This window comes from Xyrauchen texanus, chromosome 26 (assembly GCF_025860055.1).
Source record: "Xyrauchen texanus isolate HMW12.3.18 chromosome 26, RBS_HiC_50CHRs, whole genome shotgun sequence".
NCBI lineage: Eukaryota > Metazoa > Chordata > Actinopteri > Cypriniformes > Catostomidae > Xyrauchen > Xyrauchen texanus.
Window position 1 is genome coordinate 21,018,353 of NC_068301.1, and position 66,601 is coordinate 21,084,953.

At 38.0% G+C, this 66,601-nt stretch overlaps 1 protein-coding gene across 1 annotated transcript; it reads right to left on the reverse strand.

Annotated features, from left to right (window-relative positions):
- Window positions 1-19,110: 19,110 nt before the first annotated feature.
- On the reverse strand, window positions 19,111-60,072 carry LOC127620399 (neurexophilin-1-like). The gene is made up of 2 exons (XM_052093627.1): window positions 59,649-60,072; window positions 19,111-21,089 (listed from the first exon to the last, which is right to left on the reverse strand). Exons 1-2 carry the CDS (start codon window positions 59,700-59,702, stop codon window positions 20,325-20,327), a joined length of 819 nt encoding a protein of 272 aa, XP_051949587.1. The 5' UTR covers window positions 59,703-60,072; the 3' UTR covers window positions 19,111-20,324.
- Window positions 60,073-66,601: the final 6,529 nt, after the last annotated feature.

Genomic DNA, 66,601 nt, shown 5'->3' on the forward strand with positions numbered 1-66,601 from the left:
TGTAAAAGCAAGTCTATACAAATGAGTTTTTAAATGAGACTTAAAAACAGACAGCAGATCTAATATCACAGGGCAGGCTGTTCCATAATTGGGGGGCCTTCACTACACTCTAATAAAGATGGTTCTTCAAAGGTTCTTTAATGATCTTATTAGTTCTATCTAGAACCATAGCTTCCTGAAGAAGTTCCCTTTTGTGATGAAATGGTTCTTTGCATTGGGCATTAGGAGTTCTTTATTCCCACCCTTTTGGTTTTTAAATGTAATTGTCAATAAATTATTTCAAAGCCACCATGTTCACTCTGAGCACTGGAGTCCTGGCAGCTCAACAAACAATTTGACAGACTGTCTACACTGTCCAGAGGTAAACTTGATATTATTTTTATTTATCCATTAGTAGCTTTAGCAATAAAGTTATCAGGGATAGCAAATCCCACTTCGCAGTTAAATGGGAGTGAGCATTTGCTTATTTTCTTTCACTTCATTAGATGTTTTTGAAAGTTTTTGAAACCGTGGCGAATTTAAATATTACAGTTATTACAGATTTTGAACACTTTTGTAACCGCTATGGCTGTAACTGTTCATGTTGGGGAGATCATATTTTCTCTCCTCATTCACGTTAGAAAAATTAAAGAAGTATATACAGTACACTGTATGGCAGAACTTTCCACAAGCTGTTACTATTTTAAGCATTAAAATGACTAATTGCAGCAAAAAAAAAATTCTCTTGCAACATTATCCTCTTCGCATAAAATAATTTAAAATGATTTTACTCAGAAATTCTTCACCTTTAGATTTAGAAATGTAGCAACATAGTTCAAATAAAATCCGCTTCCAGTTATTTTTTGCAAATATATTTAATAAACCTGATGAGAATTCATGAAGACAGAAGCAACACATCTCTTTTTCTCTCTCTGCAGGGTATGAGACTGATGGACCAACTTTAGTGCTTATAATAACCTCTAATTAATAATCACTAAATAAATTCAACTTTGCCTATTATCAGACAGCAGATGGTTTTGTCACTGCTTGATAAAGACAGCACAGCACATGGGTAAGTTTTTGCTAAATGCTGAGCAAGTCCATATTAAGGGCTTTAAATTGTAACCTTTACAAAGTAAAACTTTCTGTAACTGGTGGTTTCATAGCCATAAGATTATCGTTTTGTTTAGTTTTTTGTATTTCATAGATCTCTACCAGAATATTCAAGTGTGACCATGCCAAGAAGTGAGCTGTCATTTTGTTTAAAATACTGACATTATGTTCTGAAAAAGGAGGTAATTTAGAATTTTGGATTGTGATTTCAGGTATCCATCTCATCGTCGGTATGAGTTGTCTGCTCCAAAACTGCCTGCCTTAAAGCTATCAGAATATGTGAATTTTAATTAGCTTTTTATATCTATTTTTTGCAATTCATTTAAACACTATATTTATTTAATACAATGTAATTTCTTTGTGTCATAGGTTTATAGTTAAAAGGCAGCCACACTTTGTCTTCCAGCTGTGTTCGGTGAAGATACATCTCTCCGCTTCTCCAATAAGCATATGAGGGATAAAGACTGCTTTGTGATCCATACAGAATTTTGGAATGTTTCAATTATTTACTTGGGTTTATGCATAAACATTTTTCCCAGTCACAAAATATATAAATAAAATAAACACCTATCTGACTTACTTTTTCTTTTTCACATTTTCAAGGGCTCACATATATTGTCCACATTTACTGAAAGACTGACTCTGAAACTAATAGTGTATTTCTACTCAGACAGAAGCTGAGGAACCCTGCAACCTCTTAACCAGCAGAGAAGGGCTGCCATTCATTTACACCAAAATGCACAGTGATGGATGGTGAAGACATCACAGAGCATTGTGCAGATATTTTAGTGAAATTCATTGCATCTGTTTTGTGTTTCCATGGAACTTTGCTCTTCCTTGAAAGATTTGTTGTCAGAAATATAGAGAATCAAAATACTTGACAGTTACTGTCATAAAGATCCCTGATGGAGGGAACGAGACAAGGAGTAGGGGGACTCCTGCCATCAGAAACGCAAAGTCTGTCCAAGGGCTGAACAAGTGGTGGCAGACTTGCGTGATACCCGCGCAATGTGTGCCGCAGCGCCATGCCCATCTCATGACTAGAGTCCGAGGCACCGAGGATCCCATATGCCCCAGGAGCCTCTGAAAGTGTTTCAGTGGAACCGCTGAATTACTTCAGGCAGTTCAGCACCGACTCTATCATCGAGACAGAATCTAACTCCATGCAGAGAAAAGATATGCTCTGAACCGGGGAGAGTTGCTATTTTCCCATTTGACCCGAATGCCTAGACAGCTGAGGTGAGTGAGCATCAGGTCCCTATTTGCACACAGCAACTCTTGAGAGAGTGCTAGAATCAGCCAGTCGTCGAGGTAGTTGAGTATGCAGACACCCACTTTCCTTAATGGGGCAAGAACTGCTTCTGCGACTTTCATGAAGACATGAGGGGACAGGGACAGGCCGAAGGGGAGGATCTTGTGCTGATACACCCGGCCGTTGAAAGCAAACCGTGGGAAGGGTCTGTGTCGAGGTCAAACCGAGACTTGAAAGTACGCATCCTTAATTTCTACTGCCGCGAACCAATTTTGATGCCAGATGCATGCCAAAATGTGCTTCTGCATCAGCATCTTGAACGGGAGTCTGTGTAAAGCCCGGTTTAGAACTCGCAAATCCAAGATTAGCCGAAACCGCTTTCTTTGCATCCTTTCTTCCTGCCTCACCTCGGTCTATTGATGGACAACGATCTTGAAATGGAATGCATAGACTAACTATTGCCAATAAAAGCCTTTATCAGCCAATTAACAAGGACAATTGCATCTATGTGAACTTCTGCAATTAATCAAGATGGACTTCAAAGACATTGGTCATTAATCTTACAGTTCAAACACAATCGATGTTTAAACACTGACCCTTAACACTTACTTAGTTTAATAATTTTAAACCATGATTTTAACTATACATAAGTAATATTTACATTATATTCATGATGTTAGCCAGAGGGGAACTGGCCCCCACAGTGAGTCTGGTTTCTCCCAAGGTTATTTTTCTCCATTAATCTACAGCTTATGGAGTTTTGTTGCCACAGTCACCTACAGCTTGCTCACTGGGGTTATTAATACAATTATCATTTAATTATTTTTAAACACGATTAAGAATCGTATTTGATCTAAATTACACAATGATGATTCATCGACTTTATAGACATTACAGTTTTATCGTCTGTTAATGCTGATCTTCTGTAAAGCTGCTTTGAAACGATGTGTGTTGTGAAAGGCACTATACAAATAAAATTGTACTGACTTGACTTTGGCACAGTGAAGTAAGGGCTGGAGAACCCTTTCCTAATCTCAGCTGGAGGGACAGGATCTATCATGCTCTTGCACAGAAGGGTCGCGATCTCCTCACGCAGGATGGGGCTGGCCAGCCACTGCGACGGTTTGAAAAGCGTTAGCCACATGTCCAAGCTCTGGGTGAGTGGATGTACCTGGGGGTGGGGTCTAACGGCGGGATTGAGCAGGAAATGCCTCGTCGAGGAGCCTCATTTCGTCCCGAGGTGGCTGCATTGAGGGGAACCTCGAAGCACTTACCTTGCTCTGCGTGCCCAGCATAGAGCTGGTCAGCTACTGAGGAGAAGGGCCTTTTGGGCCAACCTCAAGACTTGTCACAACGGGCTGGCTTTGGTGTTGGTTTGGTGCGGTCGGGCATGTGAAGGCGGGAGGGCCACGTTCGTGGGACCCTGGCTGCGAGTGTTCGGTGTCTGGTTGCCGTGATAACGGAGGTTGTAAACACCGACCGTGTGACCCAAGGAGTGAGGAAACCGCTCTTTTTTTAAAAAAATGGGTGAACACAAACAAAAGGGAACATAGGAACACTCAACCATAGGTGGCACCCCTGGACCTTCAAGGTGGACATCGCCTGCTCGAGTGCTTGTCAACCGGAGGGTGAGGTCAGTTGCAGAGTGCAGCTCCTGCATCACCTCAGGATCAGGACTACCCATGTGCAGTTCTTTCAGTGCCTTGGCCTGGTGGACTTGCAGGAGGGCCATGGCATGCAGGACATAGGCAGCCTGTCCAGTGGTACTGTAGGCTTTGGTCACCAGAGACAATGTAGTACTACAGGCTCTGGAGGGGAGCACCGGGCGATTCTGCCAGTTGGCAGAGTTTTGCGGGCACATATGCACTGCAACTGCCTTATCCATCTGAGGGATCTCCGATTACCCATGGGCCAACCCGCCCGAGGGTACTGAGAGTGGATGAACTGGGAAGTCTGGTTCAGGGAGAAAAATGTTCCCTCCATGACCTCGTCAGTTCATTGTGCACTTCCAGGAAGAAAGAGACAGAGGGGGGAACCCAGGAACCAATCATCCAGCAGTGAGGGCTCAGGGGAGGGTAGAGGGTTCCAGTCCAACCCAACGCTCGAGGCCTGGGAAAGAAAGGCGGTCAGTTCTGCGTTGACCTCACACTGGGGCAGACCCAAAGGTGGCAGCTCAGTCGAGTCCTCGGCATCCAACATCGCCAGTGCGATATCCGATGACGCGATCAAGGACTCATCCTGCTCGCAAGCCCCGAAATACATGTTAAGCTGCAATTGAGGCGAGCTGGTCTCATCTCGGAAACCATCCACAAACGCTGCCTCGGTGTGATTGCGACCCAGACACGTGAGGCAGCGCCCATAACTGTTTGAGGCGACAGATAGCAGACGCATCCAGGACTCACACAAAGACAGAAAGGCATCTTTAAAAATATGCATCTTTAAAAAGATGTTCACCTCAATGTGTTGCCTATTAGAGGAAATGTATTGTTTGCAGAAATATATACTCTTTTAGCGCTGTCAAAGCTCCCAGGTGCATACCGTATGTCCAACACCATATGCTTCTTCAAGGTGAATGGACCGACAGTGGAATTCACCTTGCTGACACACAACCGTTCGGCTCTGAAGAAAACATCTGAATTAGTGGTTGCAGCCAGCTCCTTTTATACCCGTATGTCTGGGGGAGTGGCATGCAAATTCCACTCGCCAATTCTCTTCCCGCTAGAACTAAGCTGCGCTTACATTTAATTCATTAAATTCTATCCTCGGGGCACCAGTCTTTGACAAGAGAAAAATTATAGTAAGTGACTGATCAAGTCTCATAAAAATCTACCCCGAAGGTTGAGTATCTTGATTAATAATAAAAATAAACAAAAAGGGAAGAAAACGAGTAAAATTATTGTCGTACAAATCCAACAATAATCTGGTTACAGTTGGCTTGTAACGACAACGAAATAACAATGCTGAAGTAATTGGGGAGTTCTTGACATGGCAGAGGCTGGCTTCAACACAATATTCAAACAAACAACTAGGAGTACTTATTATAATATAATAAGATTTATTATAATCAAACAGCAATGATATATCTGAATATAATACAAAAACATAAAATGGAAGTGTAAATGGTGTTGTGTAAATATGTTGTTTTGTGATGAGGCAGGCAAAGAATGAGGATCTACGTGCAGCTTTATTAAAAAAAACAAGAAAACTCAGAATAAAGAAAAACACAGGGAACCTAGCACAGAGCATAACAAAACATGCGAGAATTGACAAATGAACTGGGGGAAACAAGAGCTTAAATAACCAAGGGAAACAATCAGGGAATGAGAACAATCAGGGGAAAACCAATCATAAAATGAATCTACAAAGGACTACAAAAACCTATCAGGAAACAGGAACTAAACAAGGACTTCAACATAAAAGCACAAAAACAAAAGACAACAGGGAATATGTGACATGTTTATTGTAATTGGTATATGTCTCGTCACTGTCATGACTGCTATGTTGCTTGGAACTGCACACAACACTTTATTTGAACTAAACAGTGGAGCTATATGCTAGTGTATGGATGTATGTATGTGGGTGTGTGTCTAGATTCGGTAACAAAGGAAACAAAATGGCGGATTAAACTCCACATGAGGTACTAGTTTCAAAATGGAGGATCGGTTTCAACTTTGAGAACTAGGTTCAAAATGGCGAAATTAATTCAAAATAGAAACTAGTTTCAAAATAGAGGATTAGATCATAAAGGGCAGAGCCAACGATTATTTGAATGTGGATGGAAAGAAATATGGCTGGATCAGATCCAGGTAACGGAGCTAATACCACCTGGGGGTGGAAATGAGCAGGCACACAAAGGAACTGACGAAACAGACGGGAGAATTTGAAAACACCAGCCTGAGGCAGACATAAACCGCGGTGTTGCTCACTCCGCGAATTTCAGTGTGTGTGTGAGAGAGAGAGTGAACAAACAGGGGTGCATGCAATTTAAAGGAGGATAAACTCTGGTAACAGCGTAACTGTATCGCTAGTCCATATCGCTCAATAAACAAAATTTCACTCAAAATTGACGATCTCACAAATCAAAACAGCAATCAGAGTTAAACACTGATTGTTACCATGCAAAAGTGCATTTAAAATTGAAAACAGGGAATTAAAATAATCAAGGTGAGATTAAATAAAAGCATGTATAAGCTTATAATACTAATACTCAAAACCTTGAAAATCTTACCTAACTGAAAAAAATAAGACTGAACTAACTTAAAATTTAAATTTGCATCAAAGTAGACATCAGTTATCTCACCACCTGCTGAATATTTGGGACCACCTGTTTAACTGCTGACTCAATCTGACTTTAAAAAAAAAACATGACTGATAACAAGCTCTGTTTTATCAGTATTTAACTGAAGAAAATTACATTCCATCTATTTTTTTTATATCTGCTATACACACTTGAAGAACATTTAAATTAGTAAGATCATTGGGATTTAACAACAAATACAGCTTTACGTCATCTGCACTGCAAACAAAAATGGCCCTAACAGGGATCCTTGCAGAACACCACAATTTATTGTTGAAGAGGATGAAATCTCATCTCCTACAGACACCACAAATTTCCTATTCAACAAGTAGTAAACAAAGTCTAGAGCCACACCAGATATTCCCACCCACTCAATATATCAATGAAAACTGAATGATCAACTGTATTGAACACTGCGTTTAAATCAAGCAACACTAAAATAGAGCGCTTTCCAGCATCCTCCACCATCAATTAGCCATTTTTCACCCTAAGGTCAGTTTCTGTACTGTGGTTGTCTCTACATCCTGACTGAAATTTCTAAAAAATATTGTTATCTTTCACTACATCTAACAGTGATTAATGATGACTTTTATATATAAATAGCATTTATCAAAGTTGTCAAACATCCAACAAGCAGAAGGTGACTAAAACAAAGCTGAAGATATCAATGTTGTTGGAAATGCTGTATTTTGTCTCAAATGACACCTTCATACATAATGCCTAATGTGGCGTGCTAACCTTCTGGCTGTTAGAGAGGGAGATGAATCCAGACAGCATGCAGAAATGGTAATGGAGGTGCTTCAGCAAAGGTTACCATCTCTCCACAGACCCTGCCTGTGCTGCTCTCCCACCTTCTTGTGTAAAAATCAAAGGAAATGTTACATCTGAATAAGCTGTAAAAGCACACCAAGTTCACATAGACGACCCGCAGTGCTGCAATGAAAGTGTGGAGTGCATTTCGATATGCACCTCGAATGTGTTTTCAGCCACAAAATGTAGTTTTTGATTCATCATTAGGAGCGTGGAGGCTCATAAATTGTACTCAAAAATGTTTTATCTGTACAGTCTAGAGTATCCTTCAATATCTATGTAAGACACATCCTTATATCCCATTTTTCATGTTCTCTCCTTATAACTCATATTTCATCAACATTAAGAGCAACATCAAGTTTAAAAAATATTTGACTGTCCAGAAATGACAGTGATGGAATCAGGAAACTTGGCCATCGCTGAGGTGATGAGTAACAATTAAAAGGAGGAGCCATAATGACGCACTCGCTCTCACAGTAGCGAAGATTCAGGAGTGATTAATGAAAACAAATTTTTCATGGCAATTAAAATTATTAAACCCGCAGGGCCTTTTCCGCTGTTACCCTGAATTGCTTCAGGAACAAGGCAGTAACAAAGCTGCAAACTAAAATTGCATTAGTAGTGGAGGAGAACTATATTAAAATGCAAATGTACAGCTGTTAATAGTTCTTCAAAAACCAATAATCCCCCACAGTCAGTCATGTGTCAGAATGGTTAATGGAAAAATATCCCAGAGGCACACAGGGTCTTTTTCCAGTCTGCTACTGATTAAAACAGAAATTCTGCAGAGGCAAACTCTGAGCTCAGAGTGGGATGGGATCGGCTGGGATGCATGGCTTAATGTCGGGCAGGAGACCAAATCCCATTGTTCAGTATTTCCCTGACTTTATGGCATGCTTTGTCCCTCCTTGGATGGCTGTAAAGTGCTAAGCAGAGAAAGAAATCTGCTAAATCTGATCTGAAGGTATCAAAGCTATTTATCATCAAGGTGTTTAACGCATAATCTGTACCATGCAACATCTGAATTAAATGCGCATGATAGTTAGGCCCCTTTTTGTGAAGGAAACAAGCTCAGCTGATGGAGGTGGCAGGCGGCTTTATAATTGAATAAATACTCTGCTTGGTTATTCTGTCACTTAATTATGAATCTGCCTCGGGTTATGATATAGTGATGGAAGTGTTCTTACCCACCAGAGGGAGAAATGCAGTTCTGTCTATCATTCTTGCAGAGTGTTAATTGTTTTGTTTTTTGCATAAAACAATGGCTTGCTTTTAGCTTTTGATGGATTCATACATGATTATTCAGAAAAAGTTCATAAGTAGATGCCCTACTTAACACATAAGAACTGTTCATACTAATGCCACTGTCCAGTATCACTTTAATCATTAAATTGTATGTACTGTACACTCACTGAACACTTTATTGGGAACACTATGGTCCTAATAATGTGCCAGACATGGTATTCTGCTCTTGTAGCCCATCTGCCTCAAGGTTTGATGTGTTGTGCATACTGAGATGCTATTCTGCTCACTACAACTGCACAGAAAGGTTATCTGAGTTACCGTAGCCTTTCTGCCAGCTCAAACCAGTCTGGCCATTCTCTGTTGACCTCTCTCATCAAGGTGATTCTGTCCACAGAACTGCCGCTCACTGGATTTCTTTTCGTTTTTGGCACCATTCTGAGTAAAGTGTAGTCTAGAGACTGTTGTGTGTGATAATCCTGATCCGTATATGAATGATTTCACGCATTGCACTGCTGCCACATGATTAGATATTTGCATGAATAAGTAGGTTTACAGATCTTCCTAATAAAGTGCTCACTGAATGTATGTGTGACATGCTCCATCATTTTGAGTTTCTTGACCCAGAAACCAATTTTGAGTTTTACGCACTCAGGTTTCTGATGATAAGGTATAATTACAGTATGTTTCTATTCCAAACTGTTGTTGAGATAAAATCATTTAAATGTTAGCTGATATAATCTTTTAAATATTTAGCTTTTTACTATAAGTAAACAATCACATGCAAATGCAATCATGAAGCTCTTATGCATACACTCTTAAGCATAAACACTTTCTAATACATCTATACACAGGGTCTGTTCCACAAACTAGTGAGCTGCCTTCAGAGGGAGCAATTTTAGGCAGCATAGGCCTGCTCCCGATGCGAAGGCTGATCCAAAAGCGAGGTATTTTAATTGTGTTGCCTCTTTAAAGATGCAATATGTAACAATTTTCATGCAATAGTTCAAAGACATTTTGCCAACGTGTGAATGGCATGTAATGTAACTTAAAAAATTAGCCCTTCCTAGGTTGTCTATTAAAGCCTGTAGACTGATTTTCATGCGAAGGGAGCGGGTCGCTTTTTTTTCTCTTCCACTATTCAACAGCAACAAGAAACTACAATACTAGGTAACGTTATCTTAGAGATGGATTCCAGCAAACGTCTGGCTCCCAGCACAACACAGACTCCAACACAAACTGTGAGTAAGCCAAAAACATTATAAAACTGTATCTACTGAATCCAGTCTGGCTAAGCAGGAATGTGATCATGGTCTAGCGAAAACCAGAGTGCAGAATGAAAACGTCGACAGGGCATTACAAATAATTTCAACAATCTTCTCTTTATAATAAAGTCAGGTATACAGGATAAATGTAAGCAAATATGCTGGTTTTTTATTCGTAGTATAACATATGACAAACAAAACATACAATAGTGCAACATAACTGTGCAGTGCAACAGTAAACTGTCTGGTCTAGTTAGGTACTATGTAGCTGTATGTGTGTATCAGTATGCTATGTTAACTGATAAACTGCTACCTCACCTGTTAGCATGATGCCGGTGGATCACGTTCAGTCTCTTTATATGTTATGTCATTGTATTGGCTGAGGCTCGAGCTTGCATCCCTATGGAGCACAAGCACGAGCAACAGGTAGATGGTTGCAGTTCACTTAACAGCAACATGTGTCATTAATAGCAAGGGTTTCTGAATCTTGCACATTTAAGCCTAGCACATGCAACACAACTCAAGCTTGATTCTGTTGATGTTTTGAGTCTGTGACTAGTTGGCTACTGGTCTGTGACTTGAAGTCTCAGATGACACAACCACCGGATCATGTAGCGTGTAATGTGAACACAACTGTGATTGATCACAACAAATCCCTGGACAAATTTAAAAGGTGCGGTCACATTTATTTTTGCACAGCAAAAGTCCATTGGCGAAGTACAACAATTTCAATGGGAATTTGCACAATCATAAATTTTGCACGATGTACATTCCCTCACAGATCTCAGTGGAGTTAAGTCAACTAATGATGAGTTAAGTTTGGTAAACCTTGACAGGTGAATTCGCTGCATTGACCAATAGGAAGTTGCTTGGTTTGGTGGTGCTTTGAACACAGCTACACGAATATTCACAATGGATAAAGATATATTTTAAGAGTCTTGTTTCTTTTTAACATCACTCTCACAGAGAAGAAAGTGCAGCATTAAAAAGAGTAAATCACACATGGAGTTTCTGTCTGTGAGGTTCCATTTCAGTTAGGATGCAGCCATAGAAGATAGCTGCCTACGTAAAGTAGGTAGGAGACAGAAAGACAGCTCACCAAGTTTTGGAACAAACCCGCTGAATGTGTGTACTATAATTTCTTTGTATCTGTTTCTCATTTATCTATATCTGTTTATTATTTGTATATACTGTAAGCATTGGAGAACTGATGTACACTTCTTTCTTATACTTCTTCTCATTAAATGTCTGTCCTGTGTCTGCCAATTCCCCATAAAAACAATTCTGATGATATGGTGTTCAGTCATATCAAAAGGCCTGATAATAATCAAAGGCTACAGCAATAAAAAAAATTATATAAATACTCTGACGAGTCAAAACATTATGACCACTCACAGGTGAACTCTCCTAACAAGGCTACATCTCAAGGTCTGGGTAGATTAGATGGCAAGCGAACAATCAGTTCTCATAGTCAATGTGTTGAATGCAGGAGAAATGGCAGGAAAAAAAACCTGAGCAACTTTGACAATGGCTAAATTGTTATGGCCAGATGACTGGGTTATAGGATCTCTGAAATGACAAGGCATGTGGGGTGCTCCAGGTCAGCAGTGGTGAGTACCTGGCGACATTGGTCTGAGGAGGGACAAACCACAAACAGGGTGTTGTGTGCTCAAGGCTCATTGACGCATGAGGACAACGAATGCTATCACATCTGGTCCAAACCGACAGGAGGTCTACAGTGGCACAAGTCACAGAATATTTTAATGATGGTTACGGGAGGAATGTGTCACAACACACAGTGCATCGCACCCACCTGTATATGGGGCTGCATAGCCGTAGACCAGTCAGAGTGCCAAAGATTACCCCTGTCCACCATCAAAAGTGCCGACAATGGGCATATGAGTTTCAGAACTGGACTATGGAGCAGTCCAATTTTCTTTTATATCACATGGATGGCTGTGTACATATGCACTGTTTACCTGGAGAAGTGATGGCACCAGGATGCACTGTGGAAGACGACAAGTTGGTGGAGTGAGGGTGATGCTCTGGGCAATGTTCTGCTGGCAATGACCCTCATGAATGCCTACATGCCAAAAGCATTGGTTTGTGTTATTTACCAGGTTTCTTTACCCCTCTCCGCTCTGCCCATAGGCTGGTGAATCCACTGCCATAGGTGTTGGCATGAAATCTGGAATGGTCTGCTGGAGCTGCGGTGAACCTGGGCACTTACAGAACTGGTGTTCTGTGATGGAGGTGGAGACATTGGTCCGGATCCCTGACGATTTGCAGGCTGGGAAGGCGGTGTCAGGGTCATCTACATCAGCTCCACATCAGGAAGACGTAATGATAGAGATATATATTGCATATATTTTTCAATTATAAAGGATCAGTATTATCATGAGACACAGGACACCCAGACAAAGGAAGATAAAAATTGTTGGTACCAAATAGCCATCTGGAAATGTTATTCCAGATGGCACTTAGGGCAGGAAAAGACACTGAAATATCTAATGGCCAATTTCTATTAGTTGGGCATTCACAGGGATATTCGTAGGTGGTGTGCAGCATACCGTGAATGTCAGCTGGTGAATCCACCGGCCACACCAAGGGCGCAATTGCACTCCCTTCCTTTAATCGAGGTCCCCTTCAAAAGAATTGGTATGGACCTCGTCGGGCCATTAGAGGGAACAGCATGCAGGCATCGCTTTGTGTTGGTTCTGGTGGAATAAGCAACGCGATATCAGAAGCATGGTTGAACGATTTAATCAGACCATAAAGAATATGATTCGTAAGTTTGTGCACGAAGATGCTCGAAATTGGGACAAGTGGCTCGAGACCCTATTATTTGCAGTACTAGAGGACCCACAAGCCTCCACGGGGTTCTCCCCATTATTATTGTACTATCGTATTATTGAACGGGTGTCGACCACGTGGCATGCTCAACATCCTACAGTAAAATTGGGAAGCGAGACCTTCAAACAACAAAAATGAAATTCAATATGTCCTTGACCTGACACCTTGACACTGGGGCACTTAACACAGGATAATTTGCTCCATGCTCAAGAACGTCAAAGCCAGCTGTATAATAGGGGTACTCGGCTATGGGAAGTTATTGTATTGCTCCCCACATCGAGCTCACCAAGACTTACCAAGTGGCAAGGAACCATTGAGGTCACATAGTGATTTGGGGAAATTGATTATTAGGTGAAATGAATGAATAGAGGTGGAGCACATCAGATTTACTAACTCAACCTCCTAAAACCATGGAGAGAGTCGGTCTTTGGTGATTGTGGTTCTGGAGAGGGAGGAGGGAGGACCAGAGGTGAACTTAAAATCCACTGATCGAGTCAACCCAGTTACTTGTGGAGAGCACCTCTTACCATCCCAATAAACCTCAGACCTTATGCTGCTTACAAAAATCTGAAATACAAAATTATTTTCAGTAATGATTGGCATCGGCAACTGCGGCATCTGAGGGTTGTCCTGAGATTGTTGAAATGGGCATGACTTAAGGCAAACCCAAAGAAGTGCACAATTGGGTGGGTGGAAGTATGGTATCTGGGCTTCCACTTGGGTCATGGGCAGGTGCAGCCCCAAATTGATTAGAATGCAGTGATTGCAGCCTGCCCGAGACCTAACACCTAAAAGGAGGTGATACAGTTCCTAGGGGTGGCTGGATATTATTGTAGGTTTGTACTTAATCATTCGACCATCACCAGCCTACTGACTGATCTAATTATAAAGGGGGTACCAAATCAGATCCAGACCAGCCATGTCAGCAGGCGTTCACGTTCCCTTTTATCTTGTAGACGGATGCATCAGACAGGGGGTTGGGAGCAGTACTGTCCCAGATGGTGGAGGTGGAGGAGGTATATTGGTTGCAAACTCTCACTGAGGAAGACTAGGTACAGCACAATAGAGAATGAGTGTTCGACAATCAAGTGAGCGGTACTCACATTCTGGTACTATCTGTTGGGGTGTGCTTTCACACTTTGTTTGGACCACGCACCACCTCATTGGTTCCATAGCATGAAGGATGCCAACACGTGGATCACCCATTGGTATCTTGCTCTCTAGCCTTTTAAGTTTGAGGTGAGAAGATGCACAAAGCTGACTGTGTGTGTGTGTGAGTGTGCAATGTAATGCTGAAAAACAGATCATTGTGTGTGTAAAATAAAAGACTGTGTGGATTGTTTACCTGGCTCCCGCTTCCTCCTTCAAGAAGAGAGTTAAAGAATCTGTCACAGTGTGATTTTTGACAATCAGTGCCCCAACAGTTTATAGCCTCATCTTGTAGCCTGATTAGAAACAGAAAATTCAAGGCAAAGTTCAGACTGCTCCAAAATGAATCTGTCTGCAGAACCCCAGAAGACAAATCTAGCACCCTCATTAATTACTGATAAGCTGCAAGCCAGCTAAACTCAGTGGATTGTTCCCGCCGGAGGCCCTAATCACTTTAAAATGAACCAGTGTTCCTAACTGCTGTAGCGGAGAATCTGTGGCTGTCTGTGCTCATGAAACCTGACACTATCAGACTGCCATTCTCAGTCTCTCTACTTTTATGGCACTCAGATACATCTGAAAATGCTAAATCTCCCTCCTCAGTAAACTACTAAAAACCTGTGATGGGTCATTTCTGGGATTCAGTAATGTTTCAGTCCTCCAGACTTTTTAAAGTGGTGGTAAAATTTTGAAAGCTTTTTATAAGATGTTTATTGTAAAGGGATTAATGAAATGAAGGAGGCGAGAACTGGCTTGACAATATAAATAATAGTTTAATATAAAACTGAAACAAAAAGACAAACACACAAAGGTGTAGGACAGCTGTCCGTAAATCTCTCTCTCTCTCTCTCTCTCTCTCTCTCTCTCTCTCTCGCACTGCAGCTTCCAGTCAGCCTTTATCCCTCTCTGAGGCTTGATCAGCCTGATTAGGGGCCGGGTGTGCAGAATCATGACCCGGCCCCGCCCTCCGCCCTGCCACATTTCTCCCTCATTCTCTCAGGCCGGGGAGGCCCCAGTATGTCGTACAACCTTCCACACGTCTGCCGGCAGGTCATCCCGTCTACCTGGATGAGGGAGGAAACAAGAGGAGGGAAACAAAAACAAAGTGTGGCACCTACACGCCGTAACGGCGATCATGCCAAATTAACAGAACATTTTAAAAAGAGAGGGAAAGGCCAACACGGAGCGGCAGTGGAAGAGAGAGGGGAGAGAGAGAAAAACACTTACTCGCCGGTTCTTCGATACGCAGTATCTTAGTCCTCGGCCACTCCTCCAACCTCCAACGGATGACAGCCGTGCCTCCCCGGATGGATTGGAGGCAGTGTTCCGGCCCCTGGTGGACGGAACACCCCGCCCCATTCTCGGGAAACAGAAGGGGTCTTCCCCGCCCCTGGCAGTGGTTCTCCCGCTCCAGACGGTAGGCCAAGAGCCCATCCCCGCTCGCGGTCGGCGGTCTGACACCCCGCTGCATTTCAGCGGCTGGTAGGAGTCTCCTCTGCCCCTGGCAGTGGCCCTTACAGTTCCAGGTGGTGGTTAGAAGCCCCTTCTTCCTTTGCGGTCAGCGGCTGTTCGTCCACACTCAGGCGGCCGGGCTCCTCTGTCCTCCGTCCACCGGCTGATGGCCGCGGCTGCTCCGTTGGGGCGGATGGTAGTGGCGAGGACTCTACTACGGCGCATCCCTCCTCCTTCCCGAATTTCAGCACCAGTGTAAAGGGATTAATGGAAAGGAGGCGAGAACTGACTTGACAATATAAATAATAGTTTCATATAAATTTATATAATATTATAACAAAAACAATTATCTTTTCATTTCTGTAATCATGTCGCCATTTTATTATATTTTTTTTTAATCAGATTCATGTAGTGTTTACATTATCATATTTAAGTGATGTATTTTAAAAGTTGTCAGTCACAAACACCTATAAAATAAGTTTTTTATTCTTTCTGGCAAACAGCCATGAAAGGGAATGTTAATTATAATATGCTTGTTACATTTTTTAAATTGCAGCATAGAGTTTTTATTATAAAGGGGCATAGCTTTCGCAACTCAGTACTCAATACTCACTACTCATGAGTACTTTTAAATGAGCTACTCTTTTACACTTTCTTGAGTAGTTTTTAGGACAGGTACTTTTACTCTACTCAAACTAAATGTTTTAAAGAAATAACAGTACTTTTAGTTGAGTATTATTTTCAGTACTCTTTCCACCACTGCACATCGGCACATCAGGCATACAGACAGGCAGGCAGCAGCCTCTCCCAGCTCCTATCCCAGTTGTATTTTTCTTGGCTTGTGTGAAGGTGAGTGGTAATGAACAAGACTAAACAACAAGTGCCTCGACTGTACAGCTAATTAGCCAAAAGCCAAATATAGTTAACTTGTGTCTTACTAACATGAATGACTCATGAGCTACTAGCTAATGTAATAAGTTAGCTAAAGTTTAGCTAAGGCAATATATTATGACCATACAGACTACTGTACTGTACTTGATGGAGACACTACAGGTTAATACAGTAAAATTTGAGTCTAATAACATCACCACAATCACAACATTGTTATGCAAATGAGGCATTAACTAATTAAATTTGTGCTAATTTGCATACATTTGACAAGGCACTGCAGGTGAATAGGATAAAAAAAATAACTGAAGCATTTCACCCATAAAGCATATGATGTATTCCAATAACTCCAAAATAAATATAATAATTATGAGAAGTGCCCTTTTTTCCCACTTGAGCCCATGCCCCCCAAAATGTCTGTGCACATCCCTGATGTTAGTCAAGGTTAATAATACAATCATATTTTCATTTGTATTATGACCATGTAAGCAGTCTCTCCTTATTACCTCACTGTGACCAGGTGGGCCAAGTTTCTGAACACCTAATAGTCTTTGTAAATATGCAAATGGAGCAGACATGTATTCATGTATTCATCAATCTGACATCAGAATGTTGTGGAGGTTGTAAACAAGCTCTTTGGATTGGGTTGGGATTGGATCTGAAAGTGTTTTCGTAGTTTAATTTGATTCATTGTACCCTGAAACTTTATTTCTCATGAAATTATCCCTTTAACTGAATATCACTAAATAACTGTAGACAGATTGTCAGGTGTGCCGTGAAAGATTGTCAGGTGTGCTGTGAAATTTATCAAATTCCACAAAATAAATAAATGCCATTTTGAAACCATAATCGGTCGCTTTTGGAATTGTGAAGAGCAATGATTAATGTTGTGCAAAAGTGACAGATATTTCTAAGCGTTAAGGGTCTTTCACATGACTTACGTCAGCGCTGCAGAATACAGTGAAGTCTATGAAGTGAATTTAACCAAATTGTTTTTCTCACACATGTTTTTGCTTCACCAATAATGTCTTTGAGAGTACTAAGCAACAAGAAATATAAAAAATTTTGATATAGACATTGAATATTTTAATTCAATATTACCTTATCATTTACGAATATCAGAGATCCCCAGTTATTGAACTATTTTAAATTCACCAAGAATACACTTAGACCTGAACATAAACCAGTCCTTTTATTACTTTCTGCTATCAAAGCAACTGCAAGATTTTTTCTCTATTCCAAATGCAAGTTTTCAATGTTTATTGTGCACACCTCCCACTTTTGTAAGTGGCAAACTGGTAAAATCTCTCCTCTGTGACGCTTTCTGCAACTCTTGTCATCTGAAGGGCAATGCGGCGCTTGACGATGGCGTTGAACGGAGCGTTGACGCCTCGACTCAACTCATGTGAAATGTGCTTTACAATGACGAAAGAACATTATTGAAACTCATAAATATTATTATTGTCTATTATTGTGGTCTTTTCTGATAAAAATCCATGCTCAGTAGTTTAAAAACGCTAATGAAAGAAAATGATACCTTAGATCTGCTTTGTGTTTATAAATCTTATACTGAAGTCAGTAGATTTGTAGCCATGCAAGATTTAATAAAGCAGAAGGTAAGGATTGAAACTCACTATTATTAGACTATTTTTGTTGTCTTTTTGGAAGAAAAATAATGCTCAGACTGAAGGAAGACTATAGATCTGCTCTGTTCTTTTAATGCTTAAACACTATAAAGTCTCTTGGTAGATTTCAGTCATGAACTACTCAAAATGATTCACTGACTCACTCATAGCACATAAGACGCTCATTTGTCGCCACCTAGTGACATTTCCAGAAGGGGTCACTGAACTAATCAGTTAATAAAATTGAACAAATTTGTGAAACAGAAGCAAGCCTCACCAAAATGCTCTTTATTTTGTAGATAATTCTGCACAATTGTAAACTTGAATCACTAAAATAGCTGGAATTGGTGCTTTTAGCTTATTCTTTAAAACATATCCCCAGAATTTATGATAAACAGTGATTGTCTTACCTTTTTCACCCCTCATGAGTTTGCATCCCTGTAATTTGTTGTGGCAATGCAAGAACAAATCTACAAATTAGAAAAGAAGCAAATTTGTTTTTACTGACATTTTGTTTTAGTACCCATTTAGTGCTATTGCCACCTGTGACCTCACACAGAGTAGCCTACCTATGTGACTTTTTTTTTGTTTTTGCATAGCTGAACTTCAAACATTACAAGTAAACACGCTACTAGGATGGACAGAAAACATGGATAAGATCCTGAAAAGGAAAAATATTGACGATGGTTAGCCTATGTGAGATAGTTGTGTACCATATAATATTTTTGTCTTAAAAAGTGTGTAGTGGCAGAAAAAAGTTTGCCAAACACTGAGATAGATAGATGACAGACAGACAGACAGACAGATAGACAGGCAGATAGATAGATAGATAGATAGATAGATAGATAGATAGATAGATAGATAGATAGATAGATAGATAGATAGATAGATAGATAGATAGCTCGATCGATCGATCTAGATCTTGAAAAGGAAAAATATTGACGATGGTTAGCCTATGTGGGATAGTTGTGTACCGTATAATATTTTTGTCTTAAAAAGTGTGCAGTGGCAGAAAAAAGTTTGCCAAACACTGAGATAGATAGATAGATAGATAGATAGATAGATAGATAGATAGATAGATAGATAGATAGATAGATAGATAGATTTAAATGCATTGCTATACTAAAAACATGATTTTATATATTTTATAGAATAACTCACAATAACAAAACATTCACCTGATAAAACTTTCAGTATTTTATTTAGTTGTACATCTCCATCCCCTTTGTTCCCCTGAAAGTAAACATGATCATACAGATGATAAGTACTTCTAATATATATTTTTGACAGTTTTACAGCCCCTCTGTACAAGATAATGGATTTCATGGAGATCACATCTACATCAGCAACATCAGATTCTTCGTCTGAGGAACCAAGAACAGGCATTATTTGTGGATGGGGTGTTGAGAGAGAGAAATAGAGAGAGATTGCAGGGCTTGGGTTTTAACAGACAATGAATGAAGGCATATACAGAAGCAGCTCCATCAGGATTAACTATGTACAATACAAACCATTCATACAAATTAGGCTCTAGGATATAGAATTCATTACATTACAGTGTATATTATAAGTGACAATGCGCAAGCCTTCCAGCCCTTCCTGGATCTTATTAAACTACAGGAGACAGTTGGGGCTGAACAATCCAGAATGACTACAGTACAGCTTCTTTTTCATAGGTAGAAAACATGCCTGTAGTTAAGGCCTGATCATAGCCAGCAGAACAAAACCACTCTCGCCACCTCATCTTCGGGTCTCACTCAGGACTCAGGCAGGTCCCTTTGTCTGGGAGGAATTACTCAGGAAAGCGTGGGGACTCCTGGGATCTTCAAAAGTTTGTAGGTGGAGAGAACATTGAAATTCTGATTGCAAATAACTCTCCTGCAACATTGCTTCTGAGGCGAACTACTGACTACACAGAAAGAAAAAGTCATATCTACAGTTTCTTGGCAGTTCTAAGAAACACATAATTACTAATACAAAAAACTAATCAAACATGTATTCTGAGAAATCAAACACTTGCACTAAGACATTTTCTAAAGTAAAACTGAACATTAAAGGACAAAATGCCAAACTCAACTACAACCCACAATTGTGAGTTTACATGGCCATTTAAGCAACACCCCAGTGATAAATCAATAGCCTAAAAACATGAACAGATATAAGCAATAAATTAAATAAAAGTAATAATGACAATGAGCGCCTAACATCGTGCCTTCAAATGAAAGTTTTGTGTGGTACTTGTGCAAATAGCCATTTTTATATTTTTTTATATCTTGATTTGATCCGGGCCATGTAAGCATGGTAAGAACAGTACAGGGAACATGTATTTGTTATGGATGGGGAGAGAGCTCCATCCTTTGCCTTAGCCTTGTTGTCCTTCTCACCATCAGGCGCAACCATCAGCCAGATGGGAAATAGGGAGTATCGCTGTGGTAGTTATAATCTGGGCAGACTTTCTGAACTAGCTTGTAATCAGTGCTGTAGAAGGATATGTAAATGCAAATTACTTTGAAGGGCTTCGAGCACAGCCAGGACACGTGGCTCTGCGTCTGCTCCTGGTAACATGTCTTGGATGGGTCGAAGTTGCAGAGTGTGTTCTTGGAGCCCCTCTCCACCTTCTCATATTCTATGCGGCAGTTGAAAGACTTGGAATCCTTTGCGTCAATGACTGACTGTTGGGCCGTTAAGTCAAACTCTACAATTTTGGTGGGTGGCACCAGGCTGACCGACACATTGCCTTGGCCTGTTGAGTTATGGCGGAAGTAGACGCTGAAGGTGCCGTTGCCGTGATCGACGATCTTTCCGGTGATCAGGAGATTGAGCTTGACCGTTTTGATGTTGGAGTGGAAATCTCCCCAGCCAAACATTTTCTTGAACTTGCCGGTCTTGACCATCGGCCGCCGTTTGGCTCTCGGCCTGGAGTCCTGCAGATCCGTGGTATTCCTCAGCCAGTCCCACAGGTCCTGCTCCGAGTAAGGCTCTGGAGTATCATAGTGCAGATCCAGGGCTGTTGCATTCTCCTTGCCATGTAGAGTCTGTGAAAGAAGTCGACTGATGGACAAGTCCTTACTGCTTTCTGTCCATATGTGCTTTAGTGTCGACTTTGGGCTTCCTGATTTGACCAGTTCCGATTTCCCCGGGATTGAACCATGGGCGCTTGAAACCTACAATTAAGATGGAGAGGATGTTATTGAGCAGGCTTAACCTTAAAGAGCTACAAAAGACACATAATGCAAAACAAGTGAGCATTTCATCCAGTGCTGCATGACAGGAAAACAAATTAAGTGGATATTACACTTTCATTCGGGAGATATTGACCCCTCATCCACACACAATCATGTAGTCTCTCACTCAACAGACAGATCAAATGGATTAGTATGGGGAAAAAGATAATCGATCGAGGCTGCAAGCTTCAATTTGGAATGGTGTTAGCTGACATGAGCCATCTAGGAAATGGAATGGAGCATGGCAAATGAGAAAAAAAAAGAATACAGCAATCAGACTTGCAACGCCATTGTCTCATGTCTCCTCCCTGCACCTCCTCAACATTGTGTGGTAGCTGAGAGGATCTCCGCTGGCCCTCCCTGACAATAGAAGTGACTATTCTTTGAGTAAAGAGCAGACTATTAACCAGCCGGTGCTCCTTGAATTGATGATTGATGAAGCATTGGGTTCTCTCCATTTAGTGCAGATGAGTGGAATTAGGTCCACACAGGGCCTGGCAGAGCTCTATGACATTGATTGCCTGATTTCTACTGTAAGACTTGACAGCAGATCTGTCTTGCGGTGCTTTTTGCATCTCAAGGGCTACCCCTCAGATCGATAGTTAGAAAATAAGGTCTCGCTAACAATCAGGCTGACCCTTTGGACAGAATTGCCTCACAGCACGTAGGAGTGTAAGGGCAATGCAGGGCCACTTTAAACACAGTGCTGGGTGAGGGAGTAGGGTCATGCGGCTCACTTAAGGATCTCACATTGCGAAACTGAAAGGTAATCGATAGCTGACTTTAAGAGGGTTTCGAAATGCAAATCAGGAGAAGTTTGCCTAAAAAATCTTTGAGCTGGATCGGCTCAAAACTCACTTACAATGTATTTCAGTTTCTTCAATGGAACACAAAAGAAGATACTGTATTAGGCAGACTTACTGCTTCAATCACCCTTTACATTGCTCGTTTTTTTAATACAATAATAGTGGTGACTGAGGCTAATATTCTGCCTAACAACATTTTGTGTTCCAAGGAAGAAAGAAAGTCACAGAGGTTTTGACCAATATGAGGGTGCACATATTAAGACATTTATTATATTATATAATAACAATTTAATTATGAGATTTCTAAAGACTAGTCAAAACGTTGGGTTCTTGGGTGGGTCAGTTTTATTTATTGAGGATTTGCATTGAGTGAAATATCTGTATTGAATGTGTGTTTTTTATACCGTTTTAGTAATATTTGATCCTTTGTTTTCTGTGCAATATATACAGAGCTTTGTTGCCGAAATATCTCTGTCGGGTGTCTTTATACAGTATATATTACATATATTTATACAGCCAAACAAATTGCCAAACCCAACCCACCCTTAATGGTGCACTCAGTAACTTTTGTATTTGTGTCATCTTGGACTAAGTATACTTTAATCGATGAGTGAAAGTGTCAAATAACATTGTTACTGAGATTGAGTGAGTAGTATTTGGCTGGTCATGTGATCCTAACATGGCAGATCCCATGAGCGGACCCTCTTCATGTAGAATTGAAGAGTCTTCATCTCATATGAGTGGCCATGATTTCCTACATATATTGCAAAATTACAATACATGTATTTAATGAGGAAAAAATTACTGAGTGCAGCTTTAAAAAAAGGATTAAATGCATTAAGATGTAAACACACACACACACACAGAAGATTAATTATTTAAATCAACTGACTAATAATAAAAAACACGAAACTCAAAGTCCCAATAATATGCAACATGCACCTTTACCTGATGACAAGCACCCACACTTCAAAATGATGAAGGTCCTTTGGTGAGAGAGTTTAAATATGTTTCAGAGGAAACTAAGGCAGAACAATTACTCTTCCTCATGTATGGAGTAAGAGGCAAGTCAGGCCTTGCCCCATACTGAAAGAGAGTAATATATGGTTTGCACTCTGGGAGCATGATTAAAGACAGAGTTATTATTTATTAATGGTTAATTACTGAAGGGGCAATACAAACATTCCAAGGCTGAGCAAGTTTCAAGGAGCTATTGGTGTGAAGTTCACTACAGCTTGACCAAATGGGAGGGCACTCGCTTTGATAAATGGATCTTTATCATGTGGTTATCTGAGCTTGTTTTAACAAAATGTTGAGGGAAAAACTTGCATTCACATTTATGTATTCATCAGCCAATGGATTAGCACAGACAAACTTTTTATTAACAAACCTTGTAACCAATGTAAAAACTGATCTCCTGAGCCTGCATTACAGAAACATCATGAACTAGCAACCATGGCAATTTCAGGTAGGATCTCATTTCCTAAATGTAATGAGTTAGGTTAAACCATACTCTACACATGTACGTGAACGCAGATGGTTCTAGATATGCAAGCTCGCTATTGTGTGTTGTTGCTTTTCAAAATGTGCCAGACCGCAATGTAAAACACAATGTAAAACACAATGTAAAACACAATGTAAAACACAATGCAAAACACAATGCAAGCATGTGTTGCATTCTCAGCACTGCCACAAGGGGAGCTATAAAAGACAATATTGCGAACAGTCCGCTTCTATGGTGTTTTGTCTTTCAAGTCAACTACTGTCATGGCAGAGCAACAGTTTTAAGAGAATATTGCTGAAAATGTAAGGTAAAGTCAATATATTTATAGCAATTTACCTAATAATTATGACACATCCAGTTTAATGGTTTTGATGATGCATTGTCCAAGCACTTGTATCTGCATACGCGTACTTGCGTAAAAAATTGTTTCTGGCCTAAGACTCAGGTAATGTCTACACTAATACATTTTCAGTTGAAAAAGAGTTAGTTGTTAGAGTGTGTTGTTAAATGTCCCTGTTTTCAGTGGATATAGCAAAAGCACTGTGTTTACATCCAAAATGTATTAGTATGGACATGGCCTTATGATAGAACATTTTTGTATTGCAGTCCTGATATCCACATGTTCATTCTTATATGGTAAGTACACATCTAGTGTATGACCATGGTGATATTAAATCTTAAGTTGTGCTAGTTAGGGTATTAATGAGCATTAATAAGTAAAAAAAAATTATTGATTTGCAGCTCTGTCATTTAAAAAAATAGTTGAATTTAAAATCCTATGATCAACAAATGATGTCACACTAGGCTTTGAGCATGCAAAACGGGCTTCTGTTTTTAACAAGAATTGCAAACCAAATAACCAATAATTACACATTCAAAATGTTCAAATATACCATCAAATCCACTTTCCCACAACACTGCATGCAGCTTTAAAGTTTTTGTTCTTTTTTTATGTTGAGCGAAGAGAAATCAGATGTTTAGATTGTATAATTGACTTTCTCTGTACAAATAGAGAGATAACATTTTCTCTATGCATATAAATTGAAGTGAATGCAGCACAAAGTTCAGTGTGTGACCACACATTAACTTTATGTCTACGGATAGTCTGTCCACCTTGCGCAACCTTAAAAAGCTCACTAACAGACAGCACCAGCAGCAAAACACTGGCCTGGAGTCAGTTTTCCTGGGCATAGAGCCTGCACACATAGAGAATGTCTGAACGTACGCCTTGGTCTGTCCAGTCTATCTTGTCTGTGTTGGGCTTGGATCCAGCCTGGCTGCTGTAGCTTTATGGAGCCAGCTGCAGTGCTCACCTGAGGCAACAGTGCATCTGGTAAACACATTCGGGTGGGAGTCACAGCCAAGCCCTTCCCACCTCACCCGCTGACAGTCGGCCAGCCAGGCGCAAACAGCTGGGCTCCCCCAGGCACTGCACTGCATCAGGTCAGCAAGAGCAGCATGTGTACACGAGTGTGTGTGCATGGTGTGATTCTTAATGAGTCTGTCTACTTCTAAACTTCAGCGCTCACTTGAGATCAGACCATATTGGTAGCATTCTAATTGGGACAGTTCACCCAAAATGAAAATGATGTCATCATCCTCATCCTCATGTTGTTCCAAACTTTCTTATGTTATGACTTTCTTCTGAGGGACACAAAAAGAAATGTTAGGCTGAATCACAGCCTAAGTCAACAAAACTGGAAAGAAGATGTAACGAAACTGAATGGTGACTGTGGCTAACATTCTGCCTAACATCTCCAAATTCAAATCTGTTACTTTTCTGATTTTTAAACATGTATCTTGTGCAGATTGGTGTGCCAAATTCTAACTGAAATTTACACAAAAGGTGGAAAAAGGGAGAATGAAAATGTTGTGAGCAGTTCAATACCGCTGACCGTATTTGACCTTGAAATACATGCTCTATGGCAGTGTTCATTTTTATGCAGTTTTTTGTTTTAGTCATATTTTTAGTCTTTTGATGAAAATGTCCTTCAAAATTAATAAATATTAAATGACATATAAAATGGCACATCATTTTAGTCAACCAAAATAATATCATTTAATTGATGAGAAAGTGCAAAATGAAAAAAAACAAAAAAACAAAGTCTATCAAACTAACGGATTTAATCCGATATTCAAACATTTAGAAATTTTTTTTTAATGCATTTGATTAAAAAAGTATACATTTTCTTAATTCAAACATGTATAAAACATAAAAGATAGGGTACATCCAAAATACTGTACAACTGTTACGATTGTAAATTGTAAACATACAATTTACAATTTTTAATATTGCATTGTGTGTAGTGTCTTTTACGAAACAGAGAATTTGCAAAGCAAGTTACGCAACACAAATTAAGCATATTATGATTAGCAAATAATTTAGTTCAAGTTCACCTATTCATTCACTTCATTGTCTGTGCAGATGTAAGTTGTGATATTTCACATATGTTGTGGCTATAGTAAAAATTTTCATGTGCATTTAATTGAGGCAATTAACCCATTTTAAGGTGGTTCAATTTGCCAGTGTTCAGAGCATTTAACTCACGCAGCTCAAACGGGGGGCATCCCAACATATTTGATTATTTGATGAATCCATATCTAATATATTCTACTATAATCAGATGTTTCTCTAGATATTTTGTCTTCTGTTTATTTCTTAATATCTTGCAGTATTATTTTTTCTCATCATATTTTCGTCAACTGTATGCTTTAATAAAATAATTTGATTATTGTCATGATGCGTCTTGTTGACAAAAAATACCCTTTGTCAATGATTGTTTTCATCAGTGATTTCGTTGATGAGATTAACACTGCTCTATAGCTGCAGTGCAGTCCCTACTAACAGCACACATTAGACATTGCTTATAGTAAACTAGTTAGATTCGGTGGTAATTAATGATAGCAGATTAAATGGAATAATTACACAGCCTAATTCTGAAAATGCAATTACGTTATTGCCACACATTTATGTTACCATTTGAATGTTAATTTGCTCTAATTAAGGTATTAATATGCATCAGTAAGTCAACTGCAGTGTTTATTGATGCACTGATTCCAATGCAGGGATGTTTAAGTTACACATTATATTGTAGTAGTTTCAAACGATTTGTGCAGGTGTTCAGGTCTTAATGGGCCTTGAGGTATTCATCTTATTGTAGGAAAACATTTAGACTAGACTTTTTAAAATCACAGCTTTGGCTTCAAGGGGTTTCCTACGAAATGAGAAATCTCAGAGAAATGTGTATGTTTGCAGAGTAGTGTAGGTAGGAAGGAAGTATGGTTCCAAAATCTACCAACAGTCTTGTCAGCTGAAATAAATATTTTCAATTTTCAAATAATTTTAGTGAATTTTGAGCTAAATAAATTGTGTAAAAAATAAGTGTTCATTTGATTTTTACAAATTAGTATGCATTACATTTGCTGGACTGACTTGTATAATATCAAATAAATATATACAACTTACAGTACAGGCTATCATCTACCCTGATCCCTGGATATCAGTATCGGCATTGACTGTTAAAAGTCCCATATACTGAAATGTATATACTGTATAATAACTTCTGTGCTACTGTGTCATGTTTTTAAATTTGTATAATAACTTTAAGCAGCTACTCATGTTAAGTTAACTTATTTTATAGACTTGATATTCAAAATAGTAGGTGGAATAGATGCCAGCTGATAATGCCCACTGTGATAATAGCTTTTATAAAAAAAGACTGGTAAGAGAATAAGGGAACAGCTATAAGAGAAAATGCTGTCAACTGTGACCCTGAGCACATGTTTTACCACTTCCTTTTATACAACAGAACTACACTACACACAAATTGAGAAGGGAATAGTAGAAAACCATATAACGGATCATAATATAATTCAGAGATAAACGTTCCAGAGTAAACACAGCCCTTGTCAATAAAATCGCTAAGTCGAGCCCAAAGCTTCCACCGTGCAAAACAATATGCTATAAAATGTTCAGCAGATCATTATGGTATATCCCATACAACATTTACAGCCTAGGAGATGAGATAAAATGGTGCATATCTCCTTACTCCTCAGCAATTCACTTCTATCCAAAACCTAGACACTTAAACAAGGTACCCCATGCTGTGCACAAGAGAAATGACAAGGAAAGGCAAAAATGAAGATGGATTCCAACTAAATCCACTTCTGCTAACAAAGCACTCATAGGCTTTAGCAACCCCCCTTCCCTACTGCCTGCTGTGTGCAATTGGTTTGTAGGAGTGTGAGGTATTGCACAGGCCCATTAGCGACATAACTAAGCACCGTGCTTTAGGATGGGCCGCTGGGGCGGAGACACGAGAGGCCTGCTGAAAGACATGGACAGCTGCTAAGCAGCACTGGAATATCAGGCTGTGACCATGTACTAGAACTGCCTAATGGTGTTGTAAGAAGGCTGTTAGACGCGCCGTTAAAGCAGGCTGTCATGCTCTTTGTGTATATCAGTGAGTGTGTGTTTGTAACAATGACCGTGCACTCCCCTGATACACAATCAAGTCAGTATAGCAACAGAAATGTTGCACAATAGACCATACAGAAACTGTCCAATGCTTCAGAGAATATGGGATGACACAGCTTTTTCAGCATTATCTTATTGTGAAACACCCAAATGGAAATATTAAAACAGTGTTTCAGCAAGCTCTTTTCAAACACATTTTAACAACATGCATAATAACTATAGTTTCACATGATGACATATAAGCTCTAACAAGCTTTTTGAAGATAAAGTGGAATAAAAACAGTTACAACTAGTCTAAGATGGTTGGCTGGTCTTAACTTGTCTCTCAGCCTGGTCAGGTTGGTCAGTTGGCTGGTTTTAGGAAAAAACTAAGTGGGGCACTTTTCAACTGGTCAGGATGGAAGACAAGCTGACCTCCAAACTAAACCAGCTTGTGCAAGGCTGGAACACCAGCTTAAATTGGCAAAAAAAACAAAAAACAAACAAACAAAAAAAAAACAGCTCAGGCTGGTTTAGATGTTATCTTTTCAGCAGGGATCACAATGAAGAGCATAACATGGAAAACAGGATTATAGCATACCATTTAGACAAACTCAAGTATTTTAAAAATGAAGTGTGTCATATCTGCAATAATTGTTTTCAAACAGGTCCCCTGTCTGCCACTGGTTATAAAACAGATATTCCGGCCCCAAACTCATACCACTGGTTGAGCCAATGGTGCTGTTTTCGTCCAAAGAAAGCAATGTTGAAAGTGCCACAGAGTCACATTGTTTACACTGTTCAGGGAATTCAACCTACAAATAGCTTACTTATAGGCTAGTTGTCTCTGCATATAAAGTGATATAGGATAAAGTATTTTACAATTGATAAAACTACGCATTTCATTTAACAATGCAAAACTTCCTCCCCAATTCAGTCAGACCATTTATTAACCCTAAAACGCATAGGTGTAAATAGATGTACAACTTACAGAATTTCAGTAGCACAACCGAATGGCAGTAGTCATATCATACTGTTCATGTGTTGTACTTGCTATACTTCCATTTTGCTTTTTTTTCAAATTGCATGTGTTTGTGTACACACATATGGGATACTGATCATTTAGAATGTATTACTTATTTGTATTGTAATAAACAAATAAATATTTATCAAGTAATAGTAAACTTGCATATATACAGTATATACTAGGGCTTTAACAGTTCACTCGTTTTAAGATTCGGTTCAGTTCACGATACTGAATTCGCAGTTCAGTTCATTTCACGATTGTTTATACTAAGCCCGAATCAAGAAATGATTGACACACAAACAGACAGCTTTGTGCGTCTCTCTCTCTCTCTCTCTCTCTCTCTCTCTCTCTTGAACTGCAGCTCTGGCTCCTCTTTAGCTCTCTCCCAGCTAATTGTGATAATTCTCCCCCAGCCATCCATCCTAATCAATTGGTCATACCATGCTCACCATATATATATATATATATATATATATATATATATATATATATATATATATATATATCAGTGACGCATTCTCAGGGCTAGCAAAGCCTTCTCTGTTGGCGTAACATGCCAAATAAAGAAATATTTTTCATCCTTTCATTCTCAATCACCTTTTTGCCTATGTATTTTTAATCGCTTCCACTCTTAATTAATCTACAAAGAAATAGAGAAGTTTATCCAGTCAGAATTTAGTCCTTGATGCTTACAATCGAAGTGTGACAACTGTTTCACAAATCACATGCCCGAAGCAGTGAGTGAGCCTGAGCTCCACCTTCTCAGGCCTTCAGCATTTCCACAGAATCCCTCAACAGTGCAAATGAATGAGCAACTAAAGTCAGATTGTCAGATTCATCAACCAATCAGATTGATTTATTTGTTCTTGGTGGGTGTGATCTGTAGGATATGTCCTGGTTGAGGCATTCTAGCTGGCCTTGAGTGATGCTATCACACTTTAAGTGATGTTATTTGAAAGGGAGCATCTTGCTGACTAATCGGCTGTCATCACTGCTGGTATTGCCGTTGAGAAAGAGATTCTTATGGATTTAAAAATGGGAGATGTTCTGCATGATCGGGTGATTGCTTAATTTATTAAACAGGAAAGGACTGATTTTCACTTTAAGTAAATTGGTATGTGCTTTTTGCATTGTTATTGCAACATCAGGAGTTTTCTAATTTTAAATTCGGCTGCTGGATCATTTAGTTTCAGATCAAGTTTTTAAAAGTGTGCTGCGTTCCATTCAACGTCGGATTTTACAACTCCCTACTAGGAAAAGTGCAATGGAATACAGATGCAGATCAGATCAGTGGTGCTGGTGGACTTACATTTTTGCATATTAATTAATTGATGTTGCAATATTTTTTAAACACATTTCATAAATTTTTACATTACGTTATTGAAAATATTAATAATAAAAAAACATTCAAGTCAAGTCATGTCTCGAGTCACTGGTTCTCAAGTCAAAGTCAAGTCAAGTAATTTTCTTAATTTAGTCAAGCAAGTCACAAGTCCTTTAATTTGCGACTCGAGTCAGACTCGAGTCAAGTCATGTAACTCGAGTCACCCAACTCTGCTATTACATATCTCGGGTGACCAGAAAGTCTATATTTTTATTGTCACACCATTCATAAGAAACAAATTAAGAAGTTTGAGGAATAACTGGATAGGAAAATGGATGAGGTACCTCTCAAAAATAGTCATGACTGTGACGTCACAACTGAAAGCACATTTACATAACATATCCATCAGTATTCCGCAACCTGGCCCACCCTGAACAACATTAACTTAGTTTCCATCCACTTTTTGTGCTATTCTGTTATCGACAAAGTGAAAAATGTGTAAAAAATGTAAGCGAAATTTGCTGTCTCTTGCTCGTTTCCATTCAACTGGCTTTTTGCCGATAAAATGGTGTGCGTAATGACATCATCCTTGAAAAAAACACATTATCGCTTAAGTTTTGGTTTAGTGCTAAAGAAATCTGCCCTTGAGGCATTTCCATACAGATTTTTGTGTTTATTTCAAATTGTGCACCTTTTACGTCCCAGATGTCCCTAATTTTTTTCCACAAATCTTTTTAAAATGGAGAGAGTATTGAGACAATTAACTGAACCTTGGATGGCACATACATCCCTATTCTTCCCCAAATGGACGGCTACCGTGATTACATTAATCGCAAAGGGTGGCCATCCATTGTTCTTCAGGCACTTGTGGATGACATGTGCATCATACAAGACATTTGTGTTGGCACTCATGGAAGTGCCCATTTTGCAGCTTCAGATCTGTACAGGTAAGCTTAACCTTGAAAAGATCATCCAACATCCCTTAACTGAGCAAGCAATGTGTCACACACAATAAATTGCCTTTGAACTATGTATTAAGTACCAAGATGTGATGAGCTAACGATTGTGGGAACATTAAGAAAAAGTAACTTTTTGGGGTATTAAAATATTTAGTTAATAACATTGGGAAGGAATTTCGCATATAGGTGGAAATATTTGTCATTAAAAAAATAAAACATTTATATAATCAGTAATAGATAATCAAGTTTGCTGTATTTTTACTCAGACACCCTGAGATACACCCTCATACTACAATTAATATGGATGGAGTCCAGGTTCATTTATTGGTGGCTGGAGATCCAGCCTATCCACTACTCCCTTGGCTCATCAAAGGTTATTCTGGACCCAATCTACCAGAAGAACAGGAAGCTTTCAATCAGCACTTGAATGGTACGCAGGTTAAGGTGGAGTACACTTTTGGAAGGCTGAAAGGAAGATGGCGCATCCTTGCAAATGTTCGGATTTACAACACTCGTTCATGGCCACAGTTGTTGCAGTGTGTGTACTCCATAACATCTGCGAGATGGAGAAGCAACGATTTGTACCACCTACTGAAGACCCATGTAATGAATGCGTGCCACAACCACATTGTTTACGATGCGACCTGCTGCAGAGACTGTATTTATCAGAGACACTATTATGCAATACATATCTAATTTGGGTAGGCAGTAGGCCTTTGCACATCTAGCCCTATCTGGGCACAAGTGCAAGACAATAAACAATGATAAAATGCTAAATGACTGCACACTGATTTATAGCTTGAAAACCACTTTATTAGTTAACAGTTGTTCGCAATGTTTTGTCAATAATAGTCCAAATGTAGCAAGCAATTGTAAGCCAGTAGTGTTTTCTGAGAAATAAATCAGTGTGTAAACTTTCCATTTTATTTTTTACTTTAACTAGGCTGTCATGTAAAAAGTTCACAAAGTATAATTCCCAAATTTGAGACTTGTTACTATTAATTTAAAATCACAAACAAAACAACAAAAACAGTTGTGTACATCTTGTTGTCTTAAAAATCAATTTTTTAACTTTTTTTTTTGTTGTTGTTAAAAACACATTTTGAATGCCTACATCTTGAAGGATTCAAGTGTTGTTGTAAAAGCAGAACATTTAAGGTAACACATATATATCAGATAACTACTAGGCTTTTCAAAAGAAGACATGTTCTAGTATGTTACAGTAAAAAAAAACACAGTTGCAATGTGTCATGTTGTTAACATTTGTTATTAACAATCCTTTCATTTTAGCATATTTGTCTTCTGTTGAATAAAACAAGAAAAAAAGTCTTAAAAAACTGTGCCATTTTTTAATCAAATGAAAGAGGTACCTTAAGTTGTTTTAAAGAGCATGAAACGGAGACATTCTCTGCAGGCAAACTTGAGAAATCTATGAGGAAATAAATCTCAATTCCTTTGTTGATCAGCCAAAAAAACTAAAAACATTCCAGAATCTTCTGATAACAATTTTACATCTAAAATGTATAAAACATGGAATAAGCAATAACATCTGACTAACTTAATCTAAGTTAAGATACAGTATGTGTTGAATGATATGTTAGAAGCACTATTCAAAGACGGGTGTGCAGAAGTGCTTGCTTGGTTGTAGGAGTGATGGGATTCTGGTTGATTGGAGCATCCGTGCTGGTTGTGCAAACCCACTGGGTGCCTTAAACCAGCCATTACCTCAGAAGCATTAGCATGCCTTTCTGCAGCATTAGCACAATGCTCAAAGCAATTAACAGCGAATGAGAGATGACGGTGGCAATGGACTGAATGGCTTGTTGATCTCTCTCTGCCTGCTCACACTGCTGATCGAGAAAATCCTAAAATAGGGCTTTAACCTCAGACAACTGCTTCTTTTTTAGAGTACATTGTTGAGTTCACCTCCAGGTTCTTGGTGGGTTGGAATCCTCTGGCACCGTTTCATCAGGCACGTCCAACTGTGGCAGCTCAGAAGTTGAGTCCCTCGTTCCACTGTCTGAGGTGGTGAGTGAATCATTGGGTTGATGATCTACACAACCCAGAAACTTTAGTTTGTTTTCAAGGTTTGAGGCACTATAAATATATCATGTTTTATTTTCAAGAGAACCAATAATAGGCAAATCAGAAAATATAAGGTAGGCTACCACATAATGTCGTTTCATTTCATTGAAAAACGTAAACTTCGTTCTCATTTTCCCCCCAGAACCACTAAGTAAAAAATAAACATTTTCTGCCAGATAACGTTGTTTAAGCACTTTCCATTTGCTCCGAAGAATATGCCAAGGCTTATTGTAGCCGTGAATGGCCATCTTTCTTTCCAAATCCTGGAATGTTGTAGCATTCCTTTGGCGTTTTCCATCAAAAATAGAGGTAACATCATTCTCTTAGATGTATTTGGGGAAAACTTGATCAGTCTCCTCATCAGTCCAAGCAGATCTCTCCGTCATGCTGTTTGTTGTGGTGAGTGAGGACATGTGATGTAAATTCTGTCATGATGTGACACTACCTTTTTTGTGTTAATGTATATTTTCTCGACAAAAAGTGTTTCCAAACCATTTTTTTGTGACATTTGAAGTATCGACATAGAGTTTATGCACTAGAGGTAAATGGAAAAATGTTATGTTGACACTTGTGAAATTATGTCAGTATACTAAGAGTAACCAATTGTTGCAAAAACTGTTGCCTGTTTAATTCAAAGGATCAGAGAAGGGTGGAAATAAATCATATAAAACTAAATTATTACTGTGTTTGGGGTAAGAAGTCTTGGCTCACCCAAAAATGTTGTCATATCACATGTTTGTTCACAAGACACGATGAAAACCAATGAAGTTTCAATGTTGCTTTCATATTTTAAGAACATTTCTAGAGTGAATAACAATTTACAATTTGTTTTGGTCATAGCTTAAAGTGATTATATTGCTTCAGAAGACTTGGAATAACATGCAAAAGATGGTATTTTTGTCATCTTTTGAGCCTGACAGACAAAGTCACTATTCACTTATATTATGGTGAATAAACCATGCGAAGATTTAAAAAAAATAAAATTATCCTTGTGTTACTTGTAAGAAAGAAAGTGACACATGTTTGGTGCAACAACAGTAAATAATGACAGAATTTTCATTTTTGGGTGAACTATCCCTTTAACATTACAAGTGCTACAAAAATGTAGAATATGGCCACTTTAAAATGGCACCCTGAAATGTAACGGTGAAAAATCATCTCAAATCTTCTCAATACTATTCCCAAGGAGGAACCCACACTTCTCTTCCTGAGCAATGCAGATTTTACTGAGCCAACTCCACTGCTGAGCGCTGATATTTACTGTGGAAATCTTGAGACTAATGTGGCCTGGGGCTCCATAAATCAAAGCAGGCTTCCCTTTGTCAGCAGCGCAGATGGCCCCACCGCCCAATCACCCCAATTAAGAGCCGAGAAGGCAAGAGAGAAGAACACAGACGCAGCAAGATGGAGAGAGAAAAAGTGAGTGAGTTTGAGAGAGAGAAGAGAGGACACCTGTCCTGCTGTCATATTCAAGGGGCCTCTTCTGATCAGTGAATCGGGGACTTCCTCTTAGCCATTTCAGTGCAGAATTAATGATGACAAACAAAAGCCAGCAAGACGCTGCTCACAGCTATTTGTGGGAGACTTCTTTCTATACCCCTCTCCGTCTGAACTAATCCTCAATGTCACACTTAATGAGATTTTAGGTGGGAATAATACACAAAAGCTGTGCTGCTCTTCTCCAAATGATTTCTCCTGTTTTCAACCTGTGCTATTAGACATCTGTGGTATCTACATGTGTAGTAGATTGACAGAAACAGTTGTTCTGAATTAAGAGGACAAAAGTTGTTTGATTGCTGAATGATGGGGTGTGGCAACATTTTGTGAATAAATTCATTATTTAGCATTTAGTAGTTTGTAACCTCGTGAAAGTAATTCAAATAAGATGGTGGAAACAATTGAATTTTAATTTAGTTACAATAGAAATACTGTATTATGGATTAATTGAAGTTTAATTAATCATATGTGTGTGACAAGGTCAGGTTTTGCCTATGTGTGTGTGTGTGTGTGTGTGTGTGTGTGTGTGTGTGTGTGTGTGTGTGTGTGTGTGTGTGTGTGTGTGTGTGAAAATGTAGAAAGTTTTTTGTGAGGGTTAGGTTTATGGGATAGAATATATAGTTCCTTCAGTTTAAAAATCATTACGTTTATTGAGAGTCCTCACATGGATAGCAGCACCAATGTGTTTGTGTGTGTGCGTGTGTGCACTTGTGTGTGTGACTGTGTGTGTGTGTGTGTGTGTGTGTGTGTGTGTGTGTATGTTTGCGTGTGTGTGGGCAGGTTTAAGTGGTTTACGAGGACTTTTTTTAGGTTACAAACTGGTTACAAAATGATGAGGGTATTATGCTATAATTTTGGTTTATGAGAACATTTCTAGTGTCCCCATAATTCAAATCAATTAAAAAACACACTAAAGGATGTTTTATTGAAAATGTAAAAATTCTGAATGTTTTTTGTGAGTGTTAGGGTTATAGGATAGAATCTATGGTTCGTACAGTATAAAAATCATTATGTCTATGGAGAGTCCTCATGATAGCTGCACCAACGTGTGTGTGTGTGTGTGTGTGTGTGTGTGTGTGTGTGTGTGTGTGTGTGTGTGTGTGTGTGTGTGTGTGTGTGTGATGAATGGAAGGACTAACTGATGAAGTCACTTCCTGTTACTTCTTATGAAATTCATAATCCATAGACAATTATGAAAAATTGCAAAATCATCTATTAACTTTGTTAAAAGACCACACAAATGCATTATTGCATCTCAGATGAATGTGAATATCTTGTAAATGCAGTATAAGGGCTTCACATAAAAAAGTCAGTTTTATGAAGTGTGAAGGGTGTTTACATGTGTATGTGTTTTCTCCCTATGGTTGAAGTGCTAGGAAGGTTCAAGAGTCAGGTAAAGAGGACTGCTCTCCAGGGAGGCCGCCATTACAATGCACGCTTGTCGCTGAAAATCAAATTAAGCCTGTAATCCAATAAACTGCCATTTCTGCTGCAAGTGACCCCATAGGACCTCATTTCAAATCCGTGACAAGCTTTAATCAACATGATTTAGTGGTTGAGGACACAAATAATTCAGCCGAAGAGAAATGAAGCAGTGTTCTGCCGCTATCTCTACACTGGAAATCTGTGGTGGCGTTTTATAGACGGCCTGTGGTTTGTTACAGTGCTGCATTGATTTGTGAATGTAATGTGATAAGCAAGTGAGGGAGAGAAAAGAAAAAAAGAGACAGGAGCTGCTATCATGAAACCCCCTCAAGGAACATTTAACTGAAAGTCAGAGATCAATATGCTCATGTCCATCGGAGCGGGCCATTGACAACACTACTTACAGGTTACAGTATCTGCCATTGCCACTTTAACCGACAGGCACTCTGCTTCTTGATAAAAAATGACCAGTTTCATCTCACTCTCATTCGTTTTTTAGACAGGTAAACCAGAAGCAATCATATCTTCCCTGATAGAAGGCTAGTGCTTTATTTACTCCTGTAAACATTATGAATAAACAATGCTTGGGCTAGATTTGTATAATTGTCATTTTTTAACTGTAGGCCAAACAATATGATTAAAATTTAAATGAACAGCAAACATAAAGATGTACAATTGAGCCAATTGATTTCCATTGTGATATTTTGTGATTGGAATATATAATAACCACACATAAATAAAACACTGCATGAAAAGGAGTTTAAATTGGTATCTGGAATGGTATCACTTTATAAAACGTATTAATAAATAATTAACAAACATTAAATTATGCTTAACAGAACTAATGATCTGTTAAGCATTATGTAATGCAAATTTTTGCAATGTTACTAAACTTTCATTCCTATATGGCTTTGCCCTTTTTTAACATCTATAAGCAATTTTAATAAATGTCACATAATGGTGAACATTATAATTTGTTAAAGTACATTTGAATGCTTACAAATAAGTTTAAACATTTTCATAAATGATTTATAAATGAGCTCATGCACTTAAATTTACAACTGATTTCAGAAATTATTATTATAATTAAAAAAATATCCATAAAGGTACTAAATAATAATTAGTAAACATTTATATAATTTACAATGTATGAGTCATTTTATAGTTAGATTGGGTACTGCAAAAACATGAACAAATAATTAATAAATTATTTTTAAATATGAGTAAATAGTAAAAGCAGGCTTACATACATCATCAAACAAACAGTAAATGTGTGGCTTTTACAAACATTTGTTACTAATTAGCTGAACATTAATAAATCATTTTTTAATGACAAATACAGTGACAAATACAAATAATTTCTGAAAAAAGTGCATGAGCTCATATATAAATCAATTATGAATAAGTTTAAAGATATTTGTATGCATTGAAATGTAAATTAACAAATTATCTGTTAATCATTATGTAACATTAGTTAAAATCATATATAGATGTTAAAAAGTGCAAAGTCATATAATGAAAGTTTAATCAAATTTGTAAGTACATGATTGAGTATTACAGATCATTAGTTAATTTTAGTAAAATATTAACATGCACATTATTATATTCCATATTTCTAATTATCTGAAAACACATTAACTAATCATCTGTTCAGCATTAAATAAAGTATGTTAATGATTTATTAATGAAAGTTATTATAAAGTATTTCCACTGCAGTATTTGTAAAGAGGAACAGTTAAAGCCAACAACCAGTGTAGACATACATTTCACAGGATAGTGGCTATGTACCACAAAAGTACCACAAACGAAATGTCTGCAGAATTAATTCACTCTATTTGTAACTCTAATTAAGTACCTCTATTTGGAAACCTCTTGCATCCAAGGGTAAAGTAAGAAACGTTATGAAATGAGGTGTCACCTTCCACAACATTTCTTACAGCCTCGCATACAGAGTTTACATCTGGAGAAAGCCAGAGGAAACTTTCAACCTACAACATCTGCTGCCAGCTTGTAAAACATGGTGATGTATCTGTAATGGTATGAGTAACAAGCTCATGTTAGTGATTAGGTGCAAAAATTGCTCTGCATGGTCGTAACTTTACCAATAAATGAGGCAATTTTATAGGATAATGTGTACCCTGTTGTGAAAACATAGTTTTCACATAACATTCACATATTGTATGATATAAAACCACATATTTCCCTTTATAAAGTGGAGAGCGGGGCTAGTTGTCACACTTTTTACTACAGGGAATATTTCTCAAAGTAGGTTTACTGTATTTTTGAAGGTCAATTTCTATATAGCGACATATAAAACACATGAATTTCATGAAAACATTTATTTTTAGGACACATTTAAACCTTTATTACACAAATGACCATTGCCTTAATGTATGCCAATGTGTTTGGATTATGTTCGCTTGTTTACGCAAGTGCTATAACAAAGATATCATGATAGTGAAAATTGACATTGGCCAAAAACTAAATATTCTAATGTAAGAGGTTTTTTAAATAGGTGTATGAAACCAACCTGGAACTGGACTTTTGATTCCAAAATATATTGTCACTGAAATATAGCCTTTAAGACAACTTCCCCATGTGACAACTAGCCCTGGTCTCCCATATATACCCCCATATTCTCAAGAGTGGTCTCATGAAGATCAGTATAGTGCAGTGAACCTATTTCTCTGTGTACATGTCAATGAAGAACTTGACTTGGCTTGAAGTAAAAATCCATAGTGTCTCCAACCACTAGATCTATATACCATTGAACTTATATGGGACGTTCTGAAGTATAAAGCGCAAACAAGATTTCTAGCTCCTTCATCCCTCAAAGAACTACAGTCTTTTCTTATTTATTAGTGGCTCCATATCTCAGAGCACAGTTCAGGACATATATGAAAGCATTTCAATGAGGACTGAAGCTGCCAACAAGGCAAAGGGTGTAGATTCTTCATGACAAGAAGAGCACAACTTTATTTTCAATTACAAACTATTGGAAATACATAAGTCACAGAAATTTTAAACAACGTTAGTGCATGCTGAAATTAAAACTAGTTCCTTCAGAAATATCTCTGATTTATTACATTGCTGTCATTTATCAATTATCAGCTATCATTTATTTTTAATTAATTTGAACAAAAAAGCAACAAAGCCTTATTTGAGTTCTTCTCATTTGATTTGTTTTTGAAAAGAGAGAACAAGGGTAAGTGTTCTCCAGAAATATTAATAATTCATACTATAAAAGAACAAAAAGAGCAAAGCCAGGTAAAAACAGCTTTTTTAAAGAGAAGCGAATAATCTACAAAGTCACTCGTGATAAACACTTTAGAAATTTCACTCAAGTCACACTGTGAGAGCCTTCCCCAAAAAAACTAATGAAATTTACGCAATGAATCCCGAGACAGCCGAGCTTATCACTTCCCTTCAATTATCCTCCACTAAATTGCTTTCCATTCAAGGCATGTTGCCCGATTGCAATTCTTTAAACAGACCACAGTATGAAGTTCATTTTGAAAACAGTGAAGACAGGCTTTAGAGTACCTGCTTGCTTTTGGTCAGGTTCATGGATGCTAAGGGCACCAAAGACTGCATATATTCAAGCCTCTTGAAATGCAAGATTCTTGAGAACCTGGAGGCTTAAAAAAGCCTGGCACAATGGTATGCATGTAAAACTTTGTCAGTTAACTTCTTACTAAAACAATCTGCCATTCACTCACCCTCATGTTGTTCAAAACTTTGTTTTAAAACTTTTGTTTCACTTCACAAAGTGAAACTCATGAATATTAATTAGGTTATGTGAAGATAATGTCAAATAATATTGTATTATTTTGATAAATAGTCTTTCTTCATGACCAAATCAAGCCCTCCGATGAATATTTAACATATATGATAACTCAGTCTTTTCATCTAACACTGCAAGTACTCTGATTTTGTTTGAATAAATACATGAAATACATGTAAGCTTTTGTTAAAATTGTAAGACTGATTGATCTCATGATAAATGTATTGCCTCTACTACAAGGATGTCCAGATTCTAATCAACCCTTATATTAATTTTTTAATTAAATAAACAAAGATTCTCATCTGTTTGCATTTTGCTTTGTGATTTAAATGGAAAAGAGCGAACGTCGCTGCCCGCTGTCACTCAATGCCACTGATAACAGCCGCAATGAGCACTTGTATATCATTATAACATAAAAACAATAAACTCCAGCTCTGGATCGCCACTTATTATAACTCACACAGACAAAATGGAAACTCAAGCTGTTTCTTATGCATTAGACACTTACCTGACAAAAGCTATTTCAAAAAACGTTGGGGACAAAATTGGCAACGGCGAAAAGTGGTAGGAACATGTCCCACCTGTCCTAAATGTTAATGATGCCCCTGCTTTCCTTGAATGGATTAAAGATGCAATGAAGGTGAATGGTGACTGAGACTAACATATTGCCTAACATATTCTTGTGTGTTCCATTGAAGAAAGTCATAGGGATTTAGAACAACATGAGGGGGAGTAAATCATGTCAGAATTAAAGTTTTTGGTTGATCTAACCCCAATGTTGAGCCACATTAACACCCAACCCATCTGAAGCAACCCTCCGAAAAGCCTTCTGCAGTATGAGATTACAAACCAGCCAATAAGTGATCATCATCACCCAATTCTATGTGTCTCAAAACTACTCAGGAGCACCACATGCATTCGGTTCACACGTAAACAATGATACATGTGGAGCTGTAAATCCCTCCATGCCAGAACGGGCAGTGTCTTATGTCGCTTTCAAACCTGCATGACTTTCTTTCTTCAGTGGAGCACAAAGGGAGATGTCAGGAAGAATGTTACCCTCAGTCACCATTTATTGTTATTGCATTTTTTTCTCTCTCCATATAATAGAAATGTCACTGAGGCTGTCAGTCCATAACATCTCCCTTTGTGTTACACGGAAGAGAGAAAGTGAACATTAGAGGAATACCAGTAATAAAACATTCATGAATGCTGACCAAATTAACAAATACTGATTATGTGACTCTTGCTATAGTGCCAAAGCTCAGCACAAAAAAATCTCTAAATATTATCACAGTGTTGCTCTCTGTCTTTTTGAAAATATCCTCACAAATGAATGCATGAAAGGCACCTTTCTGTAGTGCAAATCTATTTATAAGATAAACACATTTCTTTAAAATGAAAAAAAGAAAGAAAAAAGAAAGAAAGCTTTCAAATGTTGAGCACACTCAGCAAGACAGATTAACTAATAATACATATACTGAAGTAACTTAACTTTGACAGGATGGGCTGGAAACAGAGAATTCCCATGATGCACCACATTAATAGAAATCCATAAATGGCCAGATGACTGGCTTTCTGAGTTATTTAGAGTTGTGTTTCTCGCTCTCTCTCTCTCACAAACACACACACACAAACAGAGAGAGAGAGAGAGAGATTGAGAATGCAGGAGAGAGGAAAGCAGAAAAGATTAATTCAGAATGGCTTGGTGCAGGAAAGCAGCAGCATTACAAATGAAAGTGGATTTTGTATGCTAGATTTAACCTTAAATGGTTTCGCCACACACTACTATCATCGCTGACAATTTCACAGGGAGGTTCAATGCCTAGCCTCCATTCTCCATAGATACATTTTCCTCATGTACATGTCCCTAATAGCACTTAGCAGGTGACCCCCATTCCTAACACAGTAGGTGGTGTACTTAAAGAAATAGCTCACCTGATCAGGAGGGAGAGAGATAGGAATTATGACATTTCTGTCATCATTACGAACATCAAATGATAGCTTTGTGTGATGAACAGAAACAACATTTATTTAGTTATTCACTGAAATTAAAGATTTCTACTGTAGCTATAAAATTTTATTAGGAAGGATTAGACACATACCATATTTGATTTGAGCACTACAGAGACTTTTCTTTTCCTTTTTTTTTGGTTTCTTCCACACAAAAATCTCTTAAATGCCTTCAGAAAATGTGAAATATGGTATACACATTATATATGTATATACTGTATATGTATACACTTTTAGGATACTTTTATGGTGCTTTTATTATCATTATGGAACTTTACAGCACCCATCATCAATCACTTTCATAACATGGAAAAGAGAATCCAAGAAATTCAAAAAACAAAATTGCACCTTTTGTGTTCCACGGAAGAAAGTAAGTTATGTGGTTTTGGAACGACAATAGTTTAAGTAAATGATGACAGATGGTGAACTGTCCCTTTAAAGCTGCCTAAGCTGTAATGCACTGTACACTGGAAGATATGCAACCGTACAGAACTGGGCAGTTCAAAAGATAAACATATTCTTAGCAAAAAGTTCAGCTCAAAAATAATTTTCGCTGTTGTCTGTGTTGTTCCCTGTGGTGATCTCTACATTATTACAAGCTCTAAAGATATTTTTTTGAAGCAGGAGGTGTCTATGTTTGTGTGTGTGTCAAGTGGACATTATTCTAATTTCAGAAACCTCCAAAGCTCTGATTACTATGTATTACTTGCCGTGATTCACTGTCCCATTGTTCTAATACACTTTCACAGACTAATAGCACATAAAAAGCAAAGCCCTGAAGATACTCATGCACATAGAGCACCAGCGTTCTCCACTTCCTACCAGCGAACATTATCATCTCCTCACTGTATTTCAAGATTGGCCAAATGTGTGTACTTGCATTTAAGGTCAAGCATATTTGCAATTTTTTTGCAATGTTTGTCACCTACCCATTATGGCTATTTATGTATACAAAAATGCATTCATACCCTCTCTCTTCACACAGATAGAAACACACACACACACACACACACACACACACACACACACACACACACACACACACACACACACACACACCTATACTCTACCTTACTAACATACTATATCATAGTATTCTATTGTTTTTCTATCTATTTTTTTGTTTGTTTTTAAAAAAATTAATTATACTAAATCAAGGATATCCCCAAATAAAATTAAACACGCACTTGACTGAATATCATTGTAGTGATATAAGAATGAAAAATGGTTAATATCACATTCATGATAGTGCAGAGGATCTGTGTGATTGGTATGTGAGAAATACATTAATGCCAAAATGTGATCAACTCAGGCCTAGACCACACTAATACATTTTCGTTTGAAAATGCATCTTTTTCTCTCCGTTTTGGCCTTCTGTCCACACTGAGATGGCGTTTTTGTATAAGAAAACTGAGCTTTTTGAAAACGCACTCCAAAGTGGATAAATTTGAAAACGGCATTTTCGCATTGTAGTGTGGACTGTGAAAATTGATGCTATGGAAAATGATGATGCATTTTTAGTCATGTGATCTATCCAACCAAAACAATCAAGATTGTGGCCTGTGTTATAGCGGCGCTATTGTGCCTGATATATATACTTTGATAGCATTGTTAAAAAATAAATGTCACTTTGTACAACCTTCACATTGCATTCCTTCAAAGGCGAAGGGAAATTTACTCGGAATTGGTGTCCGGCGACGGAACACGAGGACTATTGCAATTCAGACCGTATATGCAGCTGGGATTTTCCACATGTGCAGTGACACAATATAAGCATTTGCATACGTTTTAGTGTGGATGAGCAAATTTAGGAAAACGCTTGAAAACATTAGTGTGGACGGAGAGCGTTTTGAAACGAAAACGCCATTTTCAAATGTATCCGAATTAATGTAGACGTAGCCTCAGAAGTGCCTAATATGCTGGTGCACTCTCAGAAAAGAGTAGTCACTTTTGTACCATTAGTTCAAAATTATAACTCGTTTTGGGCACATAATAGTAACCTAAGGATAGGCCTGTCGCGATTGTTAAATAATCGTCTGATCGCGATTATTTAATCTAACCACGATTATTGTGCACTTTAAATTCCAATCACATTTTAATGCCCATAAGGGAATTTTAAGCCAATATATAAATGCCATGAACAGCGAATTTCAGTGTCATTCACTTGAACTCCAAGCGCAACATCGCGGACATCAATTTATTTATTTATTTTAATATAATTGTTATAAAAGAATATAATTCTTTGTTTGACAATTAATTTTCAGCCAAATTTCAGAATCTTGAAAGCCCTACCATTAACTTATTGTGTACCTTTTAAGGTACATTTATATGTTTTGTTCCTATGGAAAAAACAACAACAAACAAACAAAAAACACATTGTATCCTTGAAGCTACAAAGTTTTTTTTTTGTTGTTTTTTTTAGGATTGTATGTGGGCAGTGAAGAGCAGAAAACATTCATGAAAAGAAGAAGCCTTTATTTTTTTTGTCACACATTATATATTTTGAACAGTGAAATTATTATTTTTTATATATTCCAGCTAAGCTGAGGTCAGAGCACAGGGTCAGCCATGATACAGCACCCCTGGAGCAGAGAGGGTGAAGGGCCTTGCTCAAGGGCCCAACAGTGGCATCTCGGCAGTGCTGAGGCTTGAAACCCTGACCTTCTGGTGGTGCTTCTCGCTGAGCCACCACTGCCCAAAGCACACACATCTTTAAAACATCTAATGGGATAGACACCCCTTTAAAGTTCATGAGGGTGAGTAAATGATCAGAGAATTAAAAAAATGTTTTTCATCAGCTGTCATCTCACAAACAACCAATTCACAGGGTAATTTTCAAAGCAAAACAGGTCAAGAGATGTAATTAATGCATTTCAGTCAGGCCTGGTTGACAAAAAATAAGAAAAGAAAAATACAATAATAATCAAACTATAAATCGGCATGTCTAGTTAAAAGGGAAAATGTGGGAATAAATGTGGGAATCCGTGTCTTAGCAGACCAGCGATCTAGTAGAAATCTGTTCACAGTAAACATTATAAGATCTTAATTGTTGTGCTACTTGAGGCCCAGTGCCAAAATAGCAAACACTGGCTATTTTACGACATTTCAGGAGGCATAAAATTATAATGATTTATTCACGTGATAACTGACATTTATTTCATATTTGTCAAACTATAATTCAGACTGTAACATGCAACCCTCACTGAAGAATAAATAATCAAAAAGCAGCATTTACTGGTTTCCTCAAATCAACAAAACATATTGTCGACCAATATGGGTTTTTTAATCGCCGGTGCCGATATCCATAGAGCAGGGTGGCCCATAGGCCGATACAATGTCAATATACAACACAATGTAATGTATTAAATAACATAAACATAAAATTGTTAAAAAAATAAACTCTTATTTAGCCCTATATTTATTCAATTTCACACTTAGCTTTAACTTTATAAAAAATTATCAAAAAATAATATTGTATTTTAAATGGTAGATAGCACTTTCTTCTGACTTGATATCTTAAAATGTTTGTAATTTATTTGCACATGAAAAAATTGTTAGGAAATAACAGTACGCACAGTAGTCCAGCAACCATAGATTGCATGTCCATGTTAGCAATCGCATTTTCTAAAAAAATACAGAATCAAAACAATTGTACATACAGTTCACAGTGAATAAAACATTTATTTATAGCACACGTGAAGCGCTTTTACCTTGAAGTTGCACCAGAGACTATTTAGCAGAGATGGGATACTTCTATTACGGGAGACCTATTATGCCCCTTTTTACAAGATGTAATATAAGTCTCAGGTGTCCTCAGAATGTGTCTGTGAAGTTTCAGCTCAAAATACCCCACGGATAATTTATTATACCATTTATTATATATATATATATATATATATATATATATATATTTATTATAAATGCCTCTTTTTGGGTGGAATCAAAAACACGCTGATTTTGTCTCTTTAAATGCAAATGAGCTGCTGCTCCCCGCCTCCTTTCCGGAAGAGGGCTGTGCCTTTATAGCTCATGCTTCGGTTACTACAGCGACAACAAATCAGAACCTATATGACTGAGAGCGTAAATACCGGAGTTCAGGCAGGGCTGGACTGGGAAGAGAAATCGGCCCAGGATTTTTCATAGCAACTAGCCCAAAAGTTGTTCACTGTCCTATTCTGCATATCGCGCCACTGTTTTGTGGTCCGTTCTGCATAACGCGGTGGCTCATTTTAGCTTATCGTGGCCCATTCGACCCTTTTCACGGCCAACCAACTGACCCGCTCGGTTCTCCCGATGGCCAGTCCGCCCCTGATCGGCCCCAAAGTGCGTCGGCCCACTGGGAAAATGCCTGATATGCCAGATTACCAGTCTACCTTGTCCACTGCATCTTCAGTGGCTCTGATGCCGCGAGTACATGAAGACTCTTATGTTCACTTTTACAGCAAACAACAGAACACTTATGATGCTTACAAAGCTGAGACATTATTATACTCACTGTATCTGCTCCAGCATGGAAAAAAAATGGCGGACTGTGTGAAGATCACTCAGGGGAGGATCTATGATAATAGGGTGGAGTTCGTCACCAGTCGTGGGCGAGGCCTGCTCTAAAGTGATGTCACTTTAGATATGGCAGAAATTAGAATGCCCAACTGCAGCCAATGGTCAACTGATGTAGATAAGAAGTCCCGCCTTACAGGTAAAAGAGCCAATCACCTTTTAGATACAGACATCACCTGTCAGTCAACTCTAGAACACACATGTGCATTAGCTACAAAAGCTGGGAAAATTGTGTTTTTTAGCATAAACTTAGGTAAAGAAGCATAATTTATGATACTACTGATTTGAAATATGTTCTTTGATCATAATCTTGACAAACCGTTTTGGAGATTTCGGTATTTCCCCATTCAAGAAGATAGAACCTGCACTGTCATGACTGAAAATAGCCTCCCGAGAGCATTCCAAACATGGCCGACAGTGGACTGACTTGCTAGAAAGAATTTGGTTGCACTCACGCTCTCATGCAGACCAGTGCAAGCAGCAATCTCCTGACAGTTTAAATGGCCTGGATTGCCTGATTGGATTGTCATCATGCTTTGTGAATCAGAGGAACTTTTGATACTGATCCTGAAGTTTTGATTCTGGCAGATTGAATACTCACTTCAGAAGAAGATATTAGATGAGTGCTCGACAGGAGGAAAACACTGGATTTTCATGAGGTTCGTGAATTACATCTGTCTAAATGAGATTTCTATATACAGTATTTGCAGATGGTATATAATAGTAGTTTTATTGATATTTGCCTTTTAACATTAAAAAAGAAAGTAAAAAGTGAAAAACAGTCAACTGCTGAGGAGAGAATGTTAGAATACGTGCTTTAGAGTGTTCCACAGGATGCTGGATCTGCTCAAGTTGTGAGATTGGTTTATTACATCTGTTTAAAGATATATGTGCATATAAGCAGATGGTATATATGATATTAGTTTTATTTTTTCTCATTAGTCAAGAGAGTTTAATGTTACAGGGAACTGTTGTGGAGGGATAATGAAACAGATAAGCACTTTAACAATATGAGCTCAAACCCGTCTGCCGTGGCTCTGATATGCGGCGCTTTTAAATGAGATTGTGCTGCACACCGGTCTATTATTGTAGTAACACGATGGCATGTAACAACAAAACGAACCATGACTGGTCGTTTACATGTCTCAGTCGTTTCACATGCAAGCAGGCGATTCTCAGCACCCTAAAGAAACAAATCGCCTTAAGGGGATAATTAAAAAAGTAAGAATATCATCCGATTTATTGCCTCGATATATTGGTCAACCACTAAGACATGTCTATGACCATTAACATAACTGGATACAATGAACACAAGAAAATGACGACTTGCCCAAGATACATAGCACAATAACCAACAAAAGGACAATAGAAATATAGGGCTATACCCTATACAATGGAGTGTGTTTATATGTGTTATCTCACTGATTATGCTTTATAAGCGGACAATTTGACAATTTAAGGTCATGTAAACGCCTTAAAAAGTTTTCTTTTATCGGGGCAAAGTCATAAAAAGGTTTAGCATAAACCCATTGGCACACATAGATTTCTGTCCATTACCCCAATTTCGCTCTACAAGTAAACGTGCGCATGGCTGTTTACGTTTTGACTCTAAAAGCAGAGAATAATCAGGTAATTTCAAATCTCATGAAAATCTCTTGCGTTGTGAGTTTTCTGAAAAAGCTGATTTTTAATCGTTATCAACATTTGCTGTCCATGTAAACGCACTCATTGGTGAACTTTCAGAAAACACTGGAAACAATAAAGATGGGAAACAAAGGAACAAGAGGAACTTACAAAACATATTACTTGAAAATAAAAGACAAAAAAAAAAAACATGAAAAAAACCCACAAAACCCATTACATAGACATCCATTATTCAAGTCAAAATTAATCCTACTACAGAGAACAACAAAGAAAAGTAGGACTCATAAAACTTATGTAAAGACAATTGAAGTCGCTGAGGCTCAAATTATCCCAAAACTGATTTAAACGACTGTCTGAATTTTGATTTCATCTCTCACCATGTGGCCTTGACTGTCAGAGGGACAATTACTTTTTAAACAAAGGCTGCCGTCATTCAAATTTTCAGAAATAATGCCTTTTCCAGCAGAATCAAATTAAATCAAACTGAATAGAACTGAATGACACCAAAAGAAATTCAGTAGAGACAAGAAAGTAACACACATCATAACACATTAGCCATTTAGGTGTGAGCAATGCTGTCAGTCACCGCATAAGATATCCACACACTCACACACACACACTCACCAACTCCCATTCTGCCATTTCTCTCAGAAGCAGTGTAAGGAGAATCGCGCTTACCTGTCAGGCTAATGTTTTAAGTAATGGCTTTTTAGAGCTGACAGATAGGCCGTGCTCAGGCTGCTCTGGAAGAACAGATCACATCCATCACCTTGCTATAATGCGCCTGCCCTTCAGTCACTATCACAAGCACTGCTATCATCTTCAAAAGACCCCAGAAATATTTCGACATGAATGGCACCCTCACGTCAATTAATTATAAGGATTTTCCTCTGTCTACTTGAGATGGTGGGTGAAATATTGGAGATTGTAGGAATACAGGTGAAGTTTTGTCTTTATGTTGTCAAAGTTGTTACAGATCAGATGGTGTTGTACCGGTACCAGTGTATTGGTTCTAAAGGAGTAACTTAATGTCGAGCAAAATAAGAAAAGATCAGAAAACTGGGGAGAGATTTGTTTTTCTATTTCATTCTCTAAAGAGAACCATTGTCTTTAAATAATTTAGCAAGCCTTAATATATAAAATTCCTGTTTCAAAATAATAATAATAATAATAATAATAATAATAATAATAATAATACACGTTATTTCACTGTATCTTTCTCCTGCTCTAGCTTATGTGCCACCCTAGCTAATTCAAAAACTTGGCATTGCCATACTGCAATTATATATTTTTTTCTTTTCTATGAAAAATTGCTTACAAATTTTTAAGTCACTTTGGATAAAAGCATCTGCTAAATGACACAATTCAAATGTAAAATTGATTGAACTATACACTTTTGAAGTTTAATAAAAGATTGCTATGTTAATAGAAACGCAGAAATAATATTCATCCAATAAAATAACTATTGTTTAAGTAATTGAAAATGTCAATCAAAATGTAATTTCTATCTTTTTCTATCATTATTACATTTGTGCAAATTTAGAGAAGATTTTAGACACTTGTTAGTTTTAGACAAATGGGTTGAGGTCATTACTGATGCAAGGCTTAGAAGCTGTGGATTTTCATCCTATATTGTTTACCATTGCTGAAAATCAGAGCACAGTTAATATAATACAAAGAAATAAAAGAATATGGTTATTGGAAATGGTAAGAAGACTGAAAGAATTATACTGAAGCAAATGCATTTTGTTTTGACTTATTTGCTCCTTTAAAAAACATTATGCAAATACAGATTAACTTGATTAACACACTATGAAGTAACTTTGGTAACTGTTTGAACTGTTTTTATCTAACAAAATAATCACTGTGCAGTTTCTATCATCTGTATACTATGTTCTCTTTTACACACACACACACACACACACACACACACACACATATAAGCAAAGCCTTTCACACAGTACAGTTAGCTGTTATGAAAAAAGAGCAACAATAAAAAGAAAGAAATAATAAGAAAAAAATGGATTGTTCTAAAATATAATTATATGATATAATATAAATATGTAATATTAATCTAAGTTACTGCTCAACAAAATCAGTTTGTGAATCATTTGTGTAGCCTTCATCTTTAAAATATTCAGCATGACTTTCTTTTTTCCTTTACATGATTTTTCCTGACACCTTGCGCTGGCTGCATACCCACATGAACCGAGGAATAATTGTGATTCTGAAAATCAATAAAAATGAAATCTAGCAGGCCACAACCGTGAAATGCAATACTGTCATTCACTGCATGAAGAGTGATAAGCACTCTGATTGGTCTGTTCCTCTCGTTAGCAGTCATGAAGCATTCTCATACACTTACAATCACATGCATTTCCTCAATCCTTTGTGTTACTTTCACTCGCTGTCTAAATCTACAGTTAAAAATTAGGAATATATAAGAAAAAGTATTGCATTACTTATTGATTGATGGCCTCAAGATAAGTAAAACCTGATTTCAAACAAACACACATACACACAATAAACATAGACACTCTGCGGTTAGTTAGCATGCAGTGGAGTGGTGAGTCAACAATTGCAGGATAATGACTGAATCGGACAATGAGCATAGCTTTTTGTCAAGTGTATGTTTTTTTTTTTCATGTAGTAGGCTACAGCAATTTTGTCTACATGCCAGCTAATTAACTTTTCAATTAAATAAACATAACATAAGCAATGTACTGTCCAAATTTATTAAGGCTGAATGAGAATGTGCTGCTTTCATATTTGAATTAAGAGGGAAAACTTTATTAATGCAAATCCAAAAGGCAGCTTGTTTCATCACAATATATTGTGATTGTGATGACAGGATGATGCATGAGACAACATGACTGTCATGCAATGAAACATGCATGTGCAGGTCCATAAACTCAGATTTGGTGCAATTCCACAGAGAAATATCCAAAATCTAATGAAAATATACACCAAACACATTGAAATAATCATATAATGGCAAACCAGAAAGGCTAGATAGTGTCCTGACAGTGTTTCTCAGAGACTTTCATACATGTGTACTCTATTGTGTACTATTTTATGTGGTGATTTCAGTGGTATTAGTATAAGCAGACAAATTTGTCTGACTTGTCTGGTCAATATCAGGACAAAAGGGAACAAAGGTTTCCTAGCATAAATAAACTTACTGTAGTTCTCTTCTTGGAGCTTGCCACAAATTTACTCTTCTAAAATGAATCATTTAGACTGATTCATTTCATTCTAAAATATCTCTGATGAAACATTCAGTACTTATAAGATTGCTAAGAAATATCAATTTCAAGTCAGATTTAATAGTTCCGATGAGTAAGTTGGCTTTATTGTGGAAAGTGATTTTCTTGTCAAGAAGAAAACTGATGGCAAAACCTACAAAGTTAAAATCCAAAAGGAGAAATGCAACAAATGGCATGCAATATCATGTTCAATACTCAGTACACATAAATAAAAGAGGAAAAATCACACAGAATAGGTCAATTAAATGCTCATTATTAGGAATGTCTACAATAATTTGATTCTAGCATCTATAAAAGCATGCTGAACTTGTGATAGTGCTCCACCTGTAGGAAAACACATGTAATTTAATTTAATTTAATTTAATTTAATTTAATTAAGTCAAGCAATGTCCAGAAATGGAATGGGTGAGTCAATAGATAATGAGTACTGATTGTCAACCTACATTAAAAAGGTAAATCCATCTACAGCTGTACTGTATTTGCTGTTTTTTTTATGTTGCTACAGAGCAGTTTCACTGTGGAAGAGATTGAATGTTAATAAAAATTAAAAAAAAAAAAAACGGCCTGGAAAGACTTTACATACCTTTTTACATAATACGTAAAATATTGTTTATACCCGCCTCAATTCAGCAGCATGACCATGAATGCGTTTCTAGTTTCTTTGAGAAAATACTGCAGATGTGTTTTCAAACAGTCTGGGAGTGCTGTTGGTGTAATCCATCACTATTGTTGTCTGACTGACGTTTATGGCTCAGAGATTTCTCTTTCATCTCTCTAATTCCAGCCTGTTTAATGCATGAAAGAAACTTCAGAGTCCCACAGCATTTTAAGATAGAAGGGAGGTAGGCTTGGGTTATCTGGTCCTTCCTGCCATTCCGCAGGCTTTGCATGGAGTATTTATTAATGTTCCTTTCACCAGACCATACATCTCCACGGGGGTGGGATTGGGGAGAATGATTCTATAAATAGTGAAAAGGGCAAAATATCCCTTTGAGTTGAGGTTCAGGTCAGTCTGGGGTATAATTTTCTAGATCCATTGCCTTTCTAGGGGTTGTGTCCAAGGCTGACTTCTGACCTGTGTAGGTGACTGAAATTCAAGAGCAGTTTGTGGAGAGAAGAGCAGAGACTGTGGTAATAAATCAAACCAACCTTGTCCTGTCTCCACCTCGTAATGTGTCCTCAGCTTGACACTGAGTGCATGTGTGTCTGTGTGTGGCTTTGTGTATAGAGGGTCAGAAGAAGAACTAGTTTAAAAGTGAAATTTGACAAAGTCTGAGTGTGCAGGGCAGAGTGGATACTGAAAGGCCACATTTTTGGGCAAATAAAAAGCACAACAATGGTACTTAAATTCTAATATTAGCTAGTTACCTAACAAAAACTTGAAAAGGAAGAGGTAAACTAAGGTGAACCTATAACTTAGGCAACACACTTTCATCTCTACACCACCAAATCATCATCTGTTGTCCGTATTAGGGCAGTCAACAGGACTGAAAAACTAAATTAAAGTCAATATAAACCAATCAGCACATTGTCATAGCTATTGTATATTGCAAAGAACATATCTGACTGTTAACAAAAATGTGGAAAATGATGGAGACAAAAGATTTAGCCAGTTCATAAAGTAAAACGAGAAAAGAAAAGCTTCAAAAGATGGTTCTATTTTAAATTAGTGTTGCACAGTAGCCTATACCGGTGCCATAGTACCAGCAAGGATTCAAGCTTCATAATACCGGTGCTACCACTGTGTTTTTCATTAGTCAGTGAGACGCTCATAAGAGCAAGTCAAGGCATAGTCAAGACACAACCACCAAATACCTTCACCTAAGGGGCTGTTCACTCTGCCCTCTTATATCTTTTCAGTGTGAACATGCGCTAGGTGGACATTTTTGATTGTTGTGCCTCGTCTCACTGTTTTTTCAGTGTCTTGTGCAGGAGTGATGCAAGTTCATATCATGTCAGAATTATTGTAATTATGAGATTCTTACTTGTAAAAAGCATTCATGTCTCCGAAGAACTGGTAATTTCAAGTTGTGATCTTCTATGAAAGCTCTGACTTGACAGTCGTGATGTCATGCAAATATGGTAGCAGCCTCAACAGTAAAGGTGTATGATATGCCATTTACAGTAATCTTGCCATCAGTACCTTGAGCATTTTCTTTGTTCTTGAACATTTTTCAAAAACATATGTAGCGAATTAATGTAGCTATAAATATTTTGCTGATATCAACAACAAAGCTGTTTTGGCGAGTGTTGTCATAGAAACAAATAACTTCCATTTCCAAGGACTGAGCAGCTCCAAGTAGAATCTCTGAGTTTCTATCTCGTAATATCAGTAATTCCGACATGACGTGAATGCACCACACCATTAGTCTGTATGCTAAATGTCTCTCTGATGCCGTATTCAACTCATTTGGGAGCACCCAATTACCCCAGGCTACATTTTAAAGGGGGTCTATTATGCAAAATTCACTTTTACATGGTGTTTGAACATAAATGTGTGTGTACACATCTACTCTATAATGACACAAATCCACACAGTTGTTGTTTTTTTTTTATGCATAAGCACTGTCTCAGAATAAGCCATTCGCAGATTCTGTACAAAGTGACGTCACATTGTACAGGCCCTGCCCACGACACTGCCGACGGACATGTATGTTTGTGTGTGTTGTTTCGTTATAGCGCATAGCGAACATTGTAACAGTATTTGTGTGTGTATGTGTTGCTCATCCATTGTTGCAAAACTGCTGAAAAACTACAACAAATAAATAGAAAAATTCGGAAACTTCCTGGTTCATTCTCAGAGTTGTTACTTCTGACGGAGTCTCTCCCTCATCAGTGTCTGACTCCTGTTCGAACATATAGGGCTGAACACCAATTTTTTCGCTGTATGTCATATTGTTAATGATGTCTAGTTATCCGAAGCAGAGATGTCAAAACTCCGCCCTATTCTGGATACGGGGCAGGGAGCACCAACTCATTTACATTTAAAGACACACACAAAAACAGCTCCTTTTTATTCCCACCCTAAAATTGCCATTTTCAACATGGTGTAATAAATTATCTGTTGGGTGTTTTGAGGTGAAACTTCACAGACACATTCTGGGGACACCAAAGATTTAAATGACATATTGTGAAAAGGGGCATAACAGTTGCGGCTCAAAAAATGAGAAAAGCATCATAAAAGTATTCTTCATTTATTTAGAAGACCGTATTACAGGTCTTCTGATGCCGTGTGATGGCTTTGTGTGAGGAACAGATCTATATATTTCTAAGCATTCTCATCCGCTGTAACCAACCTGCACTCATTAAAAATTGCTGCCTCCAAATGCGTTAGGACAGTTCTGACATCAGTGATTTCAAATGGCATTGGCTCTCATGTGTCTTTAGAGCAAATGCGACATTCTAATGTTTGGATGTGTATTTTAATGAGATGTGACTGCCTTCGCAGAAATAATTATTTTTTAATGATAAAACCTTCAGGTTTACTTCGTTCCTTACACAAAGTTAATGTGTGACATCGGAAGTCTTTGAATACTTTTATAGAGCTTTTTTGTCATTTTTTTGAATAAATTATTGTGACAGTACTTGTACCTGCTTATTACGTCTTTTAAAATGTTAAGAATTGGTCTGGTTAAGGCGTAGATGTTAGGTGCTAAAAAATATTTATAGAATAGTGTAATATAATTTTAAAAATAATTTTCAAGTAAATTTACCTGTCTGGTGCATGTTTTACACTGTAGATAATTGTTTAGGTTTACAAATTAGGTTAGGTTAGGGGATCTAAAATATTGATTATATGACAGTATGATTTAACCAAATAATGTATTTCTAAGTGTAATATAAAACATATTGTGGTTAAACACGTGACAATATCAGAAAATTGCCGAGCATGTGATGTAATCTTTAAAACTGAGGAGATACCGACGTTTTCATGGTATAGGAAAAACGTCCCTACGCTAACAGCTCACTTATGACCTAGCACAGAACATAACATTTGGTCTAGTCTTGACAAAAGTACCACCAGTTAAAACAAATATGAGACTAGTATAATGACATCAGACCCCCACCACAGTTTCTGCTCTCCAATTAAGCTTGTGCTTGCCTGTCAAATTATTTGTTCGCCTTTTTTCACATCAACAGATAAGGTTCTTCTATTCATTCATATCATAGGAAATAAACAGCGGTTTGCGTCGTAGTACTTGTAGTTAGAAAGCTGCAATATACATGGCTAAGAGCAACACCTTTGGGATGGGTGTAGCACCACTGATCCACTTGGTGAATTAAGGGCACCTTCAGACGTCAATCCCTCAAAGACAATACATCACTCACCGGTCTCATGCTGCTATCAGCACATACTAAATACACACAAACACACACATACACTGTAACTCCAAGCTCAGCACACTATTATTTAAATATAATTTCAAATCAGCTAAGTGTTCCCAAAAGCGCCAAAAGCCAGTTATAGTTAAAGCATGCAATGTTTGTTGCATTTTGAGTGTCTTCTGTAGTCTGCATGTTTGGCTCAGCTCTGCAGAAATTATTACAGAATGTCTTATAATCCTGTTCCTCCAATTATCTGGTGCAGAACTGCTGATGGTACTATTACCTACAGAGGTGCATTAACATAATGCAGATGTCCTTAACTGCAATACAGAGACACTTCTTGAATCCAGAGAGTTGGGATAAATGGACTGTGGCACTGATGTGAACACACGTCTATTAAAGAGTGAATGTGTGTGTGTATGCGCCATGGGAGGAGGCTAGATTACATTGCTTTGCACACTAACTATACAGCCCTCGGCTCTCTACACTTCCTCCTCCCTCTCACAGACCTCACTGCTCCTCTTCATCACTTTAGAGCTTAACATCACTCAGCCTTAACACACTTCACTGACACTAACACACCCCCTCCACAGCCACCCAAAATCAAAGCCTATCCCGAAGGGGGAAAGAAATTAAAAAATAAATATTAAAATAGACACATACTGAATTTATTTCAGTTTCTACCAAAGAACTCAATTTCTATGAATATAACAAATATAGACAGTGCCTAAAACTACTTCTAGAGAATAGAAAAGCTGTGCATAACATAGGTCGCCACTTCAGTCAAGTGCTGACATTTGTTAACCCATGTTTTATAACAAGACAATGTTAATTGTATCACTTAAGTTCCTCTTAATGTAAGTACCCGAAGGGGCTGGTTAAAGGCCATTTCTATGTAACTTATTTAAAGAGACTGACTGCCAGTGTCAAAACGTCTCCCTTGGGACTCAGGTCACATGACTACAGGGTGTTCGAGTGGTTTCTAAAGCATAAATGAGGTTTAATATGCAAAGGGCTGAGGATTTTTACTTTAACAATTTAATGCCTTTTATGCAAATCATTAGACACAAGCAGGTGATATCAGACCATGACCATAGCTTTCAACATTGAAAGTCAATTGCTGGCCAAGCAGACCCTTTCATCTCTCATCTGTGTTTGTAAGCATACATTTAATTATTAAGTGTATTCATAACAAGTGTATTAACAAGTGCATTTGATGTGAGGATAATGGATTTGTACATCAGTACATCCATGTAATTCTAGAACACACTATACAGTATGTGTGTGGCGCTTGTATTATAGACGTTCGAAATGTTCGTCCTTTGTATTAGACGTTGGTGATCGAAACTATATTCAAACGAAAGAAAGAAAGAAAGAAACCTTAACAGGGTAAATAACAAGTACATTTATTTCTCTAAAGGTAGCCTTACTGAATAAAACTGACACGCCGATTTAAATTTTTCTCACGTTAACGGGACCGGCGCTGTTTGGCTCGCGCACAAGCGGAGCGCTGTTCTGTCGTTATCGTCATGGCGAGCACAGACAAGAGGCTTAAACAAGAAATACAGCATCCAAGTTCAACTCTAATCCTCGTAGGTGCGGATGGGCCTAGCAGTTGACTGGCCGACTTTTTCAAGGAAAATCCACAGGCACTGGATGTTTAGCCATCTAGAGTCATTTTAAGAGAAATCCGAAGCATTCTAATATGTCTGGGGAAACTGAAAAATAAATAAATATATCCGACGAACGAGTGAATGATTTTGCTTAGCGCCATATATTACGCAAATTATTTAAAACGTTATGTGACAAAAGAGAGAAAATACTGAAATTAACGAATAGGTAATATGAAGATAATTTGTGTGTGTGTGTGTGTGTGTGTGTGTGTGTGTGTGTGTGTGTGTGTGTGTGTGTGTGTGTGTGTGTGTGTGTGTGTGTGTGAGTGCGTGTGTGTCTGTGTGGTCCGTAAACTACAGCTGAGGTAAAAAACCTAAAAACAAAAACATGGTAAATGTTTTCACTTGTTTTGCAGACATTAGGGGAACTTGTTATTGAAGTGGTACTTAAACACTCCGAGACAGTGGCAGTAAACGGCTGCTATCCAAACGGAATAAAATGTCATTCAATACAATATAAATATACAAATAAAAATAACTGGGCAAAATGAAGGCATATAAAGCAGAGAGTGAAGTTTAATGAATTGTATGCGGAATGGTGAGCGGTAGGACAGCGCTGTCCGTGGTACTGAATTGAAGCACGAAAACGAGGGGTCTCACATTTTCCCAAATTTATTTTTACTGTTGTTTTGAACTCTGTAAATTACAATATGAAGGCCAAAATGCATGACTATTCAGACGCATTAAAATAATAATAATAATAATAATATATATATATATATATATATATATATATATATATATATATATATATATATATATATATATATATATATATATATATATATATAAATTATAATAAACAAATACAAATACCACTATAAAATTAAGACTAGCATACATACATTTTGATAATATAATTCCACTTAAATAAAACACACTGGTGGCAGAGAAAGAGTGATTCTTCATATCTTGTAACGAGCTCTGAAATGTATATATTACATTCAAAACGAGGAAAATGTGAAGAAAATAAACCCAGGTTATACTGTGATTTTACTGCTGAAAACCCATTATTCAAAGCAGATTTTACAAATCAGTGTTAAACAGTTAACAATTGATAAGCAATTCTAAACGAGAAATGATATCCAAATTATTCAGTCCCATTTTGTTTTAGGACTGTTGAAAATCTTAAAAATAATAATAATAATAATTATTATAATCCCATATCTGTCATCTGGAAATTAAATTAGAATATTTTCTCATTCAAGTTTGGTTTAAAAACTTTATTATTTTGTATGGTTTCTTTTTGCATATTCTTGTGTGTGCGGCAGCTCTACAGTATAACTTTTAGAATAAAAAAAAAGAGCATCATGACTACATTATCGTTTGACTTAGACCTATTTTTTATAAAAAAAAATTAAAAAAATAATTAATACAAAAAAAATCTATCTATCTTTCTATCTATATATATATATATATATTCGAATAATTAAATAAATAAAATATAAGTGCAGTGATTTAAATAAATTTATTGAAATTAATTTAACATTTAATTTCATCAAATGAGTGGTCACGGCTAATTATTTAATTAGGCCTACTTAGTAGCCTAAATCCAAGTCTGTGTTGTGGTCAATTTTATTTTCTTTATTTTCATGTGACCAGTCGATTTGGAAAATGTAGTTAGATTCGACATGTTTTGTGTGTATTCTCCGCCAGTGGCTTGACTAGTGGAAATCAAAGACTCTCTCATCATGCAGAAGGGTCCCTGCTGTCTCATTGACGCACCTGTTTCCATTTATTTTGGCGCCCCCGTGAGGCCAACAAGTAAAACACAATTCTTGTGTCTTTTACGAAAGATGACGATATTGAAATCCAGAGGCAGGTTCATCTGCATAACACGCGTTTTTAGAAATAAAATCAAGCTATATGTTAATTTATTCATTTAGTAAGCTTATTTGGTCTATACATTGTTCGTATAAAATGTAACAAAAACAGACGCACCAGGAAGGGAAATGTCCTTCTGTGCGCACTACAGCGGCATAAAAGTTATTTTCATGATCCTGACAGATTAGCTATCAAGTGAAATACATTTCATACTGCTCATTATTACTGTCAGTATGTCATTCTGAAGTGCCAAATTTTCCAAATGCGATTACTTGTTCTTTATGTAAATTCTGATCGTAAAGTGTGACACGGGAATAAAATACACTTACCAGGTAGACAGCCGGAGTGAGGAGAAAGACGGCACACCAACACGTCGCCCGCATCCTCACTTTTCTCAAACTTCCACTAATTTCCCTGCGCTGTTTCTTTTGTCTGTAAGGAACATAGATCCACCTGGTATCCGCTTTAGACCTTTAGCCTAGGCAAAAATGACATTATAGACCCCATGATCACAGAATAGGCTTTTAACTTGGAGACAAATAAGGGAGGGAGAGCAAATTAACGATTACACAGGCATTAATCCAGACAAGGAGTGAAGCACAGTCATATTTCATTAAGCTGTCATGGGAGATGTTCGATGGTCTTGCTGCCTGGAGTGGCTGCGGCGTAAGTCCTCTTAGAAAAAAGGACAGAGGCTTTTAACGCGCGCACTGTCACTCAGCGGTGGCTTTATATCGCGCGCTAAGAGCCACACGCGCCGTAGTACATCCGGAGAGAAACTCAGCGACAACCACAGGAGGCGAGGAGAGGGGGTGGGACGAGAGGAGAGTAGGAAAAGATTACAGAACCGGACGAGATTGGGCGGGATCACACGACTGCGACGGTTTAAAAGAGAGTCACAACCGAGAAGAGAAGCTTTCTTTGGTGTTTTCGTTTGCGCGAGGCGATGTGTCGCAGTCCTTACAGAGAAGCGCGCCAACTTTCCCGCTCAAAGCGCGCCGAATTATGTGTGCTCTTCTAGATTGTACCACATAATATATTTTTAGTTTTTGAAACACATAATTTATTTATTTAAATGTTAGATTTTTTAAATATATATTTACATATATTCTCCAACATCATAACCATCAAATATGGATTATTTTTTCTTTATTTAAGTAAGTGAATTGTGGTTATTTTTATTTTATTTATTTTGTATTTTTTTGTGAACAAGGGCTCCTGGGATATACGAGTTTGTAGAATTGAAGCGTTTTGGAATGAACAAGGCTCTCTGCGAGTTTTTCACAAGCAAACATATGCTGACACAAGTCACCCTTCTCCATTCTGGAAAGGTCAAGGGATTCATAATATCTCATTGTTTGGCTGTGTGTGGATATCTTACACACACACACACACACACACACACACACACACACACACACACACACACACACACACACACACACACACACACACACACACACATGTTGTGTTTCCATGTTTTATGGGGACTTTCCATAGACATAATGGTTTTTATACTGTACAAACTTTATATTCTATCCCCTAAACCTAACCCTACCCCTAAACCTAACCCTCACAGAAAACTTTCTGCATTTTTAAATTTTCAAAAAACATAATTTAGTATGATTTATAAGCTGTTTTCCTCATGGGGACCGACAAAATGTCCCCACAAGGTCAAACATTTCGGGTTTTACTATCCTTATGGGGACATTTGGTCCCCACAAAGTGATAAATACACGCTCACACACACACACACACACACACACGCACATCAAGACCTGTCAGTGGACAAGGTGAACAACCCTAACAAATGATGGCATTGGAATTTTATTTTGTATAGAATTCACTGTGCATGAATATGAAAAGAAAAGCAGAGAGGTGAAGAAAAAAGGGAGCATGGGTATGGCTCCATAAATCTGTGACGTTCTCATTGCTGGAGCACGGTGGCAGTCCAGTGTGTCACTCAGGCAGTAACTCAAGCAGTGGGCTGAAATGGGATGAGACTGTGAATGGCCGTGGTGTCCTAACAGTCATCGCATGCAGCAGATTGGCCTGCAGGGATATCCAGTATCATCCAGGCCCAGCACTGCTGGAACCTTCCCCAAAGCTATGCAGAGCACCCTCATGGGTGAAGAGACATCCCTTACAACCAGCCTTATGGACCAGAATGCAGAGCATATGGCTTATTCATGTTAAAACCCTGGGTTAATAACTTCAAATAACCTGAGAATGCTGAAGGCCACATTACCGAGGCCTGTAAAAGACCTGCAATATAAACTTGACCTCTCTGCTCAGTCAGGTCCACAGGACCAGTTAATTAATGACTTGAGGGCCCATTCATCATTAAATTAATTTTCTTCCTCATAAGTTCTTATTATGATCATTTTTTGCTGCAAAAAAGTTTGAAATTTTCACCCCCTTTTGAATAAAAGGATTTGTTCACTTAAATAATATCAACAATCTCATCCTTTATTTAATTTATAAATGTAAAGACAGACTATGCATCTCCTGTACAGAATATTTTAACAATCAAACCCAACCATTGGGCATTTTTGTCCTGATCTACTAAGTTAATATTAAATACATAAAAATCACAATCCACACACAACAATTACTTGAATTCACATCTAATATGATCAGTGTTGGGTAAGTTACTCAAAAGTCTCATTAAAATCTGAAAAACATTTGTCCACCAATTCAAAGTCAGATTGTGTAACCATAATGCAAGTATCCATTATGTTGTCATCTGACAAGAAAACCAAAAATCAGACAGAAACCCTGTAGAACCTCTTGACTGTGTATTTTTTTTATTTGTATTAAATATCAGATATTTTGATATTTGTATAAAAGGCACATTTTTATTTAGGTTAAATGGAGTAACCCTAAGAATAATTTTTGATAATTGTGACTCAATCTTTTGTGATTATTGTAAAAAATAATAATAATAATACAAAATATCTTACAAAATATTTTTGAAAACTTCTTTGAAACTAACAATTGAGTTGTGTACACTCACGTTAATTCATGGTGCAAGGAAAGTATTTGTATGCTTTTTACTTGATTGTTATACCTCTTGACATTTGTAGAGTCACTAAATCCTTTTTTTTATAAATTTTTGAAAAATGTATGAAAAAAACATGGACAAATATGTTACATTTTTACAAACCTGACAGATGTTTAAAATTATATTTTTTAAAGATTTATAATTTTTATCAACTCATAAAACCTTGTCTGTAAATGGCGCATTGATGGTCAATCTTTACCGATAGATGGGATTAACTTGTGTGAGTGCAGTTCTAAAATCTGTCAGAGAGGGGACACATGCTCACAAGACATACGTTTCCTTTCTTCTAATCATGAGGTCAAGTGGGTTCAATTTAACCTATGCACCTCTGGTCCTCACTCACTCTCATTCACATTCACTCAAACTGTGTTATCTACTACAGAGAACAGCAGATTATAGGGTAGAGACTTTCATTTCCTAATGGTTCAGTGGAATAGAAACGAGGGATAAAGACAGGGAAAGATACAGATAAAGAAAAGGAGGAAGACGAAGATTGAGCCAGCTGGCAATACACTGCTGTGGCCATTGTGGCATGGCTCAGCTGGCATGGCTGAATGCCTGATTGTGTAGGCAGATGTTTCAGAGTGAAGGCAGCAGACCCCATAGGGGCCGTGTTGACACAATGGTGAGGTTTTTAGTTACATCAAACTCATGCATTCATATGTCAAGTGCCAGCAGCCAGGTGTGATCTTATGCATTTTACACTTTTGAGGTGTACAATACAAAACATTTCCTTTCAATTCACAGAGATGGAAAATCTTGACTGTTGGCTTATTGTGCGTCTGTGTGTGTTAGTGAGAAAGAGAGAGAAAGAGACTTGTAGACCATGTAGAGCTAAGTTGGTGACTGCCAGCATAGCTCATATGAGTGCTGGAGCAGGCGGGCCCCGAAGGCAATGACAGAGACAGATGCGGGATCAGAGCCCCGGTCGCAGGATGCAGCTGGCATGCATCAAGTGCTTTCGCATGGCAATTAAACTGACGGCTGGACTCGGAGACATGGCCAGACTGATACTCATACACAAAGTCCACTGCATCTGCATCTTCAGAACTCCACACACACAATCAGGAGGGTAAATTACTCAGATTATCATGAATTACAAATTCAACTCTTTAAACAATGACAAATATCTTACTGTTGGCTTTTGCAAAGTGCCTGCATCCGTAAGACTTTTTGAATCTCATTATGTTCCTCAAGCTTTTCTTTTCATCTTTAAGTTAAGGGCCTTTTGATGACGTTTCCGAAACAAACAATTTCAGTTTGAGCTTTTTCCCCGCATTTGGACACTTGGCACAACCATCACAACGTCTTTAAATCAGTCATCTACTGTAGTTTAACGACTCCCTTAAGTGCAGACTCAAATGGTGTAATGGAGTCAGAGCTTAATTTATCTGCTGAAGATTATCAGATGGAAAGAGTTCCCATCGTCCAGTTTGCTAGACAAAAACAGAACGTCCTCCTCTTCGGAGTTGATAGTATTTCTGGGAATCCATCCACTTTCCTTTACCTGACGTCTGTTCTGCTTAATCAAATTTTCCCTCCATCTTGATAACTCAGAGGTTGGGACAAAGTCATCCGACTGAAGTAGCCTTGTGCTGGGGCTTAATTGATTAGGTCAGTCTGTGAGGCTTCCTTCTCTTAGCTGTGGAATTCAATTGGAATGAGGGCCAAGAGACATGATTGTGATAATTACTGATTGGGTAATGAGAACTGAAGAATCCCAGATGCCTCAAGCCATGATTATAATCATAGGAGCATTGTGGCCTTGTTGATTAAGGCCAGATATGACTTTTAACAAGCTGGGGACACAAAGATGACTACTATTAAAACTAAAGAACATCCTACACTGGAGGCACTATCAGTTTGTCTCCAACTTTTTAGACAACTCCAACATCGAGGTTTTCAGAGTACTTCGAGGGCATTATATTAACATTTGTGGCATTGTGGTGGCGTAGTAGGATAAAGCACATAACTGGTAAGCAGAAGGTTGCTGGTTTGATCCCCACAGCCACCATCATTGTGTCCTTGAGCAAAGCGCTTAACTCCAGATTTCTCTTGGGCGAGTGTCCCTGTAGTAAATGCACTGTAATTTGCTTTGGATGTGTCTGCCAAATGTGTAAATGTACTCTTTGCAATACCTCCTACCACCATTTTTCCTTTAACAAATGTTCTGAGTCAATGCAATGGCACTGCTAGCAAAATTGTGACATGATGAATGTGGAGATGATTTACCTCATGTTATAAAGAAACGTTTAAGGCTTAAATATTTTAAATGACAGTTAGATTAGTTTCTGAATACCTCAATTCATCTTCTCGGATATAAATAAATCTGCTTGTCGAAGACATTGACGTCAAAAGTTCTGACACTGCCTTTTAGCGACATCTAGTGGCATTTTGTGGCTAGTGACATAAAAAAATTGCATAAAAAAAATCACAAAAGCGTTAAATGCTCGTTTCTCTCAGTACATTTTGAATTAATTAATAAATTAATGTTATATTTATATAGCACTTTTCTAACACTACACTCAAAGTGGTTTACACACTGTACAGGGGACTCTCCTCACCCATCACCAGAGTACAGCATCCACCTGGATGATCCAATGACAGCCTTAGTGCACCAATATGCTCACCACACACCAGCTGTTGGTTATTACAGTTATATAGCCAATTCAGGGATGGGTGTTATTAGGAGGCCATGACTGATAAGGGCCAAAGGGGGGAATTTGGCCAGGACACCAGGGTTCTTTGCAAGAAGTGCCCTGGGATTTTTAAAGACCACAGAGAGTCAGGACCTTTTTTACACTATAGTGGCCACATCAGTATACTGGGGCATTAGGACCCAATATAGTGTCCACATCAGTATGCTGGGGCATTAGGACACAGTATAGTGTCCACATCAGTATGCTGGGGCATTAGGACACAGTATAGTGTCCACATCAGTATACTGGAGCATTAGGACCTACACTGACCACAAGGTGAGCACCCTCTGCTGGCCTCACTAACACCTCTTCCAGCAGCAAACTTTTGTTTCCCCAGGTGGTCTCCTATCCAGGTACTGGCCAGGCTCAACCCTGCTTAGGTTCCGTGGGTAACCAATCTAGAGTTTCAGGGTGATTTGGTTGCTGGATATAAATATTTGAGTGATAGAAAATAATAGGCTTTCTAATCAGATACAGTGGTGCTTGGTAGATAATACAACTAAGTTTGACAAACGAAATTCTTTGAATTACTTGAACAAACAGCTTGAGTTTTTTGCACATTTGGTGTTCGCTACTAGGCGGCGTCATTTTGCTTATTCTTTACCATGTTACTTTTTAACCCTTTAATGCATGCCTCGGGTCTTTAGTGACCCAGGACCTCATTCTGCTCCCTGTATCTTATCCATTTTTTGGAGATATGCCACACATCTTTAGTATTCCTCAACCTTTCTCTTCTGAATACTGTAACAAAAGAAAAAAAATGCAATATATCTATATATCTGTTACGATTTCCTGTTGTCTGCCCCGCGTTTCACATGTCACTGTCATGCACTACATTTCCCATAGTTCCCTGCCCTCACCACTGCCAGCATTCACTCATTGTTTTCACCTGATTGTCGTTGTGATCCTCCTGTGTCTGTGTATATAAACCCTGTTTGTTCTCCACCCCTTGTCGATCGTTGTACGTTTATGAATGTTGATGAATGTTACGTATGTTTCTCTCGTGGTTAATGTTTCGCTGTTCAAGTCTTCGCCGTTACCCTTCCAGCTGTGTTCATCCCGCCGTGTTTCCCTAGTTCCATGTTCTTCCGATGTTTTCTTGTTTTAATTTTAGTTTTCCCATTGTGGATGTTTCTTTTGTTCCTGTTTGTTTGTTTGTTTTCACTCTGTGCTTAATAAAACCTGCATTTAGATCCCACTCCTTGTCTGCCCTCACCTGCACCATAACAGAACGATCGACCACAATGCATCTAGCGGTTCTTCAGGCGAACTGTCGCCTATTGAATTTGAGGCAAGGAAGCCGTCCGGTGGAGGATCATGTCAGAGACTTTCTGGACCTAGTGAGTGCCACCAACTTCCCTGACTCCTCCCTGGTGGTCTTCTTCCGGGATAACCTGACCAGTTCGCTCAAGGAGCGGTTGCAACCGGCGACGCGCGGCTGGACGCTATGCGATTTTGTAGAGGAGACGCTTCTGGCTTGCGGCTCGCCGTTCACTGTGGGTGTTGTTGAGGAGGATCC

What these genes read in the sequence shown, in the direction of transcription:
- LOC127620399 (XM_052093627.1), bottom strand. Translation starts at nt 59,702, where the DNA reads ATGCGGGCGACGTGTTGGTGTGCCGTCTTTCTCCTCACTCCGGCTGTC. An exon ending in TCACTCCGGCTGTCTACCTG is followed by an intron (nt 21,090 to 59,648) that starts GTAAGTGTATTT and finishes TCTTAATTGTAG; the next exon opens with GTTTCAAGCGCCCATGGTTC.